The sequence below is a fragment of the Leuresthes tenuis genome, unplaced genomic scaffold (genome assembly GCF_036924035.1).
Source record: "Leuresthes tenuis unplaced genomic scaffold, fLeuTen1.0.hap1 SCAF_2, whole genome shotgun sequence".
In the NCBI taxonomy this organism is placed as follows: domain Eukaryota; kingdom Metazoa; phylum Chordata; class Actinopteri; order Atheriniformes; family Atherinopsidae; genus Leuresthes; species Leuresthes tenuis.
This window is the reverse complement of record NW_027325356.1, coordinates 34,890,973-34,952,753: the sequence shown is the minus strand read 5'-3', so window position 1 is coordinate 34,952,753 and position 61,781 is coordinate 34,890,973. Positions and strand designations below refer to the sequence as shown.

Sequence of the window (61,781 nt, the reverse complement as noted above, 5' to 3'; positions counted from 1 at the left end):
CAACAGATCGCACCGAAACTTGTCTTCAGTCCAATCTCCTGTCCTGAGCGTGCCTGTGGCGACTGTGGAAAGGAACGACTCCCTTTTAACAGGAAGAAACCTCTGGCAGAACCAGACTCAGGAAGGGTGGCCATCCTCGACCAGCTGGGGTTTGAGAAGACAGAAAAGAGGGAAAAGAGGGGGGAAAAACACCATAACACCATTCTAAGGATACCTGTTGGAACAGGGAAACACAAGTTAATAACCACAATAATGTCACATGTACATAAAATCAATTGAGAATTTAAACAGGGGGAAAAGGAGAGCAAAGTGAGGAAAGGTGTGACAGATTAGGTCCCCCAGCAATCTAAGCCTATAGCAGCTTAACTATGGGATGTTTCAGGATTACCTGAGCCATTCCTAACTATAAGCTTTAAGTTTTAAGCCTAATTTTAAAAGTGGAGAGGGTGTCTGCTTCCCGGACACTTACTGGCAGCTTATTCCACAAGAGAGGGGCCTGATAACTGAGGGCTCTACCTCCCATTCTACTTTTAGAAACTCTGGGAACCACAAGTAAATCTGCAGTTTGGGAGCGAAGTGCTCTGTTAGGAAAATATCTTACAATGAGATCTTTAAGATATGATGGAGCTCAGTCATTAAGAGCTTTTTATGTGAGGAGAAGAATCTTAAATTCTATTCTGAATTTAACAGGGAGCCAATGAAGAGAAGCTAAAACCTGGAGAAACATGATCTCTCCTGTTAGTTCTCATCAGAACTCTGGCTACAGCAGCATTAAGGGTAGCTTACAAATTCTAATAGTTTTAGCCCAGATAAATATTGAGTGCCAAGCTTGTTCTTTAGTTTACTGGAGAAAGAACAGGTTCGATTTTTAATCTGGCAAACATTTCTCATGGGAAGAGCAGTTGTGGCAAAAGATATATTGAAACACTGGTGTAATCCTCAGTGGAATAATTTTTTTTTTTCTCTTTCAATCTGATCTTCTGATAAAGATGCTACTTGCTGCACTTTATTAAATGTTCTTGGCATCAATGTGTGATCTAGTTTCTATTTTGTAGATTAAACCTCAGTGTTTTGAACTCAGCAACTAAAGCCTAAAGGGCAAAGAAGATTGAAAGATTGTTATTATTCACAGAGAAAGATCAGCTTAACTTAAAATATCTTACCAATATGATTACAAACTCTTATATGAAGTGTATTTATTTATAGAGGTGATATGAAATGTTTACACAATCAGACTACGCAAGAACTGACTTTATTTAATTTGACTCACTGATGTCAGCATTATTTCTGCCCTGAATGCAGGAATTCCTAAATGTCTGAATCTCAAAATCTTCTACATAACATCTCACAGAATCAAAGGTCAAACAAGGACATTTCTATAAGTATTTATGCTCTCATGTGTGAATATCTGTGCATATGTAGGGGAGTATGGGCTTTCTTTAAGTACCCCAAGCTTCCCCAGAGGACTGTTTTGTATTTATAGTGAAGTTGGATCATGAGGTCAAATGGGTGACCCAATTAAAACAGAATTAGCTGTGTTTTCCTTTAGACACAAAAGGGCCCCGCTTCCTCTCTGCTCAGTGTCCATACATGATATCAGCAGATTGGAGCGAATGAAATTTGCTCCGAATTCAAAATCTAATTACCTAGACCACATTTGTCATTTAAAGAAAGCCATGTGTTAATACAGATGCTGAAGATACATATCATAAATCGTAATAAAACTGTACAGATGAAGGTGGTGAGAGATTTGAGTAGTTATTGACCAGTTGGTGATCACACTATTAGGAGGTTAACGGTGTGCTCCACAAATTGTCAAGGATTTGGTCATCAGAGAGATGTTTTGTAACCTGATTATGGGAGGAGGAAGAATGTTCCAAAAAAAAAAAAAAAAATCTTTTGAAATAAGCACCTTCATAATATAGCTTCATAAATATCTTTAGATAAAATAAAGATTAAAAGATAAAACAGAAACTGAGTTGGAAATAGGAAATGTGTGTGGGTTTTGTTTCAGCCACAACACTAAGAGAAAAAAAAAAATGGGTCAACATTTTTCAAGCTCTTTTTCTGTTATTGTCAAGTGGCTCCCACTTTTGTGAGGTTCAAACTGCAGCTCCCCCACTTGAAAAGGCAGCTTGCTCAGAAGATTAGACTGGAATTCACTCAATGAACAAGATTCGGACTTCTTTTCTTTTTAAGATTGTCCAGGTCAAACCCAGGTGAAAAACCTTGAAATACAAACAAATAGATCGTTAAAGAAATATAACCCAAGAAACCATAATCAAGTCACATAATCCAAAATCACATACTTAACTTTTAATCTACTAGAAATTAACCTCAAAATAGAAAATACCCATATTTAAAGTATCCCAAAATAAATTAAACTCCTGTGAATACACAAGTCATTTTTATCCAATTACTTTTAGCTTGAATACGTTTTAAAACACACCACATTTTAACTGTACTTTCACCCACATAATATTAAATATATAACATTTTATTCACATGAATCACCACAGCACATTCTAACTTGTATTTGATCCCATAATTAGTCTACCACTCAACCCCAATATGAGCTACAAAGACACACAACCACCCAAAAGCTCACCGGCTCCTTCTTCAGTCTTTGCAAGCTTTAGTCCTGCAGTCTCCTTTTTTCAAGCTCAGACTCTCCAACCATTTCTTTCACATACTCCTCGCTCCTCACTGTCCTGTGAGTGAGTGCCTGCAAACCACCCTGATCACCAGATCATCTCCACCTGGTGCATTCAATCCCCCGCCTCCAGCCTGGGAGACACACCCAAACCTGCCTCTCAGCCAGAGAAGGTCTCGGCCTGCAGATCAACTCAACAGTTATGATTATCTTTCATGCATAAAGTTTTATGTTACTCCAACATAACTCTGATCAAAGCTGAAACTGAACAGAAGAAAAGTGTTCGAAAGAAGTCTAGCTATTTTGAATACCTATCAGTATAGTTTTCAACAGTAAGATGAGCCATAGTAAAAGAGAGGAAAGTGGATGGTAAGAAACTGAAGGAACTAGCTCAGTTGGTTTGAATTCTTAAAGTTAGGTTCCCTTTTAGCAATGGCACTTTTATTTACATGGGACATTTTATTAAATGTAAACCCAATGGGCTGAAAAGACAAAGTGTGAGAGCACTGCACACACGTGAACGAACCACACACATAAAATTATTTAAGACACTTTTAGCACTTAAATAGTGCAGGCTATAAAATTGTTTTGTATGTTTGTTTTATATTTTTCTTGTCTTTTAGACAATCTATCAATCTATCAACACATGTCTCATGTGCTCTCCATAAACAGTTTAAGTCAGCAGAGGGATGGCTATGAAACTCCCTTTTCTGTTTGTCTGTTATTCCAGAGATCACACCCCTCTCATAGCATCTCTTCCAACTCATTATCACAGTTAAATTATTTCCTCCCACAAGAATATTAATTAACACAAATGTACAGACTACATCTGGCCCCACAAATTGACTACAGCATCAGAGCCAATGTGAGTATGTAGTTGGCCTCTGCAGGAACAAGGATACTAACCCACAGTGAGGCCTGCAGAATTTTAATTGCAGGAGAAACATTTTGTATATGCCACAAAATGAAAAGATTACTATTCTGTGTGCACATGTAAGGGAAAATTTTAAAAAATCAATGCTTTTAGCCCAAATCTTTATGGGAAAAAGACATATGACAATATTACAAAGACAGTAAGAAATGTGCGCTGATAAAAAAAAAAAGGAGAGTGTTAATCACTGAAAGTTTGTGTTAATCAAGAGATTTTCAAAAAGAACAAATGCACATATACACTTAAAGAGCTTTTAAACTGAGGAGGGAAATCTTGTCAATATGAAAGAGCAGGGTGGGTAATTTCAGGCTCAGCCTCAATAACCAGGTTTAGCATAATTCTAGTCCTGAAGGGGTTAATTAGGGGCTGCTAGGACAGACCTGCATTAATTAGTTTGTGCCTAAAAATGTGGAGGGAGTAACAGCAAGGGAGGAAGAATGGTTGACGTTGTTGGCATGGCTATACATATGAGATAATTAGTGTTCAAGGATCAGGATGGCAATATTCAGAATGGTTTATAGTCTGTAAATCTCATGAAAGAATGAAAACCAACAATGAACTGATCCCTCTAAGAAGTATTGTCTGCTTTCCAGTGTTGGATAAATCTTATTTCTTGCTGCAATGCAGCTCCAATGATGTCCATAAACTAGTAGCACCGCTCCTTATTTAAGCCCAACCCCACACACACCATCCAGGTCAAAGTCGCTCTTACATTGTTCAAAATATTTCACAAACCTCTGAATTGACCTGCATTTGTAAAATTCATTCAAGCAACTCTGTTGTTTTTCCTCATTTACAACATCTGCCATGACTAGAAAACCAGCAGAGCCATTAGCAGGTATAATTATGCATCTTTCATATGTGCGTTCTACAAAACAACTTGTAAAAAGGAGAAGTATATGCATGATAACCAGTATGTTTATGTTATTCTTTTGATCAGTGTCATCTACTGATAACAGGACTGTGAAAATAGCTGCTATCATTGTTTAAAGAAAAAACATTCTTAAATATAATGCTTTGCAACTTCAGAGCCTTCAATCATTAGACATATAGCTTGTTTCCTTCTATGACCATACCCATACCTTAGGAAACACTAATGCTGCTTGATAAACAACTTTTAGTAACTGGTATGTTTTGCATTTTGATTTAATACTATTACTGGCTCTTGGTAGTTCTTTACACCCCAGTTAATATTTGACATCTATGGAAACCAGAAATATCTACAATGTCCAGGGCCTGAATTCCAGTGCAGGAATGTGGGTGTTGTGCATAAGTTCACCAAATCCCACAAATTTATCTACAATTTATTTACATCCTATGTAACTATATCTACAGGGGTATAGTTTGATAAAGACCAGTCAACACAGTGCAGAATGCAGGAAGAATGCACAGAAACTTTGCAAGACTGAATGACTTCTATCTTCAAAAATAGTTTTGCTGTGTTACATGCATACAGTTTACTTGTAATGGCCTGGGACTATAGCGTAACTACTCACTTATCCTATACACTGTGATGAAAATACAGGGAGCATATATGCCTGATCATTGTTGGCTTTGAGTAAGGCTTCGAGTATTAGCTTGTTTAAGTTCTGAATATGAAGGGCTCTTGGTATAGCTGAAGGTGTACAAGGCTAAACACAAGTTGTCTCCCCATGCTGTAGCAGATGAAGAGATTTTTCTCTCACCTTTGCAAAACAGCTATGATTGTAAACTAATTTTCTGAGTAATTTTACTGGTAAACACATCTGAAATCTTTAAGAGAGTTTAAGGGTTAAGCTGTTAACAAATAAAAGCTAAAAACTGGTGGACTGACTGAAATCACCAACTTTCAAAGCACCAAAATTCTGAAAACCAAACATCACGTCATAAATGTAGCCACTCATAAACGACCTAAACTGTTATTCAAACAGTGGGTTTAAACTGTTGTTTGAAACAATCTGTCATTTCATTTGAGTCTCTTTGTAAATACAGACAAATGTTAAGGCAATGGTTAAACTAAGTGTGCAGAAGGATTTTTACTACTTAATTTATGCTTTTTTTTCTATAGAAATATTAACATGTCCCAAAAATGGTATTAACTGTTCTGTCCTGCCCAACAATATTATGAAGCATATTCCTTTATATCTTGTTGATTGAATCATAACTAACATTAGTGTGTCTTGCATTATTGTGGCTTAAAGGTGTGCAGCTTTGCTTGAGACCATGACATATTTTAGATAAAACTCAAACGTTGCAGTTCCAACTTTCAGTGAAATGTTGTTTTTCAAATGTTTATGACTGACTGACTAATGAGGTATCGAGGTCAGCGAGTGTCACCTCCAGTAATACTAAATATCTAGTGAAACACAGAAAGACGATGCAAAATTAACTGATAGGCTCAGACAGAGTGAACTGCACAGGACAGATGAGTTCATCCTATATCTACAAGGAAGCTCTTTATATTTTCCTGTATTCTTTTATCTCTTCTTCTGTGCTAGAGGAGGTGAGCTGAAGGGTGCTTCACCTGAGTGCCTTAAAAACAGAGTTGGCAAAAAGCAGATAGGGGGGGGGGGGAGTCCTCCATCCTCTGTCTCTCAGTCTCTCTCCTTCTGCCTCTCTACAGTACTGAAAGGCTCATCAGGACTTGTCATCGCTCTAATGAATATTATTTAAATTGCTTTGTGTATGGGAGTGAGTTTGGATGTCGATTTAATTTGCGCATGTGTTTGAGCTCTTGTGCTCGGCGAGGCGGACGGACGGAGAGCGGCAGCCCTAATGAAACGCCGGCCTCTGTGACAGGCTGACGAGGCTCGACCCGATCAGGCAGCTTTGAGAGGAATTTTGACAGGGCGGCGGAGGTAAAGAATTTATCACACACACATACACCCACACAATCATGTAGACAGTGAGGTAAGTACATAAAACAGTCGTACGCATTTATACACACAAAGATTAAGAGCCAAGATAAATACTTATGCAGGGATATTAATGTGTACCTATTTGCATACAGACTCAACTAAACATACATATGGAGACAAATATCAGCACAAATCAAATCTGTATTTCAGGAAATAAGCTGACTGCAATCCAGTTTGTGTTATCATGGCCTTCCAGTGTGTTGTGTTAGCAATGCTAGCAGCGCACCTGTCCTAATTTGAAGATCCTATCCACTTTTAGCGCAGCCTCGCTAATGATGGCACTTCAATGTCCCGAGCTGGGGGAATATGTAAAATAACACTCGCTCCAATCTACTCAAGATGAGCCACACCAGGCTATAAGCATGGCCTTATCAAATGGAAATTACAATATATGCTGATACCATATTTCCACAACCCCAACCCTTTCACAACCCCCTCTCCGAATCCTCCCGTGTGCACTCCCACTGCCGCGCACCCAGTGAAATATTACAACCTTTTCCAATGCAAAAGATATAAATCCGCATTGAGGAACTGCAAAAACAGCACAAAGCATTCCCAGGCCGGCCTCTATCTAGTGAAGCACTTATGATTTAGCATTGCAGGTGTATCAGGAGCCGACGCTCCTCCTCACCCTCACTTTTGCTGCCTGTGTCACAGCATTGAGCATCATGGTCGCACCACCAGCCGCTCATTTGCAGCCCCCTGTTTCATTACTATCACCCAGAGATTTTTTAATTGAGTCAGATCCAATTATGAGCCAGCAATTAGCTATTAATGTAATCAATTACTCCTCCACACTTGTCACATCCATATGATGCCGATGTGGATGTGTGTATGGTACATTCAGCATATAAACAGGTTTATCACAGTCATGGTAAGGAATGAAAAAAGCATACAAGTTTTAAAGAAGACAACTAATTAAAGGAAATAAAGATAGCACTACTAGTTGGCTCATGGTATATGGCAACTGTGTCATTAAGAACTCATGGGATGTCATCCCAAATGCTTTTGCCTGTCTGTACTTTGGTGAAATGGCTTTTAAGGCTACCATCATGTTGTTACAAAAAGGGAAGCTTTAACAGTAATGGTGTTAAGAATGGAGTACATTTCTATGCATAAGAAGCAGGATAAGGAGAACCAAGGCCACACAGATGATTGGATGTGTTTACATGCACTGCAATCACCATGTTATTGTTCAGTCCACAAATGTATGCATGCTTTATGTCAGTTAACTGATTAGTTCCTTATTGTCAGCTTAATTTGAAATAGTTCTTAAAGGTCTTAAAGGTCTTCTTTATAACACAAATTAATGTGAATTTGTGGATATATGCTTGTTTAGTATCTGAAACTTTTTTGCTTCAGTGTTAGTCAGACCATTTATTAAAATCCTATGGGGTAGAAATTGTTGACATCAGGTTGTTACAATATCAAGTGGAGTAATTTTTTCATCCAGATCTTTACTGTCACATCATTACTTTTACTTACATGCATTTTGTCAGATCAAATGTAAAACATCTAGCAATGTACAGTACCTTGTTATAACCTTAAAGCAAAACAATCCTTGTCACAATTTTCATTAAAGCTAATATGATCTCATATCTTTACACTCCGCATCCTGTTTATATGTATTCATGTTGAAGGCCTTTGCACATCAGGTACAAATATTTTTTTTCCTGTAAACTAACATTTAGCATAGTTACACTCACATGCTGGAGTGTTAGATAAATCTATTAATTGCAGACACTAGTATTAATGATGCTGATTTTGTGTTTCTCTCATTTCCTCAAAATATGAAAAAGAAATTAAATAATAACGGCACATAAAAAAACAATTCTGTTAGGGAAACTGACAGCGTAAGGTTTGGACTCAGAGTGTAAATATGACTAACATAATGCATGGCAGTCTTGTGACAAAACATGAAAAAAAGTCACACAACAGAAAAAGTTTGTATTGGAGCAAATGAAGATGAAATTTACATTTTTTCAGGTGATGCAGCACAACTTTCAAAATCAAGTATTTTGTCTAGTTTGTGTGTCCAACTGAAGTAACAGGACTCAGTGGCTGTAATCCAGACAAACTATATTTTGATGCGACACCTAATTCTAAATACCTAACCTTAACCAAAGTTACTTCAAAATGTGTAAAACTGCAATGAAACAGTGACTGACTGCAAAAACAACATTCAAAATAAAAGTTTCTAAATTTCACAAATCATACCTTTGAGGCACAACATGTCAAATAAAAAATTGTATTTGAGTTGCACCAGAAGCTCATAAGCAATGTAAAATACTGAAAAATTTATGGGAAGTTAAGACAGAGAGAAGCAGAGAGTCCAGGCAACCAGGCAAGTTAAACACACATACACACACAAACACATGTATACGCACACATAATAGGTTATTAAACTTTTACTATCCTGCATTCATCGAGGAAACAGCCAGAACTGCATGCTCCCTATTATGCTTGTGTCTAGCTGGAAAAGGCTAAATTTATTAGGTCTTCTTTTTTCCTATTTTTTAACTGAGAGGTATGTGTTGGCTTGTGCTTTTAGTGACATATGTCTTCATTTGTGAAGGCTCAGCTTGTACCAGGGTAGAACTTTCATTGGCAAAAGCCAGTTTCCCCCGAGGGGACTGTTAGGCAGTGCACAGGAAATAAAAGGAAATGCCAAGTTACTTCTTAATTCCGTGACAGATTTCATTACCTCAGACACTGGACAAATTTAGTCCCAATGAAGAAAATGGATTTCAACATGCAAAACAGCATACATAAATTCACCACTGAAATGCACATACCTGAATTTACACAAAACTCTATTCTTGAATTAAAGAAAAACAAAATAGATTGCTATAATAAAAAAAAAAAGATTGTAGAAGAGAAGAGGAAGAAGAAGAGTAGGAATCACTGCTCCTTGTAGAGTGGGCTTGAAACTTAGATTATCCAGTGATGAGCAGATAGCTTGTCAGGACATTGAGGTCGTCGCCTAGATCCTTCTCCCCTTAACTAACACGCATCTTGACAAGGCAATCACCCCCTCCCAATCCCACCCAAGTGTAATTAAATGATAAGTTCATATTTGAGGGACAATTGTGAGGCAGCCGGTCAAAGAGCGCTGTCAAGGAGAGCTGCTGGCATGACGAATACCCTTATTAGCAGCCACACTGCACCCTGTCAAGAACAGGGCTGACCAGCAGTATGTGTATGTGTGTGTGTGCGTGTGTGGGTGTGTGTGTGATTGTAAAAGAAGGGGGTATAGAAGGTCTGCTGTGTGGGTTCAAACACTTCTCTATTGCACAAGAGCAGGATATGAATCCAAATACACATTACACTGTCACAGAATAGACACGGAGAAACATACACTCTTGATTCAGCCAGCGGTGATGGTTTAAGATATGCCCACAAAGGGCAGATTGAGGTAAAGAGGACATGCACTCCAACATATCAGCGCAACATGCATCTCCTGTAAATCAATGAAAGATGATGGGAGCTCTGCATCCCAGCTGTTTGATATGCAAACACATTTTCTATGTAAATTTGTCTTGTCAGCTTTAGACACAGGCTTCAAGGCGCAGGTGTGCTAAAGGAAAGGCGGTTAAAAAGACAAGAAGTTGGTTAAAAGCAGCACTGCACTTATTATGTTTATTTTCCCACTTGCCCCACCCCTTCCAACACCATCGTCTGCCCCAAGCCTCTTTCATTCATTCTAATGCAGGGATCATATTTCATAATGGCAAAGAAAATGTTCAGCTGTCGCAATGTACCTACAGCTATTGCTAGTAAAGAGTAAGTAAACATTATACTTTTTACTAAATGTCTTCATCAAAGCCCAGCAAAAAGCATTTTATGTTCCTTTTTCTCCATTGGTTTCTGTGTGTAAGACACATTCCCTCCCTTCCCTTTCATGGGGTGGATATTTAAGTATGCGCTTGCTTTAATCCTGTATGTGAAGCTCAGTGTAGTGCAGGCCTGCTCTCAGCATGATTCCCATTGTGGTGTTCACACATTGTGTCTGTGGAATAAAGCTGCTTCTGTTGTCTAGCCAGCTTCCTGCTTCAAACACTGCCCGGCTGCTCTGTGAAGATCTCCCTCCTCCCATCCTGCCTTTTTCTCCATTTTTGTCTCTCTCACTCTGTCATTCAACCTCTCATCTCAGTTGTTTACCTCTGTCTTCTAGGTCTGCGTGGATTCCTCTTACTTAATTCTACAACTGCCCCACCTTTCTTTTAGTTATTATCAGAAAATGAACAGTCTCTTTTGAACTCAAGCTGTACAGTGAGAAGGAGGATATGAATCTAAACAGAAAGACAGCATGTAACATACACCAGTACAAACTTGGAAAGAGTGTTAAAGTCCTCCACAGGTGATATTTAGCTGTTTGTCTTTCTTGCAGCACACCAAGAGGAATAGCAGTAAAAGTAATAGGCTCCACTTCAGATTTCAGGTTAATAAATCATAGAGAAGAGAGGCTTGTTAAATTGAACTTTATATAACTTCTCTGAAAAGGTCAGTGCTCTCTTTTTCAGAAGTGATTTAAAGATTAGAGGAGTCAGTGTTTCCATCACACTCACTTGCAAACACACACTTTTAAATAGGCATATGGGCACATGTATGCATGCATATCCATACACACAGAAAATGTGGACGCGTACACACCCAGAACTTTGTTTCCATTGTTACATGCTATGTTTCTTATTTATGCGTAGGTATTTACAGTAATGTCTTCTGTGAAGTCAATACCTACACTTCCTGCTGCGTCAATTTGAATTTCAAGTTCAGTCAGTCTCATCTTACTGGTGTGCCATTCGTATTAACCATCAAGCATTAAGGCGAGATGGTGCCCAAGTCATGCTTTTTAATCATTTCAACAGTGCAAACTAATCTAGTGACCATTTGCACATACTAGGTCTTGCTCTAACTCCCATAGCAACTAATGATAGATTTTCTAGTCTTTTCATTGATTTGATGCCTTGTTTGACATATTCAATTGTCATTAAAAGCTGTTTCTGAGAAGCTCCAGATGTTGTCATCAATTGACGTGAAAGCTTGTTTTTTTTATTTAATATCAGAGTGGAATTATGAGTGAAATTACTTCATGGAAACTATTTAATGCAGCTCAAAAGGTCAAATGGACAGAAAGTAAAAGGTAATTTATTCAACAAAAATAACAACAGAGCTAGTATTAAGACCTTTGGGACAAATAACTTCTCATCTAATTTTGCTTTGTGATGGTAAATTGTATGTCTCAGGACTGACAGACTCTCCAATCCACATTAACCATTTGTATCACCCAGACATGCTAATTGTTTTAAACTATTTACCTCTTAATTAACACTCAGACAAGATAATTGTTTTAACCTCCTGTTTCTTAATTATCATCAAGACTGCATCCTGCCCCCCTCTGGAGATGTTGTTACACATCTAAAGGTATAAATGCTCTGTATTTCTTTTGTTTGTATCTTTTCATACCATTGCCGCTGAATGGTGTGGACTGATCTTTTTCCTTGCAACGAAGAATAAAAAACTTAGCCGGCCGGCAGAAAAAGTAAGTTTCTCTATTTCATTGCTCATCAGAGGTATTAGGAAGGAAGCGATTGAAAACTTCCATAACAGTTTGGCGTTGTAGGGCAGGACCCCGTGAGCAGCCGTTCAGGACGAGGCACGGAAAGCGACAGGCTATCGGGAGGGCTAACCGGTAACACGTCCTGAGTCGCTGCCACCGGGGTTCCAAGAACAGAGTTCAGCGAAGCTCGTCTGGTGAGTTTTGAAATATTGACTTAATACATTGTCTTTCAAATTTGGGTTTTAATTAGGCACATTTGAGTTTTTTCATGGTCTCCACAGTTGGCCAGCTTTTTGCCACTTGTAGCGTTGAGACGAAGTGGCCATGCTTTTTGTTACTTGTAGCAGTTTAAATAAGACGAAGTAATGTTACGGTGCTTGGATAAACAAGTAACGGGGCTTCTTTTTATTTTCTTTATTTCTATTCTTTTTCTTTTAAAACGAACATGTAATAATTCCGTTTGTTGCTTGTATCCTTTGGACAAAGAAAAAGAAGAAAAGAAAACACAAAAGGAAGGGGTTTTTTGCTGTTTGTGGCCAAAATACGAAACAGTTAGCATTTGTGACTTGGCATTTGAAAAAAGCACCCAGTACAGAGACGTCTGGACTGGATTTGTCGTACGGCCTCCCCATCCCCATTCGGCATGGGGAGATTTTCCGTTGAGGTGGTTGAGCCTCCGGAGGGGCCCATCGTGGAAATCATGAAAAAGAAATTTGGGGATGAAAGTCTAAATTATTTAAATGTATGGACAAATGAGCTCAGATTCCCATTAGGGGGGTCCCTTAGTTTAAAAGAAAACAAAAAAAAAAACAAAGAAAAACTAGAAGAGAAACTGGAAGAAAAAAAAAAAAAAAAAAGTTGCTCTCTAAAATCTGCCCCAGTAACCTGACAGGCAGGAACTGGATGTGCAAATTAAGCCTTTGTCTAATCTCCCAACCCCACACCTCGAACATGACATATGCATATCAATGGCAACTGCAACCACTAACAACCTTCCCTGAGTTTGTTTCAGCGAAAAACATCATTTCAACAGCTTCAACAGACTTCATGACCAAAGAGGACCTGCAGTGTACCTCCCATCTGTCACCAGAATCTGACGAATCTTACGAGGAAAGCTGGTTAAGCGAGAGGTTTGACAAACTAACACTGACACACATTTTTTGGACAGAACATAAATATGCTGTGTCAGTCTCTCTCACACCAGCTCAACGTAACATGTACACCATGGACTATTCAGTCCCACACATCCCACTAGCAAGACACACATCAGATAATTGGGAAGATTTGAGCCCAGTTATGAAATTGTGTAAGCCTACAGCCGAAAGGCAACAAACATCTGATAGATCTATTATTTTTTCACCTTCACTACAATGCTACTCAAAAAGGGTGACATCTTTTGTGCACACACAAAGAACAGTCAACAGAAAGTATGTTAACCTTGTCAAAGATTGTGAAAATGTTGTCATCATTCCAAAATCAGACTTTAAACCTTGCAAGGCTCAATACTCACTTAAACAAAAAGCTCAACTAACTAATGCAAAATTCTTTTCAGTGGTCAACCTTTCAGGCACCTCCAGTGTTCCAGGTCACCCAGGAAGCTAATTCTGGTTTGCATTCAACTTCAATGGGCGAGGCTACACATTCACACGTCTGTGCCAAGGATACTGCGAAAGTCCCACCATCTACAATGAGGCTCTCAGACAAAGTCTAGAATCTCTTGTTCTCTCCCCAGGCACTGCCTTGCTACAGTATGTGGATGACCTCATGATCTGCAGTCCGACTAAAGAGCAGTGTGAAGCCAACACAGTCACACTCTTGGTCACAAAGCCAACTGGTCACAAAGCCAGCTTGACAAAACTCCAATTTGTCCAGGAAAGGGTTGTCTTCTTAGGTCATGTCATCACTTCTGAAGGTAAAACTCTTTCACCAAAAAGAGTGGATGCAATTCAGAACCTTCCAAAACCCATCACAAAGAAGCAGATGATGTCATTTCTTGGTATGTGCTCTTACTGTCGACAATTCATTTCTAACTATTCCATTCTTGAAGCTCCACTTGCCTCCCTCATTCATGGCAAAGGCCTGCAAGCAAAACATGAGATCAAATGGACTCCTGCAGCAGAACAATCTTTCATAGAACTAAAACTTGCCTTACAAAGCACTCCAACTTTGGGCCTGCCTGACCCTACCAGACCGTTCACTCAAACAGTAGATGGAAAAGATGGATGTATGACTTCAATTTTGTTGCAGGATCATGGAAATAAGCTGCGGCCTGTAGCTTATTTTTCTTCAAAACTGGACCCCGTGGCTGCAGATCTCCCAAGATGTATCAGATCTGTGGCGGCAGCTGAAAAGGCAGTTATGGCCTCCAGTGATATTGTGGCCTATTCTGATGTAGCTCTCCTGGTCCCACATGATGTGTCCATGATTTTACTTGAACAAAAGACTTCTTACCTCTCCACAGCACGATGGCTATGATACAACAAAACACTTTTAGAAATGTCTAACATCACTGTCAAACACCCTGTGTTAAAACCTGCCACCCTCCTCCCCACACCAGATGACAGAACACAACATAACTGTGTTGCTGTCCCCCAACCGGTTTGCTTGCCAAGAAACACCATTAACAAACCCTGATTTGGTTCTCTTTGCAGATGAATCAGCTTCACGTGACCCACAAACGGGTCACAACAGAGTTGGTTTTACTGTTGTCACTAATCATGAAACTCTTCTCTCCAGCTCACTCCCTCCTCACCATTCTGCACAGGTGGCAGAACTGATAGCAATGGCAGAGACATGCAGACTAGCTAACAACAAAGCAGTAACCATCTAATCTGATTCCAGACACATGTTTGGGTTGTCCAGGATTTTGACACTCTGTGGAAACACAGACAATTCCTAAAATCTAACGGCAAACCCATTCTCCATCATGACAAAGTCACAGCTCTTCTTGATGCCATTTTACTCCAAAAAGTAAATCTCTGTTTGTAAATGCTTTGCTCACACTAACAACACAGGTCCTGTCTCTCAAGGAAATGCAAGAGCGGATGCTGCTGAAAAAGAAGCTACACTCCTACCCACTATAATTGATCCCTGTCACTATTTCCACCTCTCTCACAACGGTGCAATCTTTTTCCACACCACAGGAAGATGTGTGCCGAGAAACCGATAATAAGCCTTGTCTACCTAAACATTTTTTCCCTCATTTCACGAAATTGACACATGGATTGGACCATGTGTCAAAAGGGGGGACAATGGATGCCATAACCCAGCACTGGTTCACCAAAGAATTTTCAGTTCATACAGCAGAAGATCAGTCAACCGCGTATGGTTTGTGCAACGCATAACAGGTAAAACCAAAGCAATCGCACACATCGCTCACTCATCACCAGACAGACCATTCGAATACTTAATGATGGATTTCATAGAATTGTCACCAGCAGAAGGAAAGAAACGCTGCTTAGTAATAGTTGACGTGGTCAAAATAGATTGAAGTATTTCCAGCAAAACACCAGAGTAGCCAAGTGGTAGCAAAGGCTCTGCTAACAGAGATTACTCCCCATCTGGGAACTACAACTGCACCAAAACCGAGCAGCGATAATGGCTCTCACTTTGTCAATTCTGCAATAACCCAAAGTAGTGAATTTCTTACCATTAACCTCAGACAACATTGTATATAACACCCTGCCAGTAGAGACGTCAAACGAGAAAATGGCACTCTGAAATCAAAATTTCAATTTTGGCAGACCTCCATCTCTGGGAGTAAAACCTGTAACCAGGCCACTCCCCTCCACTGGCCTATGTGAGGATATATGCTACAATATTGCAAAAAACTTATTCTCTCTCTCTCTCTCTGCAGATTTCCAACCTGGGTGGTCAGAAACGACTTCAGAAAGGAGCACTGGAATTCCAAACGGTGACGAGATCCATTCTGACAACGCATACCATTGCGAAGATAGCCCAGAGGGCAACGTGGGTTCACGCCATCCACTGCAGGAAGATCCCCGAGCAAACGCAGGAGCCCAGCTGCCAACCTGATCGACGCGAGGACGGACGGACGACACGAGGACGCACAGAGGACGGACGGTGATGGACGACACGAGGACGAGCAGAGGCCAAAGACGACGGACGGTGCAAGGACGCACAGACGCCAAAGAGGACGACCCGTGGAATTGGCCCTGTGGATTCAACAAACACCAACCAGACATGTTCCACCAAACTCCACCATGCATCACCTGATTCTGATGCTGTCATGTTTGGCACAGCTGATGGAGGCTTACACCTACAAACCTGCCAGGACTGTCACTTTGACAGAAGGTCAAAGTGCAACATTCACCTGCCTCGTTTACCCTGAAATTTGGCGATCAGGACGGGTTCAGGCATATTATGCCAAGTATGACAAATACCTATGCAGAGACCGCTGCGGCCCACACGATTGGCACTTGATCGTTGCCACCACTGACAAAACCATTGCTCCAAACAGAAATCCCCGCTTCACAATAACAAAACTTCCAAATTCCAACGGAGCCCGGTTCACCATTTCTGATGTCAAACCCACTGATGCAGGCACGTATTGGTGTGGAATTGAATATCCAAGCTCGGATATGTACAGACAACTCACAGTCATAGTCAATGGGCCACCAGACCCACATGACGCCCTACTTAACATGCTGTCAGATGTGAACACGGTCATGTTGACCTCTGGAATTGAAGACAACCACTCCGGCGATTATGAGAACATTACCAACATTATAAAACACATGAAAGATGCCATTCAACTCCCTCCTGTAATAAATTACTCATGGTTCCCTTGGCTGAAATCTTTGGACCAAGGATGGCCAGCATGGTTTTTAACAATAATCCCATATGTAATGATTTTCCTTTTGCTCTGCACCTTAATTCCATATGTATTGAAATGCCTGTCTAACGTGCTCATGAAAAAGATGACTCATTCCTCCACATATGTTCAGGTGAATGCCAATAATGCTGATCAAAATTCAAACTCTCCTCATATTCCTGACCCCGGTATTTTACCCCAGCTAAGACTCTGACTTTGATAACAGTTTGTAAAATTTTATTTCATTTTGTTTTTTGGGTTGTTTTTTTGTTTGCTTTGTTTTGTTAGTCTTTTCTCTGCTCTAATCAACTACCACGATGATACATTTTCAAATAGCGTACCGGATACTTAAGTATTCTCTTGCATTTAGTTTTCATCCATTTTATTTTTCTTAAGTTTGTTTTCTGTTAGTGATTAATTAATAATCAAAAGGGAGAATTGTGATGGTAAATTTTATGTCTCAGGACTGACAGACTCTCCAATCCACATTAACCATTTGTATCACCCAGACACGCTAATTGTTTTAAACTATTTACCTCTTAATTAACACTCAGACAAGATAATTGTTTTAACCTCCTGTTTCTTAATTATCATCAAGACTGCATCCTGCCCCCCTCTGGAGATGTTGTTACACATCTAAAGGTATAAATGCTCTGTATTTCTTTTGTTTGTATCTTTTCATACCATTGCCGCTGAATGGTGTGGACTGATCTTTTTCCTTGCAACGAAGAATAAAAAACTTAGCCGGCCGGCAGAAAAAGTAAGTTTCTCTATTTCATTGCTCATCAGAGGTATTAGGAAGGAAGCGATTGAAAACTTCCATAACAGTTTCAGTATATCAGCTGCTTACATTTTTTTTGTTTGTTTGTTTTGTTTTGGGTTTTTTTACCAGCTACATCTTGAATCCTTTCAGATTCAAGATGTCTGAGAGTTTGCTTATGGTACAAACAACATCTCTAGTGACAGGTTCAATACCAGATGTTCCAGATCCTCAACAACCACACCTGAACCATATAAATGTCTGACTTTTTGTCTTTGCAAATGTGGATACAGTATATGTTTATACTGTCAAGCAGCAACAAAAATAAAAAGATATGTTAGAATAAAAAAAAAGAATAAAAAATTAATGCTGGATTGAAATATTGTCTGTCTTATTTGAACCCTTGAATTAACAGCCTACTGACAGTAAAACATAGTAGTGGCTCTCAATCAGCTCTCAGAAACAATTTAAAATATCAAGGAATAGAGAGAACACACCGCCTTCTGTTCCATATAGGGATACCCATTCAACATGGCTGCTAGTCAAAGGATTAAAAGTACAACTTGTGAATATCCTCTTAAATGAAAGGCTGCTTGTGTCAACACTTATCTATGTAACCTAGCGAAGAATAAATGGACTGCAGACATTAACATCTAGCAAGAAATTGATTTCCAGTACCTCATGTCTATTGAGGGAATATTTTAAAACGCTGATGTCTTGTCATACTTCAAAGTGAGATTTATCAGGAAGATTAAGGTGACAAGGACCCCAAAGGAGATTCTGATTATATAAGGACAAATGCAAACACTTTTTATTTCATCCAAACCTTAACATTGAAAATTGTCCTACAGTATCTTGTACTGTTGTCCTATAGTATGAGTATATTTGTAGCAAACTCAGTCGGTTAGCTGTCTATGTTGTGCAGGTCAAACAAAGCTAGTTAAACGATGCCAGCAAAAACATTATAGTTCATGAACAAAAATTGCCAGACTAAATTTATGTTATGTATCATCTATGCTTGGTTAAAATATTTTACACTAATTATAATTACCCCAAAATTTAACATGTCCGTCACTGCAAATCAGTGGTTTCAAGCCTGGTGTTCACCTGTCTCTATAAACTGCATCAATTCAATTGGATCCGTTTAGTTTTGGCAAGGTTGGAAAAAGAAAAGATAGGATAAAAATAAGATACAATACAATGGCAAACAATGAGTCTTGACTTATATACCACTGTGAGGACTAAAATCTTGCATGGAAAAAAAAGAACTACAAACTTTAAAGAGATCCAACAAACGACAATGGAGGAATCACAAATCTACCAAGAGGTAGCTGGTGTAAGCAAGAAGAAACATTTGGAAGCCGTCATTCTTGAGAGGGCAACAATCTCACTAAGGGGTAACTATAATTTTGTCCATGGTACATTAAGTGTTTGAATTACTTCAATTAAAAATGTTCTTACTTCAGTAATCTTTTAGCTGAAGGTGGAAGAGTCCACATAGTTGAAATACTGTTGAAATACTATTGCAGGAGAGCAGGCTTAGACAGGTTGTAAAATTATGAAAGGGTTTATTAATCAAAATGAAATGATGGTGGAGCAGGACTATAATACCACCAACTGAAGAAACAAAAAGAAACAACTGATGTACTGACCACAAACTCACAGACAGAGACTTGCGGAGAGACACAGGATTACAGCATAAACATGACAACGAGAGTTAATCAGTAACATAAACCAGGTGTAATACAAGAAAATAAGGAAACTAACAGAAATAACAAAAATATTTACCAAAATAAAACAGGAAATAACTACAATATAGAACACACAACCCAATGGATCATGACATATATGTAAAAACTACTTACCTTAACTGTGAAGGAACAGCACTGTAATACTCAGTGAATGCTAACAAATTTCTAAAATGTAAGCAAAACATGTAATCAAATAACCTGCTATGCTAACTTTATTCCAATTCAATTTTTTTATTTTTTTTCCCTTTATGTCTAACATTTGGCTCACATGCCACTATTATCTTTGTAAAGAACAAGCACTTACTAAGGTAAGGAAGGGTATGAGGCTCCTTAAAAAATCCCCTCTAACCTGAAAGACCTAAGTTCTATTATTACAGGATAAAGGTTTTCTTTCCTTTTTTGCTGTAGATATCACAGTTGCATTCTGTTCCAAGTTATGTCATTGATATTTTTCTCACTTTTAAACTTCTCTTTGGTTAATGTATAGGCAACTAAAGCTACTTGGTTAGGTTTAGAAAAATTATGTTCTGTTTATGACTGCTGTGTTTAGTCTAAATGCAAATTGCAGTGTGCAGGTGCTGAGCTCTGATTGGGTAAAACTCCAAGACAGGGAGCTCACAGAGGATTGGCTGCTGGGGAAAAGATCTCCTCTAAAGACCTGGGATGATGACATCTCTCCTCCTAACCGGCCACACTGCTTGTTACAAGTAATATTGAAACATAACATTATACATTCATAACTTGGAGGTTGTAGGGTGGGCTGACATATTATTTTCATTTGTTTTCTCCTGTTTTGTTAGACTACGGAGGGAAGTCATTGACTTCTCTTTTGTTTGCTTAGGTTATTGTCCCTCCTGAGGTAGATCATTTTGTTTGTTGTTTTGGCCTTGGCCTATCTTGAAGCTTATTCTTTTACTCCAAGTAAATTCTCTATTCCCATACAACTTGTAAATAAACCTTCCTTGCTTGTACATATTATCTATGTCTCTGTGGCTGCTTGGGACCTGAGGAATATGGGTCATTCTCATGTTGTGTCTTGGTTAGCCATTGACCAGAATTAACGCTATAAATTATTCAAGTATAAAAAAGGACCTAACCCAAGGGTCGAACCAGTGCAAAAGACCAATATGAAATTATGTATTTAGCCACTTTCTTACTAGTAGCTTGTCCCAAAGACACAATTTGTTTAAATCTGACTGGATATATATAAAATTCCAACCGTAACACAGTTTGACAAACATAAAAATAATAGTTTTGCACCAACAAGGTGATTCCCACAGCGTGACTTGCCAGAAATTTTGCATTTTGGCATGATGTGAAGTGTGCATGTAAATGATTGAAGGCAATGACACAAGTGGTAGAGAAACAAATAAGTGGCAGGCCTAAAAAACTACCTACAGCAGATGAACATTATGTGAAATGATCTTCTTAAGAAATAGGAAGAAAAAAAAATCAAAAGACCTGAAATAGGACCTGAGAGATGCATTTTGAACTTCAGCTGATCCATCTAATGTTCACGAAAGCCTTATCAGAAATGGTCTCCATGGAAGGATGGCTGTGAAGAAGCCAAAGGAGAACAAAGACAAAGGCATAATGTCAAATGACACAAGAACTGGACTGAAATTTAGTGACAATAAGTTTTATGGAGTGATGAATCCTCCCCAAAGCCTAGAACTCAAAGTTATTCAAGCACTATGGGATCAACTTGATTGAAAATTAAGCAAAAGGTAGCCAAAATCCAAGTAGCGCTTTGGAATGTTTTTCAAGAAGCCAGGATAATTATTCCACAATACAAACAAAATTGCAGTAGTTGGGTCGTCGTCCGCTGTGTCCAGTGGTGCATGGAGCGAGCCGACAGGGGATCCTGATTATGGACTGAGGTCCCAGACGGTGTTTTTGTCCTCGGCTTGACGTCGGAGGACTGCTCAAGGAGGGTGTTCGCAGACCGTCTGCCGAGCTGGTTCCTCCTGCTGGTACCCAGATGTCAGCGATGGATCCCGGGCCTTCCCAGTGATAAACCAACTCATTTCAGCGGTGTATTTCGACATTCCAGTAACGAAATTAAAAGATCCTAGTTTGTGTATTCAGTTCTTTCTGCCTACCCATTTAGCTGTGCATATGCAGTGTCAGGAACCTCGGACTCAGGACACAGGTGCAGGGTCAGGATTTAAAGAGATGTTTTTTATAAACACAAACACACAGAGCACAGCAAGGCAGGGCGAGGATCTCCAAGCAGAGCAAAGTAAAGGCTGTGAAAGACCTAAGCACTCACATCCGTAACTATGGGGGTGGTTGAGCGCAGCTATGAAATCTATAAAACATAAACCACTCCAACTCAGGAGGAAAACAGAAACGCTATGAACAATTTAACCAAACAAAGACACGCTCTCAAAACGAGGCGGAATAAAACAAAAGACGCACTCTTACAAAACACAGGCTCTATGAAACTTTAACTATAAACAATGAATCTATGAAAGGTTGCAACAAAAATCGCTCCTTGAAAACGGAGGAACAAACAAGGCTATAAAACTTAACGTATAGAATAAATAAACTATGACTAAGAACAAGAACAAATTACAAACAAGATAGCACTGCAGGAGAATCGCTCACTGTAGGCTTGTGGAATCTATGGGTCAAAGTAAGGCTGGTAATGAGGCTCATGAATGGAGACAGCATACTGGTCCAAGACAAGGGAAACGCAGACTATTTGAACACATGAGGGACCAAGGGGAACAGGTGGACACACTTCGGAATCAGGGAAGACAATCAGACGCCTGACACGGGAGGAAGGGCAAGATACCTGAAACGAGAGGGGAAGGTCAGTGACTTTTCAAAATAAAACAGGAAATGACGAGACAAGACATGAAACAGAACATAAATCGAGGCATACAGGGCTAGATGTGACATGTTGGAACCGGTAGAGCTGAATGACTCCAGACCGGTGGCTTTGACATCTCATATCATGAAGACTTTGGAGACATTCCTTGTTCATCGCATGAGATTGCAGGTTGCTGAGGATCTTGACACCCTCCAATTTGCCTACCAAAAACACATAGGAGTGGTAGATGCGATTCTGTACATGCTGCATCGGGCTTAACTGGATGTGCCTAGTTCATATGTGAGAATCGTGTTCTTTGACTTCTCCAGTGCCATACAGCCCCATACTGAAAGACAAGCTTCTAGGTATGGTTCTGGCCCCCTCCCTGGCATCACGGATTATTGACTATCTGACTGCCACACCACAGTATGTCAGGATGGGGAGATGTGTTTCTGCAACACTGGAATGCAGTACTGGGGCTCTGCAGGGTACTGGTTTGGCTTGTTTACTTTTCACCCTGTACTTCAGGCACAACTCGGAGTCCTGCCATATACAAAAGTATTCTGATGATACAGCTGTGCATGTGTGCATGGTGGACAGGAGAAGGAGTACAATGGCTGGACAAAAAAGAGCTGTTTGTTCCTGAACCGTTAAAGAGAGGATATGTTGTCCAGAAATTGAATTGATGTCAGTTGGTTTCCGTGCGTTCTATGCGTCCGGAGAGTTCCCATATACAGTCATCATCGTTGTTTACATTCCGCCAGGGCAGCACCGACAACAGCGTGTGACATCATCCATGACGCCGTTGCTCGGATACAGACCCAGCATCCTTCATTGCATCCATTCATTGCAATCACAGGGTATTTTAACCACATCTCTCTATCCTCCTGCCTGACTGGCTTTGTACAGTATGTGGACTGTCCAACACGTGGAGAAAAGACATTAGATCCGTTTTCTGCTAATGTTAAGGAGGCTTACAGGTCAGTGTCTCTTCCAACACTGGGTAGATCTGATCACAGCATGGTCTATCTACAACCCACATACAGACCTTGTGTACAAGAACTTCCTTTCACTACCAGAACTTTCAGAAGGTGGTCACCAGAGGCGTGTGATGCATTGAGATACTGCTTTGATGTCACAGACTGGGCTGTACTGCTGGAGGAAGAAGAACTGGACATTGACATGGACAGGAGGGTCAGCACCATCACTGACTACATTAACTTCTGTAGGGACATTGTGATTCCAGTGAAGACTGTAAGGTGCTATCCTAATAATAAACCATGGATCACCAGTGACATCAAAGACCTCCTGAACTAGAAAATGATGCCGTTCCAGAATGGTGATGTAGAAAGGCGGAGGAATGTACAACAATAACTTAAAAAGACACTACGTCGAGCTAAGGTGGAGTACAAGAAAAAGGTAGAGAGACAGCTGGAGAACAATAACACCAAGGAGGTGTGGAGACAGAAGAACTTTCAGTGTGTTAAAGGTGATGATGACAGAGCCAATACTTTTAACCAATATTTCAACAGGTTTGATAGTGTGGCTTTTTCCACCGCTGCTGCTGCTCCCTCCACCCCCACCATTCCATCTGCTTCTCTATACTGCTTCCACTGCCCAGCTGTACTTCCACCTCAGTGGCAACTCGCATTGTCAAGCCTCCTCCTCCGCCTGAGTGCACCTCCACCTCTGCAGCAACTCTCACTAACAGGCTTCTTCTGTCCAGCTGTACCTCCACCTCTTCAGCATTTTCCACCACCGGGTCTCCTGAGTCAAGCTACACCTCCACCTCTGCGCCAGCTTCCACCACCAGGCATCCTGAGCCCAGCTGCACATCCACCTCTGCAGCATTTTCCACCGCAAGGCCTCCTGAACCCAACCACACCTCCATCACTGCAGCAGCTTCCATCACTAGACCTCCTGAGCCCAGCTGCCCATCCACCTCTGCGGCAGCTTCCAGCACCAGGCATCCTGAGCACAGCTGCTCCTCCACATCTGTGGCAGCTACCACATCCAGGCCTCCTGAGCCCAGCTGCACCTCCACCTCTGCAGCAACTCCCACCACTTACCCTCCTCTGTCCAGCTGCACCCCCACCCCATCTCTAAAGTTGATAGCAACATCACTCCTGTCGTCATCCCTCCGCTACAACCTTGTTGTCTAACTGTAGAGGAGGTTGGAACTGAGCTCAGGAGACTTCAGTCAGGGAGGGCTGCAGGACCAGATGGAGTCTGTCCAAGGCTTGTGAGGGACTGTGCTGGTCAACTAGCAGTCCCTCTTCATAGGCTCTTCAATATGAGCCTTCAGATGGAAAAAGTCCCAGTGCTGTGGAAAACTTCTTGTCTAATACTGGTGCCAAAATTAGGGCAACCACTGGAGCTGAACGACTACAGACCAGTGGCTTTGACATCTCATATCATGAAGACCTTGGAGAGGTCACATAGGAGTGAAAGACGCGATTCTGTACATGCTGCATCAGGCATATGCTTATCTGGATGTGTCATGTCATGTCAATGGCTGGATCCAAAATAACTTGGTGGTGGACTTCAGGAGATCTAAAACTCCATACCAGTCAGTCTGCATTGATGGAGGGGAGATAGAGACTGTTCAGACCTGCAAATACCTTGGGGTGGTACTGGATAATAAACTGGAGTGGTCTGCCAGCATAGAAGCAGTGTACAGGCGGGGCCAGAGCCGTCTCTTCTTCCTTGAGATGGCTCAGGTCCTTCAATGTCTGCAGTGACATGTTTTATCACACTGTCATTGATAGTGCATTGTTCTATGCTGTTGTCTGCTGGGGGAGTTGCATTACAGACAAAAACTGTAGGCGTCTTGACAAACTGGTGAAAAAGGCCAGTTCTGTAGTAGGCAGAAGGCTAGACAATCTCAGTGCTGGGGTGGAGCAACAGATGAGAAGGAAATTATATTCTGCTATGAAGACCAATAAACATCCTGTCCACTGCATCCTGGTGAAAGGCTCTTCTCACTGCACTGCAGGACTGAGAGGTTCAGGAGGTCCTTGGTCCCCACAGCCATATGGCTTTTTAACAGTGATTTCTGTCATGTTATTCTCATATTATTTTATTTTTTAATTTTTTTAGTAATTTGTTTAACTATTTTCATTATTTTTGTTATTATTATTTTTGTTGTTGTTTTTCTAATATACAATCGATGTCTTTTTTTTTTTTTAGCCACTTGACTCATTTGACTTTCCCCCACTGGGGGATGAATCTATTCTATTCTACTCTATTATCTGAGATAACAATGTTCTGAATGTCATGTCTAGAATGTCTAGAACGATCACACCTCTACTTGTGGTGCCTCTTAAGTTGATGTTTGGACACTTAGAAAAATAGTCCACATCCAACAAAAACTCAGCCCCTCCATAGTGAAAAAGATCAGTTCGTACTTTCTCCCACGGTCTATTTGGCATTGGATGAGGTAGCAATGGCTCTCTTGGATTGACATTCCATTTCTAATTACAGATGGCACACAGTGCAACCATCTGCTCAATATGTGAAGACATGCATGGTCAAAACAGGACATCTATGACTCTTTCTTTACACTTAACTACTCTTAAGTGTCACAAACAGATTTTGTTCAGCATTTCTTGTCTCAGCTGTTGTGGAACTATAAGCTTTGCACCTTTGAACATTAGTCCATACAAGTGTGTGATTTCATCCTTAAATGTCTAATAGGGCTGCATTTATTTTTGCACTTCACTCCTAACCCCTGCCCATCTTTTAACACTGATGTCTTTCAGGAGCTACAATTCAGGGTCCTCTGCTGTTGCTTGTTGAATCTTGTGCAGTACTTGCATGCACTCTCTGCTTTCTCAGGAAAGCATGACTTAATGCGTCTGCAGTGTGAAGCTCCTTGCCTGGCTGCTATATTACTTTAAGATTGTACTTTGAAGCCTTAGCAATATCCTTTGAAGCCTCACTGGAGTGTGGTGTAAGTTTTTTTTTTAAATGCTCTCCAGTGGCTTGTGATCACTCTCAACAAGAATGTATTTTCCATAAAAATACTGATACTGAATTTCTCACACTTGTATACTATAGCAAGTAGCTCTTTCTCAATTTGTGCATATCTGCACTGACAGGCTTTCCGTCTTGCAGTATGACAACTTTCTCAGCCTGACATCATGTTCTTCCATGGAGTCTCCCCACTCAAGCAAGTCATCAGTAAGATTTACAACCCTTTCAAGTCCTTCAATCATCTGTGCTACAGCTCTCTCAAATACCTCTGGAGCTGATGATATCCTAAAAGGTAATCGTAGGAATCGGATGGGGGTGTTAAAGGTGCACAACTTTGAACTTTCATCATCAAGTTTGATCTGCCAGAAGCCCTGATATGCATCCAGCACAGAAAAGTACTTTGTGTTTGGCATGTGTGACACTACTTCCTCAACAGTGGAAGTTTGATAGCTTTGTCCAAGTCCTCTGGGTCCAAGCAGATACGGAATTTCTTGGCGTCACCACAGTTACCATACTGTTCACCCAATCCGTTGGCTAGGTCTGCTTTTTAATTACTCCTAATTTCACTTTAATTCCTCAATCACTCTGTCTCTGAGTTCGACTGGAATCCTCCTGGCAGCATGCATGACTGGTGCAACAGTGTGATTAATCTGTGGTGCTGACTAGGCAAGCAGCCTATCCCATCAAAAAAGTCAGTTTCTTTTACAACCTGATGCATACACTTGACTAAGCCAAGTTTCACACAGCTCCCCTCAGTATGGCTGGAACATCTTGTTATATGATTTCAAACTCAATATTGTGCTTTTGGCCTTTATAGTCACCTACCAGAGATCTTTCCCCCAATGGAGCCATCCTCTGGCTAAAAAACAATGATCTTGCTTTGAGTCTGTCACTGACATTGAGTGCCTTAAATGTTTCAATTGACATTACATTGCAGTCAGCAACTGCATCAGGTTAAAATGTAATAACTTTTTGATTAACTGCCAGTTTTTGAGTCCAGATTCCATTCTCCGTGTTTGTCTCTACAGACTGCATTGCACCAATGTTTTTTTAATGCTCCATTTTGGCTATACCAATGAACATTTCAATTTCACTGTCAACTTGCTCAACTGCGTGCACTCTCTTTCTTGGGTGGTGCTGCTGTCTGCGTAATTTATATATTTTGGCAAAATGTTTTTTCTTGTGGCATGACCTAAAGCAGGTCATCTTTTTGATCCAGGTTTACACCCACATCTGCTGCAACTTGACTCATTTTGCTCAGGATTTCTTATGTTGATTTTATCTTTGCTGTCTTTTGGTCTTTTGGTCTTGCTGTTCTTATCATGTTCACCTCAACTTCCTCTGTTAATGCCTTAACTTTGACTGAAGGTGATCTAATTTGCACAGCAGATATCAACAGCCTTTTCTAGTGTCAGTTCTGCTTCTCTTAAGAGTCTGCCTCTCACTTGGTCATTAATTATGCCACAAACAATCCTGTCCTGTACCAGGGAGTCGTGCAAATGTCTAAACTCGCAGTCCCTGACCTTGTTCTTATGCGTATGCATCAATGGATTCCGGTGGTTTCTGAGCTCGCATGTAGAGCATGTGCCCTTGGTATGGTACGTTTTTTCTCGGCTCACAATAATCCTGAAACTTTTTCTTCAGCACATTTAGTTAGTCTCTCCATCCTCGAAGTCAAACATGTTACATACTTTAACGGCCTCATCTGCCGCCACATTAAGAGATGTTGCACACTGTACCTTCTCGAACTTCTCCACAATGCCATCGGCTGTACAGAAGAGCTTGAAGCACTGAATGCTGTTCCTCTACAATTCTCCACAAGATTGCCTCGAAAATTCAAACTCGATGTCTTCTTTATATTGAGGAGTCCCACAAACTGTGTTCCATGGCGAACAGCTTTATTAAACTGCTCACATGAAGAGGCTAACAGTCTGACATGTTGTATATATCCCACTGGTATATCCTGCATACACACTTACATGTTACTCTTCATGGTTCAGATGATTCATGCATATTTTTTACCATAAACAACTTTATTACAAATAATGTTCCTTGAAGAACTATTCAGAAATACTGTCTTAACCCTGCAGTGGCTGCACATTTTTCTCACCTTTTTCGGGACAGTTCATCTTAGATTTTACCTGCTTCTTGTGAATTTATTGTTGATAATTTTAACAGTAAACGTCCACCCTAGATAATATTTACACAAAAGAAAAACCACAATGGAAAAATGAAGAAATCAGGAAATTAAAAAGAAATTGTAGAAGAGCCAAAAAAAAAAGTGGACGGAGAATAAACTTATTATCAGCTACACGATTTTATGAAAATCTTTTAGGATTACCAGAGTGAAACACAGTACAGAGACAGCACTGGTCAAAGTTGTAAATGATAACAGAACTAACCTGGACAAGAAAAATCCGTTTTTGTCCTGTTTGACCTCAGTGCTGCCTTTGCTACTATGGACCACACCACATTTTTCAGAACCGAGCTGGCCTCTCTGGTACTGTTTTAAATTAGTTTGAGTCTTATCTAACTGACAGAGAATTTTTTTATTAGCTTTGATGATTCGGTTTCCAGGGGATACAAACTGATGTGCGACATTCACCAAGCCTCAAATTTCGGTCCAATTCTTTGTAATCTTTACATGCTGCCCATTGAGGATGTCATCAGGTGACATCGGTATAAACTTCCATAGTTGTGCCGATGATGCACAGCTGATGTGTCTCCTGATGACACTCGCCCCATAGGTGACCTTTTTAACTGCATTTTAGATATTAAGACATGGATGACAGAAAAGTTTCTACAGCTCAACCAGGACAAAACAGACATTTTGATCATTGGTACTGAGGCACACAGAGAAGAACTGTGTTTAAAAACTGAAATCACTTTGTTTGAATCCATCTGAATATGTAAAGAACCTCTGAATTACTTTTTATTCAAATTTAGATTTAAAAAAAGACTACAAATCCATTAAAGTTGCTACAAAGCTCAGCTTCTGACGAGGACCACAATAAGACTTCATATTACTCAATATTTTAAAATCTCTGCATTGGCTTCCTGTTTGTTTCTGGATTGATTTTAAAATCGTTTTATTCGTTTTTAAAGCTCTTGATGGTTTTAGACCTAAGTATTTATCTGACTTGTTTTTAGCCTCCCAGAGCCATCAGATAATCAGGGGCTGGTCTGTCTTTATTCCTAAAGCAGGGACTAAAACATATGCAGAAGCATCTTTTAGTTTTCATGGTCCTCGCTTATGGAACAGCCTTCCTGAAGACCTGAGGGCAGCTGGGAGTGTTGATATTTTCAAAAGAAAGCTTAACACCTACCATTTTAGTAAAGTTTTTAATTGATTATCATTTATTAGTATTCATAATCAGTATTTTACTTACATTTCTTTCCTTCTTAGTCTCTTATGTTAAATCTAGTTTTATCATTTTCTGATTGTGTTTAACCAATTTATTTATTAATTACTGATTTAACACATTTAGATTAGTTGTGCTATTAATGAACATAATTCTGTGTATACTTATGTTTGTGTCTGCATGTGTATATGTGCGACTCGTGGGCTTGTGGTTTAGGGATTTGGATGGGTGGTGTTTGTTTCATTTTCCTCATGTTCATTTTTGCGGATTTTTTTTCTTCTGTTTTCTTTATTCAATATCATTGGCTATGTAAAGCACTTTGTTTTGCATTTATTTTTTTGTCTGAAAAGTGCTTTACAAATAAAGACTGATTGATTGATTGATCGATTGGTTGGTTGATTGGTTGATTGATTGATAATGTCTTCCCACTTACTGTAATTCTTGTAAGTATGGAGCATTCAGCCAAGAAACTCAATTCTATTTAATAGGTTACTTTTATTGTGAGGACAGTGTAGTCAGACTAAATTTTTGTATCATGTGGCCCATGTTCAAGGTAATTTAATTACAGAGGGGTAGCACTGGAGGCCTGAATGTAAAATATATTCCTGCCACTGCCATAATTCAAGAGAGACCAATTTTGTATGACATTACACATATATAATTATGGTTCACAATATTTTTTTGTCCATATTAGACATATCATTAGACACATACAATTTATCGCAAATTAAGTTAAACAGTTTTGGAACAACTTATAGTTTTAGTCTGAAGTCTGGAAGTGCCTCTGATGGTGTTTAATACAGGAACTGTCACGGTTTATGTTTTGATCATTCTTGTTTTCAGATTCTTTATTATGTTTTCAGGTTTCTTGTCACTTAGTTCACTCAAGTCACCTGTTTTCACCTCATCACAAATCACCTCCCCACAGTATATAGTTTCCAGGTTCCCATCACTCATGGCAAAATCCTCACTTATCTTCCATGTTTCATGCCATGTTTTGCCTCTCGTTTGTTAAATTCATAGTCTTGTTATTTATCCACAGTCTTGTTTTGTTTTGCTACCTCTTAGTATTTTTGATATCCGGCTCAGCTGCGTCCTCTGTTTTTGCCCTGTACCTGTTTTTGTTAATAATTCTTGTTATTTTGGAAAGTCTGCATCTTGGTCCTCCTTTCCCGGACCCACTCGTGACAGAAGGATTTCGCCAGACATGGACCCAGCAGACTTACGTGATCTCCAGATCCGACTCGCGGCCTTGACCGACTGTTTGGTCAATGGAGCCGACTAGTGGGACAAGTGGAGGGTCTCTGGCGACGTCTTGGATGTTATCCGGAGGGGGCTGGTTCCGGGGACACCAGCAGCTAAGGAGATCTGGGAAGTGGCGAAGAAAGTCCACTACGAGGCTATGGTGGACATTTTTGGCACGGACTCGGCTGAGGTATCGGCCACGCTCCAGCAGACTCTCACCTCTCCTTTTGCCTCCCCAGTGTCTTCTCCTGTGTTGCTGTCCCCACAGCCCGCCACCATGTCCAAGCCGGCTGCTGCCGTCCTGCACCAGCCCGCTGCCACTGCTATGCTGCAGCCCACTGCCGCCGATATGCTCCAGCCTGCTGTTCCAGCCACAACCAAGTCCGTTGCTGCAGCCACGACCAAGCCTATCGCACCCTAGACCAAGCCTGTCCCACCCAAGACCAGGCCTGTTGTTCCATCCAAGACCAAGCCTGCTCCGGCGTTAAGAGCCCCTCCCTCCCACCCTGAATTTGATATCTGGCTCGGCCACGTCCTCTGTTTTTGCCTTTGGAAAGTCTGCATCTGGGTCCTCCCTTCCCACACCCACTCGTGACAGGAACCAGGTGTGAACACACGCCTTGATGGCTACTGGATCACTAGAGTGAGGGCTATGATAGTAATACTTAAAAAAGAAAAAACAACTGCCTCCACCTCTCCCCTGTCCTCTTCCTCCTCTTAGAGAGGCCTGTCACATGGACTTTGCAGTGATGGGTGACGAATCGGGCCATGACATTCGTCTCAGGGCACTCCTATATATTGTTAATTTAATGCATGATGACGTGGCCAATTACAGCAGGCCTGCATGCTCAAATAGCATGTCAAAACCTGTGTATCAATCTATTAGGTCCCATCTCCCTGCACATTATAAGGTACCTTAAAGCCCCTCTCTGGCGCTGGAGCAAAATGCTGACCTCATGGGAAACAGGCCCCTAAACCACTCCGGGGCCTTTTAAAGTCCATAAAAGTATAACAGGATTTGTGTTGGAATGAAAGTGTGATCAGAGGAAGGTGTAAGAAATACATCTGTACATCTGCATGGATATGTATATATATATCTAAAGAGCAGTATGACTGTCAAGCATGATGTGTTTTATCTCTTGGTGTTTGAAGATCACTAAGTTGGCAAGGTCCATGGTAATAGGAAGAGGTTGACTGATGCATTATAAAGATGGGCTGAGTTGTACTGCCTCCTTCAAAACTTCTCCTTTTTTGCCATCTTACACCCTTCCTTTCTGTTTCTTTGCCACTAACTCTCCAAGTGGGATTTTCTGTCTGACATGAAGGGCTGTGATGTTTGACTGTTTCTGCTGATGCTTTGATGTAGCCACTTTCCATCAACTCAGAGAGATCAAGACTATCAAGCTCTTTCAAATGTGCAGAAATTGGCATGGGGGATTATCTGAATGGTTTGGCCAGGAGCTTCTTGTCTGTCCCCATGCCCAACTCAGTATTATCTCAGCTACAGGATGATGTAACATTGAAAACAGTCGTGTGCTTTGCACAAACCTTCAAGCCTTATAAGCTGTGTTTCCAGATATTACATTGGTTTTGGTGTCTTAAGGTTTTTGTTGTTTAAACTTGTGATGCTGTATAGCTCCTAGTTTTGACATCTGTGTGTGTACATATTTTGAGTTTAGTTTATGTGTATTGTTGCATTTATTGCTGCTGACCTAAGACGCTACCTATGTTGGCCAAGGCACTCTTGGAAAATTAATTTTAATTCTCAAGAGTTTTTATATCCTGGTTAAATAAAATAAATAAATTGTACAATGTCAGAGACGCTGGAGTTGACAAAAAGTTCAGATAGAGTTTTGTTCAGATAATGCAGTTGTTATTTTTTCTAAAACTTTTTATCTTGTTAAAAATTTCATGAAAGCAAAGATAGCAAAGCAATGAATAAGTTTTTAAAGAAAGAAGTATATAAACTGCCCTTCAGATCTTATTATAAATACATATACATCCTTTAAGCTAATAAAATTAATCTGATACATTAATGTGTAACCTGTGGTACACTGCTATTTCACATTTGGTCATGTTAAAAAAAAGTACAATGTAAATTTTATGTATCAGGACATAAAAAATTGTTCGATCCTTGCAGATCTTATAATTAAAAACAACCTGAGATGAACAATAACATATGATATATTGCACTTAGAGCTGTGAAAATGTCTCAGTTCTAAGATGCACCTTAATGCAGACATGATCAATCCTGCATTGCTGCAGAAATGGAAGATAACTGAGAATTGAAGCCAATAAAAAAATTTTTTTTACTAGCCTCCGGGAACAATAAAGTCGAGTGTTGTTACATTATTTCAAATATCTATAAAACTCCAAAGAATTAAAAGTAGCATCAGAAAAAGAAGAGACTTGTTGCTCCAATGTTATCCTAACAGTACTGTGATATTTAAGGTGATATGGAGGGTTTTCACGGCGCGTCATCAGCGCATCATCAACACCAGGTTTTTTCTTGGCCACTGACACTGAGCCATGTGATCAGAGCCATGTGATTCAGCCGAGGCAGACACTACAGGTTGTGAGGACACACTGGCTATGGTAGATGAAAGTCTGGCATAATGACTGTGTCAAAAATGTGCTTTCTTTTCTAGCATATCATGTCCCAGAACTTTTCATCAAATAAAATTTTCGCAACATGCGCAAATCCTCTGTCCACAACAAAAAAGGCAGATTCCAGTTTGCAAACACCAAGTTGAGTTTGCACCTGATTGAAATACTAGTAGTTTTGGTTAAGTGTCTGTTTCCCTTCACTGTCCATCTCCAAATAGGATACACTGTCCATCATGTCACTTTTCACGCAGAATGTATATTTCACTTCAATTACACAGACACCACAACAATCACAAGAAACAAGGCCATCAGGAGAAGCACCCAAGAATGGCACACTTGGATTTATGAAGAAACCTGTGTTGTGTACTTTAACATTTTCATGAGATTCCTTATGTACATCTATAAACATCTATCCCGTGACACATTTCTCATGATTACATCCCCAGGTAGTGGCTTTTGTTGTGAATTTGTATGACTCAGGATAGCACATACTTTTGATGAAGCTCTGAGCTGGTTGCTGTGGATCAGTGCAAAATGCAACCAGCACGAAATCGAAACCACAGCTTAGAGCAGTGGTTGTCAACCCATTGATCGAATGGTAGATCTTTGAAACGTTCCCTATAAATCCCGAAAATAATAGAGAAATAATTACACAAATACATTATGGCTGATGTAATGCTAATGTTCAGTTTTGCAAGCTCCTAAACCAATAAGATCAAAGAAGGATACTGGCACACTAACTGCAGCAAAATGACTGCACTAGCAGGTGATAGCTGATAGATGGCAATGTTGTCAGCTGGCATGGTGGAGGCTCCGAGAAAGAAATCGAAAACCTATTCCATGAGGAATGGGAATGAGGAATGGGAAGAAGAATTTATTTTCACCATGGTGAAAGACAAGTGTATTTGTAAGCTGTGCCACCAAACTTTAGCGCTGTCTAAAAGAGGAAATCTGGAGCGGCACCACAACACCAACCACGTCAAATTCAAAGACAATTTCCCTGCCAAGAGGGCAATCCAGGCTGGGAAAGTTGCTGAGCTGAAAGCGCAGTTGAAGGCCCAGCAGTTTTTTTTTTTACAAAACCTGCGGCTCATAATAGGGCTGCGACTGAAGCTTCATTTCATATTAGTAACCTTTTGACTAAACACAAGAAGCCTTTTACAGATGGCGATTTATTCAAGGTGTATGTGTGACTTCAATGAACAAAATAATTACCTCATACAAAAGGAAATACGCCACACCTTTATTTTTTTGTGTTGGACATCAAGCTGTACTTGGCCTAATTGTATTGAGAATTTTGTTAGCATTACAGTTCTATTCTTAAATGATGATATTAATGTGACTTGAATGAATAACACTTGATATGATCTGCTTGTGTACCATAAACAAAATACTGTCCTCATATAAGTGGAAAATTCCACAAATTCCACATTCCTTTTCTTTTTATGTTGCAATGAAATTGAATAACTTAGAACTGAAGTCGATGTGTTGATGTGAAGCTATGGCCAGTTGATATGCTAGTTAAAGTGTTTTCTTTGCTGCATTTATTTGAATGTTGGACCACAGCATTTCACGTAATTCAAATACAATTAAGCTGAATAAAAGGCGTCAAGTTGGAAGTACAATATGGGCTGTCTTTTTCTTTCAACGCCTCAATAGGTAGATCTTGCCTCTCACCAAGGTGGAGGTCAAGGATGTTGGGCTTAAAAAGGTTGGAGATCACTGGCTTAGAGGAAGCTTGATCCCTTGTAGCGGCCTCAATTGCCTTTGCTTGCTCCTCTGATAATCAAATTTCAACATCTTTGCACATGGAAAATAGATCACTGTAGTCCATGTGAACTGTCAGGGAGCATGGTGACATGACAGAACTGCTTCATTGTTTCGCAATTCAGTTAACACAGGGGAAAAATTTTCTGCCCAAAACGTGACGTTGGTGAAAGCCCTCTATTCATCAGTACCATAAATATATACACATAGATGCCACCTCCAATGCTGTCCATTGGAACTATACGTCAACGTGGCCGCCATCTTGGGACCCGTGTCTACTTATTGCATTACCGGGCACTCACACCAAAAGCATCGTGAGCAGCAGAGGCAGCCAGCTGCCATTCATTTTCAATGTAAGCTGGCGTTGTGAGCGGCGCTATGTGAGCTTCATGAGCTTCTTGAGCGTCGTGAGCTTCGAAAGTTGAGAGAGGCTCAACTTTATGCAAATGAGCAGCACCGTGACACAGCCGATCTGGATTCCAAAGGCGGAAAAAAGGCAGAAAAGGGCAGAGCAAGAGGAAAACCATGGAGTATAGATGGATTATTGTATGTGCCTGCTATTTGAATGCCCCGCCCCTTCGGCCGCTTCAGCCACTTCGGCCTCTTTGGCTGCTTTGGCTATTCTGGCCGCTTCGGCAGCAGAGGTGGCGGGTTGTGAGCACCCTGAGTGTTGTTTAAAAAGAAAAACAGTATGTCTTCTCTGTTAATAGAATTGTGCATTTTAACATCAGGGAGGTGACACAGGTGTTATAAAGGTTTGGATGAAGTGGTCCCAGTAGAGTGCCTGTGTAGAAATCCCTCCGTTAGCTCTCCTATAGCTGCAAGTAGCCACACAACAGCACCTCTGAGCTAACAGAGCTAATAGTACGTGTTCATTCATTCATTCATCCATTCATTCGGCTTAAAGTATTGGTGAAATAAAGACATATAATGCCTTATTTAGAGGCTGCATGTCTAAGCCCCATTCACTCCGTTACATGGATATACGCAGATCGCGAGTTATCTAAATATCTTCTGAAGGACGCCGACATTCGCCAAACTATTCTCGGTGAGTAGATAAACTTATTTCATGCCAGAAATAAGGTCCAGGTTTAAAAATACCAGAGTTCCCCTTTAATGCTCCTGAGACCAAATTCATTGACTCATCTTCTGCGGCTTTTGTCTTAATTTCTTTATTGATCAGATTGCATCAACGAGGGCCTCAATCTAACTTGCTGGTTGTGATCCATCACTCTGTTAACTGCTTTGCTATTTTTGACTAGTTTGAGCCTGTGACTCTGTCATCTTTAAATGAGATTGTTGGACACTTAAAGTCTGCAGGTTCCCCGTATGTTGCTGTTCCTCTGTGATTTTTTTTAAAGAGGTCTTTACCACTATAGCGCACTCTGTTCTTGCTATCGTTAACAGCAGTTTGTCCTCAGGTGGTTCCTGTAAATTTAAAACATGCCCTTCAACCCGATTAAAACATTATTTTTTTTAAAAATACTCCCAGTTCTTGCTAATTATAGGCCAGTTTCTAAATGACCCTTTATTTCTAAAATCGTTGAGTAAGTGGTTTATGATCAGTTGATGGCCTTTCTTGAAGAGCGTAATATTTTAGAAGTTTTCCAAACTGGTTTTAAAACTTTTACACAGCACCGAATCAGCTCTTTTAAAAGTATTTCATCATATATTTTTAGCTACAGATTCTGACTGTGTCATTCTTGTCCTTTTAGATTTAACTGCCGCTTTTGATACCGTGGACCACAACATTTTACTCTTGTTTGGCGCAGTCGGTGGGCATGAGGGATGGATTGGTTTAAATCATACTTGGAAAATCAAACCTTTTGTGTTAGCCTGGATGGCCATGTATCATCCTCTGCTCCTCTATCATGTGGGGTACCACAGGGCTCAGTTTTAGGCCCCCTTCTCTTTGCCCTATATTTGCTTCCGCTTGGCTCCATAATGAGGAAGCATGGTATGTTCTTCCATTGTTATGCTGATGATAGTCAGACGTATATCCCTCTCAAAAAGAAAGATGGAAACTGTGCAAATTCGCTGCTAAAATGTCTCCCTAGGAAGCACTTTGAGACAGTAGTCCATGTCTTCATAACTACTCGGTTGGATTACTGTAAGAAACTTTATGTGGGGTTAGTGGTTCCTATATCGCCCAGCTACAGAGAATACAAAATGCAGCGGCACGTCTTTTATCTGAAACACACAAATATGACCACATTTACTAGGGATGGAGTGATTTTCGATCAGATTGTCTATCGGCGATCGAAGGGAGGATCGTGATTTTGTTTTCAAATGGCAATCTTCCAGGCAATCTTGATTAATTTAATCAACCTAGCGAATGGTCAATTACACCCTGTTGCATCTTTTTTTCCTTCTCACTTTCTTTTTCGGATGTGAGCGCTACGGACGCAGGCTCTCTTTGTCTCCTCTGTTCTTCATCTTCTTGGTTGCTTACCAAACACTTTTCTCTTCGCCAAAAGTGGTGTGCTATATCATCTTTCTGGAGCCCAGCGAGGTTTTTTTTTTTTTAGCTGACATAACTGCGCCCGCCTTCTCACACAATTGGATCGCCTATCGGAGATCGACAGTGGCCACGATCCAACGACCTGAAGACAGGGCCGATTTCACATGCCTAACATTTACCCCATTTTAGCTTCACTCTGCTGGCTTCCCATACGTTTTAGGATTCATTTAAAAGTTATTTTATTTATTTTTAAAGCTATCCATGGCTTTGCCCATTTCTACCTGAGCTGCTGCACCATTCCACCTTCCTGCTCACTTAGCTGATCAACTACTCCTCAGTGTACTTAAAACAAAACCTAAGCTTAGGGGCGCCGTGCTTTTGCTGTGGCAGCTCCTAAAATGTGGAATGACTTAGCACTGTACATCAGACCGGCTACAACACTGGCTGTTTTTAAATTCCTTCTTAAAAGTGGGGGCTGGAGGGGGGCTGGAGTATATCCGAGCTGTCATTGGGCGAGAGGCAGGGTACACCCTTGACAGGTTGCCAGTCCATCACAGGGCCACACAGAGACATAGGAGACACACAACCATCCACGCTCACACTATGGACAATTTAGAATAACCAATTAACCTAACATTCATGTTTTTGAACAGTGGGAGGAAGCTCGAGTACCCAGAGAGAACCTCCACATACATGGGGAGAACATGCAAACCCCACACAGAAATTTGACAGGATTTGAACCTGGAATCCTCTTGCTGTGAGGTGATGGTGCTAACCACCATACCACTGTGTAGCCCATAACATATGTTTTATAAAAGTTGTTTGAAGTGATGCTCCTTTTTGTGCTAGCGATCGTGCTATCAGTTCGCTCCCATGCTGTCAGTGGAGAAGTTGCTCTTTAGTCTGGAGATGTTTTTTGAAAACGTTTTACACCTCTTGATTTTACACCTCTTGATTAAATAATGCACTGTTTAGTCAGAGGCTTCTTTAGCTCTGCTGCAACAAAAAACAGTACATGAGTCATACCTGCCCACAGCAAAATATATAATCAGAAACTGTTTATAACAACTGATAATAATGACTATGAATAGCTAAAGTACAGTATATTCCATTCCATTCTATTCTGTCAGAACGTCATTTAGCATGCTATTATTGTGCTCTCTGAACACACCAGCAGGGTTTATTCAAGCATTCAAATAATGTTAATGTGGATATATCATATCGTCAAAACACCTTTGCAATATGAACATTTCCTGAACATAAATCCTAATATCAGAAAAGAAAGACTTTACCAATTTCCTTTCCCTGGTGTCTTTTATATAAGCTATAGGACAGAACACTTCTATGTGTGTTGGATTGTATATAACTCCTCTGCTCTTTGCAGTAGTGTTATTTAAAAGAATCAGGGAGATTTTTAATGCAGCACGCCACCTTTTGTATGCACTACATTGCTGGCAGAGAGTGTAATAAGAAGTGAAAGTGTTTATGCAAGTGTAATTTGAGTTCGGTGCTGTTGCGCCGCCTTTGTACGTAACCTCATGGGCACGTAAATGAGAGCTAAGGATAATTTAATATATGCCTGCAATTTTTTAGGAATCTACAAAAATCAGGTGAAAATGTGTCTCTAAGTGTATGACTTCCAGTGATAGGCACTGATCTCCAAAGTGACAGGGCTAATCTCCCAGATACTGTGCCGCTCTCCTCATCCTGTCATGCTCCAAGTGGCTCTCTGATCAGCTTGCATTAAAGCTAAACACTTTGACTGATTTGGAGACAAATCTAGATCAATTTTGCACCAAGGCCCTCAATTCAAAGCTACCCCCCCAGGCCCTTGAGCTTGTCACATCCCCTTGGTACTGAATTGATGTTTTGACACGCAAACTTAGAATAAAAATAAGACATTGAGACAGAGTGGAAGAGAGAGAAAGACAATTAAATTGAATTTTCCTTCCATCCTCTTCCATTAATTCATAAACCATCCTTGAGATTAGGGCAGATTGAGACATGTTACTACTGAACTGTGTCAATCATATAATGTCAGTCAACACTGCCAGAATTTAAGCTACCTGATAGCTTAGCATCCTGTCATTTAAGTGCTGATAGGATGTTGTTGTCAATTAGATTCCCTGATATTGAGAGGGGCCAGGTGAAAGGAGTGATGACCAAATTAAATTGGCAGTTGATGAACGAGAAGACTGAAAGGCAACTTGGGGGACAAGCTGACTGACAGGCTAGATTGAAAGTGAGGCCAGAGAGGAGTAACAGGCTGATATACAGATGGAATGTGACAAGCTAAAGCTGGTGTGTGACACCCAACACTATCAGATGTCAGGCAACAGCAACACGACAGTTGTGGCATTTGATAGACAGAGGGTTGTCACAGTAAGTAAAACTAGTGAAGGTTGATTGGCACAGGGAGTTTTATCCGAGAGTTTTTTCTGCGTTTTAGCATTAGTATTTGTGTGTGTGTGTGTGTGCGTGCGTGTGTGTGCATTTTGTGCAGCTAGTGAAGCAGGTAGGAAAGAGTGCCTAATGAAGCCAAATGACAAAAGTAGGAATAGAGGATGAGGAGAATAAGAGATCAGGTCATGTTGAGGTAAGTGGCCTTATCGCTCTCCCTCTTACACAAAGACACACACAGAGGATATGGTCCATTTGCAGTGACACCCACAGTGACATCTCTGCTGGCGTCGTTAAAAAGAAGGGCTGATTGTCGCAGGCAAAGCAGAGATGGAAATAAAGGAAAGTGAAAAATGTGTGGAATTAATTCAAGCCTATAAACTTTCTTTTTTTTTTTCATTTCTTTATTTTCATTTTCACTGCACCCGAGCGTGTATGATTAAAGTTTCCTTTAGGATCTTTGTTCTTGTGTAATCTTCTGTACTTGTAATAGTTTGAGAAGCTGTTGTTATACATTTGTTAAACAAGCTGTTTTATGTGCTTGAGGATCGACCTCACTTGATTTTTAGGCATCATCGGTTCTTCTTAACTGCAGGGTTCCAGACCACCCCCATTTAATTACCTTGATAATATTGTTAGTTTTCTTCCCTAGCATAACCATGGTCGCTCTTTTAATTAGAATTAATTGCACTCTAAGTGCAGGTCTTTCACTGAACATTAATATAAATTGTTAACTAATCAATCATCCTGTTGCTGCTGACTCTTAATCCATTTAATAAAGTTTTCCTTACCACAGTGAGTCTCAGGTCGCAGCAGATTATGTGAAATTTTAACAAGCAACTTCAAAACTGAGCTATACATTGTATCGTTGCCTGTTACTATTCATGAGGGCCACTCCTTGACCTCTCGACAAATATGATATCATGATCAGTGTGTAAGTGAAATCAAATCAAACATGTCACGGTTGCTGACAGTGAAAACAAGCCATGCTCACTAATGGGCAATGGCTCTGACGTCCAGTGTCATGATGTGGTTCAACTCTGCAGTGTCACAGAGCTGACAGACCTATTAGTAAGGATGGGGGTTGTTGACACTGATAGGCCATGGCAGGGCGAGATGAGGAAGCCACGAGTTTCTGTTGACACAGAAAACCTCTGATAGGAGCAGGACAGTAGGAGTGACATATAAGAGAAGAAATATACTGTAAGTTTGTTGTCAACAGTCTGTTGACTTATGAACAAGCATGATTTGTGGTAATATCTGTCTGACTTATTTCGCCGTATGCAGAGGCGAGAATATAGGTAGGCCAATGCAGACAAATTTACATGCAGTCCTCCAAAGGGGAAAAAGTTTGTTGTTGTAGTTTATTGAAATGTGCAAACAGCTGAATTTGTACACTGACCATAAAAGTTAAGTGCAAGTGCTTTCTTTCTTCAACATTGCCTGAATTACAAGTTTGCCTAAGAGACTAGATTTATTTAAGTAGTTTCCAGTGATTGTTCTCCTGGCCTCTTGAAAGACATATTTTTGGATGTTGGCGATTGTTTGTCAGGCAATCCAAGACTGCATTGAAAATATTCCTCCTGGGAGGATTCATCACTACTTAAGACCCGTTGCCACAGTTCTCAAATTTTGTATCTAGATATTCATTTGCAGTGGTATCTATTAGTGCTTTTACATTACATGGTATGGTGTGGTTCAGTATGGTACAGCTCGCTTCCTTTTTTTCTTTTTAGGTAGTAACACCTATATCAAGTGTCACGATGATACTTTTGGGACAATTCTAGCCAATGTTCCAAGTGGGCCCAGCTGATACTATATGCCAATGTCGATACACTGTAGACCTCTGATTGTACAAACAGAATCATCCCATGTGACCTTAAACAACATCTCTTCAGTGGTGCATATAAATATCTTCACTCTCCCTCTTCATGTGAAAGTTCATCACACAATATTTGCCGTAAATCCTGGATATCTCATTTTTGTACATGAATCGACTATTGTGATGACTAATGAATACATGTTTATTTACATGTTTATTTAGTTTGGATTTACAAATCAATTTTTATTACTCCGCTTACTGGAGTTGAGCTTCTTTTTGCTCAGTTGTTTTGATCTCTCCAAAAAGGTATTTAAAGGGGACATATTTGGAAAAATCTAATTTTTCTGTGCTTAAAATCATATATATAATTCAATAAGTGGAGTGGACGCTGGCGTGTTTTGTTGCTGCGTTTTGCTGTCACTACTCACTGGTAACATAGAGGTCACACTTTAGCCTACCTGTTTAATTTCCCTCAGTGTTGACCCCATCCAGCTGTAACTGCCAATTATGTGGGCTACCCAGCTTTACATCTGGTCTGCAGTAGTATGGATTCTCGTGCTGTTGTTTCTCTAACCCAGTGTTGTAATGTAACAAACTACAAATATTTTGTTACTGTACTTAATTAGTATTTTCACATATCTGTACTTTACTTCGTTATTTATATTTCTGACAACTTTCACTTTTACTGCATTTCCTAAATAAAATGTATATTTTTACTCCGATACATTTCTCCTAACCATCTTCGTTACTCGTTACTACAAATCAAAATCAGAAGAAATTTGAGTTGGTGATGTAATGCCGTCAACGTTTGTTGTCATGTCAACTGCCAAGTGTTAAGAAGTCTCGCTTGTCCGGGCATGTCACATTATTGATGCCATCATGGAAGCACTTGCTGCAGGCTCTGCTGCTAACGTCACTGCTCCGGTAGCAGATGACGAGCATCTCGACAACAGTGGCAAACATGGTGAACTCTGTGGTGGTGATGAAGTTAACGTGTCATGTTGAGTGTTATACACTACTTGTTTTAGCTTTTCTGTTATGTGCCGTGTGTTGTATTAGGTTTAAGTTGCATGTTTATTTATATTTTGTGTTTTGGATTTTTAGTTAAAACTGTGTGTTTATTATAATATAGTTTCTTTGAGTTATTGCATGTATTATGTTTAAACGGCAATTGGTAATTGCAAGTAGTGGATACACCTGTTGGCTGACCGCTGTGCTGATGGAACGGATCCATAGACTGGCTGTTAAGGAGGCCAGGTAGCCAGATGTGGACAGAGAGAGAGAGAAGGAGAGAAGCTTTTGGTCGGAACGGACGCGGACCAGCAAGAGGCACCAGCGACAGGAGGGACTCAAGGGCTGACCAGAGACGCCGGAGCAGTGTATTGGTCCCTGATGTACATACACTACTTAGCTGTAGACTCAGACCCACTCGGAGAGAGAGTGACCCTCCTGTCCACATAGTAGTCTGCCGGCCATGTTCTGTATTTTTAGGTCTGTGGCACCTTGCTGGGACCAGTTTGGGAGCACCGGAGGCCAGATGAGGGGAAACAGCACGAGGAATGGTGTGTGCACAACGGCTCGCGGTGGCTAACTGGCGTGGCAGAAGCCGTAGCACGGATTGGAGAGATGACTGGGAGAAATGACTGAAACACGGTCGTAGACCGTGAACTTTTAGTAAAGCTTTTAATTTTGCTTGTAAAGAGGGCTCCCACTCCATTTTAAAGAACAGATATTGCTATTTTCCCCAATAAAAGTCTTTTAAATGTGCATCTGGGTTTGGCTCGTTGAGTACTGCTCACCATCGTAGTAGCAAAGAACTGCAATCATAGAAAGGGGTGGTTTGTAACCCATTGGTGGATATTGCGAGGTAAACCAACAACCATCCCTCTCTTTACAAACGTTATACACCTGTGACTGTAATTGCAAGAAATGTTTTCGTACGTTGGAGTGAAAATTCTACCTACCAGATTAAGTGCCTGTTCTGCCTTCCGAGAGTGACTGAAATATTGGCTTTCAAAAACTCCCTTCCAACCTGAAGAAGCACATCGAGGTAGGTTAAATTAATTTTCATTTAATGAAGCCATCTGTACAGGCTTATAATAACAAATTCATAGAATAGAATAGAATAGAATAGAATAGAATAGAATAGAATAGAATAGAATAGAATAGAATAGTAAAGTACTTTATTCATCCCCCTATGGGGGAAAATAAAATAAGTCGAGTAGCTCACAAGTGATATGAGCCTCTCACTACAGTTGCTCTGCTGACCTGCCAGGATGCTGTGGAGAGGATGTTTATTATTCTCCAAAACAGAATACAGTTTCCTCCTCATCCGTTGCTCTACCACAGCACTGATAGGGTCTACCAGGCCAGTTCTGTTGTAGGTAGAAGACCTACAACAGAACTGGCCTTTTTTACCAGTTTATCCAGGCGCCTACAGTTTTTGTCTGCAGTGAAACTCTCCCAGAAGACAACAGCATAGAACAGTGCACTCTCAGGGATAGTCTGATAAAATGTGCATATCATATCACTACAGACATTGAAGGACCGGAGCCGTCTCAGGAGGAAGAGACGGCTCTGGCCCCTCCTGTACATTACTTCCATGTTGGCAGACCACTCCAGTTTATTATCCAGCACCACCCCCAGGTATTTGCAGGTCTGAACAGTCACCATCTCCCCTCCATCAATGCAGACTAACTGGTATGGAGTCTTAGATCTGCTGAAGTCCACCACCAGCTCTTTGGTTTTGGTAGTGTTCAGGAGCAAAAAGTTATTTCGGATCCAGCCATTGAAGGACTCCACAAGGTCCCTGTACTCCTTCTCCTGTCCACAGCGCACACATGCCACAACAGCCGTATCATCAGAGAACTAATGTATGTAGCAGGACTCTGAGTTGTATCTGAAGTCTGGTATGTACAGGGTGAAAAGAAAAGGAGCCAAAACAGTACCCTGTGGAGCCCCAGTAAGGCATTTTAGTGTTCCAGAAACACATCTCCCCATTATGACATACTGTTGTCTGGCAGTCAAATAGTCTATAATCCACGATGTCAGGGAGGGGCCCACACTCATACCCAGAAACTTGTCTTTCAGTATGGGAGGCTGTATGGTGTTGAAGGCATTGGAGAAGTCAGAGAACGTGGATCTCATATATGAACCAGGCACATCCTGTCAGGTATGGTGTGTTACTATTGAGTAAAAATAAACCTAAAACCTGAAAACCAGACATGACAAAAACAAACCCAAAACATGACATGACACATCCAGATAAGCATATGCCTGATGCAGCATGTACAGAATCGCGTCTTTCACTCCTATGTGACCTCTCCAAGGTCTTCATGATATGAGATGTCAAAGCCACCGGTCTGTAGTCGTTCAGCTCCAGTGGTTGCCCTAATTTTGGCACCAGTATTGGACAAGAAGTTTTCCACAGCACTGGGACTTTTTCCATCTGAAGGCTCATATTGAAGAGCCTATGAAGAGGGACTGCTAGTTGACCAGCACAGTCCCTCACAAGCCTTGGACAGACTCCATCTGGTCCTGCAGCCCTCCCTGACTGAAGTCTCCTGAGCTCAGTTCCAACCTCCTCTACAGTTAGACAACAAGGTTGTAGCGGAGGGATGACGACAGGAGTGATGTTGCTATCAACTTTAGAGATGGGGTGGGGGTGCAGCTGGACAGAGGAGGGTAAGTGGTGGGAGTTGCTGCAGACGTGGAGGTGCAGCTGGGCTCAGGAGGCCTGGATGTGGTAGCTGCCACAGATGTGGAGGAGCAGCTGTGCTCAGGATGCCTGGTGCTGGAAGCTGCCGCAGAGGTGGATGTGCAGCTGGGCTCAGGAGGTCTAGTGATGGAAGCTGCTGCAGTGATGGAGGTGTGGTTGGGTTCAGGAGGCCTTGCGGTGGAAAATGCTGCAGAGGTGGATGTGCAGCTGGGCTCAGGATGCCTGGTGGTTGAAGCTGGCGCAGAGGTGGAGGTGTAGCTTGACTCAGGAGACCCGGTGGTGGAAAATGCTGAAGAGGTGGAGGTACAGCTGGACAGAAGAAGCCTGTTAGTGAGAGTTGCTGCAGAGGTGGAGGTGCAGTCAGGCGGAGGAGGAGACTTGACAATGTGAGTTGCCACTGAGGTGGAAGTACAGCTGGGCAGTGGAAGCAGTATAGAGAAGCAGATGGAATGGTGGGGGTGGAGGGAGCAGCAGCAGCGGTGGAAAAAGCCACACTATCAAACCTGTTGAAATATTGGTTAAAGGTATTGGCTCTGTCATCATCACCTTTAACACACTGAAAGTTCTTCTGTCTCCACACCTCCTTGGTGTTATTGTTCTCCAGCTGTCTCTCTACCTTTTTCTTGTACTCCACCTTAGCTCGACGTAGTGTCTTTTTAAGTTATTGTTGTACATTCCTCCGCCTTTCTACATCACCATTCTGGAACGGCATCATTTTCTAGTTCAGGAGGTCTTTGATGTCACTGGTGATCCATGGTTTATTATTAGGATAGCACCTTACAGTCTTCACTGAAATCCCAATGTCCCTACAGAAGTTAATGTAGTCAGTGATGGTGCTGACCCTCCTGTCCATGTCAATGTCCAGTTCTTCTTCCTCCAGCAGTACAGCCCAGTCTGTGACATCAAAGCAGTATCTCAATTCATCACACGCCTCTGGTGACCACCTTCTGAAAGTTCTGGTAGTGAAAGGAAGTTCTTGTACACAAGGTCTGTATGTGGGTTGTAGATAGACCATGCTGTGATCAGATCTACCCAGTGTTGGAAGAGACACTGCCCTGTAAGCCTCCTTAACATTAGCAGAAAACGGATCTAATGTCTTTTCTCCACGTGTTGGACAGTCCACATACTGTACAAAGCCAGTCAGGCAGGAGGATAGAGAGATGTGGTTAAAATACCCTGTGATTGCAATGAATGGATGCAATGAAGGATGCTGGGTCTGTATCCGAGCAACGGCGTCATGGATGATGTCACACGCTGTTGTCGGTGCTGCCCTGGCGGAATGTAAACAACGATGATGACTGTATATGGGAACTCTCCGGACGCATAGAATGCACGGAAACCAACTGACATCAATTCAATTTCTGGACAACATATCCTCTCTTTAACGGTCACATTGCGGGGGTTAACCCATCTTTGATTAAGAAACAGGATAATACCCCGCCTTTCCGCTTACCACTCTTACTCTGGTCACTATCCGCTCATATGGCTGTGAAGCCGGGTATGTCCACACATGAGTCTGGTGTGTTGTCGTTCAGTCAGGACGCAGACAGACAGATCAAAGTGTACTCCTTATATAGCCATTGGTTCCGCACAAGTGCCTCTAGCTCATCACACTTTGGTAGCGAGTTAGCCTTTCCCATAATCACCGAGGGCTTGTACCTCCCCCTCCTGTTGTCCCTCTTTGCCTTTCGTTTTGGTCCAGCTCTGCGTGGTACAGCTTTTTTAGCTTGGTCGGAATTCAATGTTTAATTCTGCATCCAATCCTTGACAGTGCCAACAGTTCTTCTCTTATGTACACTGCTCTAGTACTGGTAGCAGTGCACATTGTCAAAAAAATAATAAATAAATAAATAAAATGAAATGTAAGTAAAAAGCAGATCACCAAAAAAGTTTAGATAAAAACAAAAAATAATTATATAATATAATATATAAAAAATAATTATATAAACAACGAAAATTGAGAATTACATAGACTTGCTGCCGACAAGGCCGTCGCATAGCAACCGAAATGTTGACATCATGGTATCTGGCCAGCGTGATGGCCAGGCTAACGTTTGCTAGTTAACTTTTCTGATTAGCCAATGTGGAGATATTTAACAACACCAATGATTTTCCCTCTGAATTAATTCAACACAAAACTCTTGAAGACATGTCCATAATACTGAAATGGTTAATAACGGTTTCTGGTATAGCCTAAGTGGCGGCCGAATATTTCCTTAGGTAAATTAGCGTTACACTGGTGGATGGATTTCTTTTTTTTTTGACCACATTAGGCTAATTAATGGAGGTTACAGAGGAGTGTCACTCACGTCTTCAAAAGCACCATGCATTTTTGTTAAACTTGAGATTTGCTTTGAATCGATTACCTCAAAACTCAGTTGTTTGCGGCTATTGTTAGGCTAATGTTCTATATTGTGAATGTAGGCTTACATATTGATCAAAGTCAAAGTGCTTTTATTGCCACACAACAAATTGGTGGAATTATTTTTTTGTAGGTTAGTTAAGTTAATAGTGTTAGTGATTGGGTGGTAGGAGTGGACTTCCATGAATGTTTATAATTTGTGCAATTAGGAAAAGATAATATCAAATAGTGGTCATTTTACTGTTATTTCGGAGTAACTTATAAACCTTGTAGCTTAAGTTGTTTTGCTTATAAAATGTATTTATGTCACTGTTTCAGAGAAAGCATGTAGGCCACCTCAACAAATATGAAGAGCTGACATCAAGAAAGAGAAAAAGGGCTTCTGAGACTCTTCCCACCACCTCCACCATTAGGCAGACCACATTGGTGAACAACAGGACTGTGTCTCAGAGGTCCATTGATAAAGCTATCCTGAAGTATGTGGTCCAAAGGCTCCAGCCATTCCACGTTGTTGAACAACAACCATTTCGAGATTTTGTGAAGGAACTGCAGCCTAATGCAAAAATTGTATGTGTGCGTCATGATTGACGATGCTTCCATTTTTGACAGGTTGTTCCCTTCCTGGCCACCTGCAGCACTGTCCTAATATGACGTGTGCACTAATTGAGGGGTGGCACAGGTACCTACGCCTCTATATATGGGAGTGGCTGCACCAGTGTGCATTTCTCTTTCTCTCTGGCTGTGCTTCTGTTTTCTGATTGTTTATTGAATTGTTTGCCATAGTCGGCGAAATTGTTGGTGTGTGGTGTGCAGGTTCTCCTTCATTCAGGTAAAGTACTGTCTGTCAGTCCTCCATTATGCATGGGTGCCCGTTGACCTTGTGATCTGTTTTTGCAGCAGAGTGTTACCAGAAGCCTTCACTGGGTGCTCTGCCTGGATCTGCAATGGAGTAACACACGGCGCAGCGCATTCCTGAGCATTTTAAGTCCTCGCCCTTCGACCAGCCTGTGTCTTGCCACCTCCCGGTGCTCCAGCGCACTACTGTTTTGGTTCTTTGTTTCTTTTTCCACACATAATTTACAATCACTTTTGAACTTATGCAGTCAGATATTGTCCTGGTTCTCCATCAGAGGAACATCTGATCAGGGACGATTTTGATGCTCTGTCACAACTATTGATTTTATTATTGTTTTATATTGTTGTGTCATCTGACATCATGTTGGCATGTTTGTGTAACTTTTGTTTGTTTGATTTGCTGAACAGGTGCTGTGGTGGTTTTATCTCCCTGTGTGAGTGTTGAAGTGTGAGTGCAGTGGCACGGGTGTTTTCTTTGTGAACCTTTTTCATTTGGTTTTCCCCTGCCGCCCGGTAAGCTCCAGTTTGCATTTATTTTCTTTTGCTGCCTTGTACTGAGTTTTCTTATATGTTTGGTACGTCCTTTGGTTATGTTATTTTCCTTTTTCTGTCCTTTAATAAATTGTTGTATTTATACCTACCGTGTCTTTCCCTGCAGGATTTATTTTGAACCTGTGTGTCTATTATTGTGTGTTACTTTCCACATTAATTTCCTGGCGGTGAAACTCCCCCTGGTGGTATTGTCGGTTAACCTACCTCACCGTAACCGCATGGTGATTCCACCACACATGGGAATGAAGAAGGCGGTGACTGAGGCCGTGAGGGGAGTCGACCATATTGCCACCACTACTGACTGCTGGTCTGCCAGAAGGCGGAGCTTCATTGGCGTTACTGGCCATTGGATTGACCCTAACAGTCTCAAAAGATGCTCAGCATCGCTAGCCTGAAAACAACTGAGAGGTTCGCAGACATTTGATGTGTTGGCAAACGCCCTGAATGACATTCACTACGAGTTTGATATTCAGGGGAAGATTGTTCGAACAACAACCGACAACGGGTCCAACTTCATAAAAGCGTTCCAAGTTTTTGGTGAAGATGAGAACAACGATGCAGTCGGAAGTGATGGTGATTCTGGTAATGCATCTTAACCAGGAGAGGATGAAGATGACCAAGAGAGAGATGAAGAAGTGGAGTTTGTTGATGTGTCAGCGCTCCTGAATGAAGATGATGGTTTAGTGTGTAATGCACTTTGGAACAAATGTGGAAGATCCACCTTTGCAGCAGAAACTGTTGAAGATCCTTGCTCCCTCCAGATTCTGCACCCAAATACTACAAGGTGGAACTCCTTGTTCCTGGCAGTGGAAAGACTGCTGTGAATAATGAAAGAAAAGGGAGAGGGGACCATTAGAGGCATCTGCACCAACTTAAAGGTTCCAATTTAAGTAAGAATTATGTTGGTTATGTTTTATTTCATCATAATTGAACATGAACTCTTACGATTTATTTTTTCTATTCTTTTTTGGACAGTGATAAGTTTCACATTGTATCCCAACTTCCACTTATCATTGATCAATTTTACTGAATTACTCATCCAGCAATTATTTTGTTGAATCCAATGAAATAGTTTTTGTGTTATTTTAAACAATGTTGTTGTGTCTTTGTTTTCATCACAGGTTCAATCCAGCTGAACTTGCCTTCCTCACTGAGTATGCTGCTGCATGAGCCCAGTTGCCCAGGCAACCAGCATCTTGCAAGCAGAAGCAAATGCCCCCAAAGGGATGGCTGCTTCCAACCATCAACCTGCTGACCATTAAACTTGACAAAGTCAAACTGTCACTAAAGTACTGCAAGCCTCTGGTGGATGCTTTACAGGTAATGTTTATTCTTGTATTTATTTTATATTGTTTTAACTCTTAACAAATAAACTTGCCTTGCAGGTGGGAATCAGGAACCGTTTTGGCCACATGTCAGGAGACCCTGAGTTGATCGCAGCTACAATTCTACTTCCAAAATTACGTACAACGTGGACAAAGGATGAATCCACAATCAAAACAGTTAAGACTAAGGTGACTAGATGTCCCCGATTTCTGGGGACAGTCCACGTTTTGGGTGACCTGTCCCCGGTCAAAGCTGTATCCAAATATGTCCCCGATTTTGACACTGAATGGGGGAAAATACACGCAGACTCAAAGAAACACCACTTATTACAGTAGCCATTTAACGCATCACCATAGACGATGTCATATGACGTACGGACGCAGCAGCGTCAACAACAACAATCTAGAGGCGGCAAAAAGGAAAGAAAAGGAGCCCAGCAGCAGCGATAAATGGTATGTTGTGTATTAACTTTTTTATTTTGTGAGAACTGGCAGTAGACTGGGCTGTGAGTGCGCACATGTGTGTGTGTGTGTGTGTGTGAAGTGATGTAACATTAAAGTAAGTATGATTGTTTATCTGAATTGAAGACCTAACGTAACATTACAAAAGTCAGTGAACGTTAACAGTATGACACTGTTTTCATATCTATCATGAGTGAAGCTGTTACGTTAACATTAGCATGAGATTACCAGGTGATGACATGTTTTTCTCATGTTCTCCTCTGCTCTTATTCTATCCAGGCTCCTGAGGTGGTGTTGGATGAATGAGGAGATAACTATAATGTCAGTCATTTTTTTTATTGCCACCTTTTGTGTAATAAAAGCTGGTTAAGATACATGAAAAAGTATCGTATTTCATAATGATGATTGATGATTATTCACCACTGCAATGAAATTGTCTCCGATTTCGATTTCAGAAATCTGGTCATCTTAGGACTCCTTTCAAAGTCTCTGTTAGTGAATGATTTCATTTGTGATCATCATATTGATATATTTTGTCTTACAGAAACCTGGCTGCAGCAGGAGGATCATGTTTGCATTAATTAATCAACTCCCTCTGACTATTTAAATGTTCATGTTCCTCGAACCACAGGCAGAGGAGGAGGAGTGGCAGCTATCTTCAGATCAGGGTTATTAATCAGTCCTAGACCCAAGATTAGTTTGAGCTCTTTTGAATCTCTGATTCTCAGGTTGTTCCACCCAAATTGGAAATCATAAAATACTTCTTGTGTTTGTTGTTGTGTAGCATCCACCAGGCCCCTAGTTTTTATCCCAGTTAGTGCTGAGTACAGATAAAGTCATTGTAGTGGGTGACTTTTACATATAGAAGGTGTCTATCAGAGAAGGCTGTAACCAGATTTAAAGTTAGAGTTAATTCCATCATTAGTTTCTTCACTGCCATGTGCAAATATGACAGAGGACGACTACCTAAATTTTACTCCAGCAATACTTCACTCTCTTGTTGACAGCACTATAGTTTCAATGTGTACAACACTGGACAATGTTGACCTCTGAAAATGAAGGTAATTAGTCAGAAGAGCTTAGCTCCTTGGTATAATTTACAGCTGTGTGCTTTAAAGCAGGCTGCAAGAAAGCTGGAGAGACAGTGGCGTTCCTCTAATTTAGAAGAGTCTAAATAAGTCTGGATCATCTGTTTTGATAACATATAAGAAAGCCCTTCATAAAGCTAGAACTGCGTATTATTCATCATTGATAGAAAATCTTAAGAATAATCCCAGGTTTCTTTTCAGGACCGTAGCCAGGCTGACAAAGAGTCCAAGCCCTGTTGAGCCATGTATTCCTTTAACTCTCAGCAGTGATAATTTCATGAGATTCGTTATCTATAAAATTGTTTCTATCAGAGAGAAGGTCAATGGAATCCTTCCCACTATTATCACTGATGTATATCACAGCTTTAGAAGTATCTTTAGAATTGATTTGTATTTAGAAGGCTTCTGTCCAGTTGATCTCTCTGAGCTAATAACAGCAATAGTCTCTTACATACCATCAACTTATATTTTAGACCCAATCCCAACCAGGGGCATTGACAGGGTCAATTGAAACTTCCATATTGGATTTGATCAATCTGTCTTGACAGGAAATGCACCTCAGACTTTTAAGGTTGCTGTAATTAAACCTTTTCTTAAAAAAAAATACTCTTGATTCAGAAGTGTTAGCTAATTATCCACCTACATCCAATTTCCCTTTTTTAGTATAAAGTTCTTGAAAAAATAGTTGCAGCTCAACTTTGTGATAATTTACATAGAAATAATCTGTTTGAAGAGTTTCAGTCAGGATTTAGAGTGCATCACAGTACAGAAACAGCACTGGTGAAAGTTACCAATGATCTCCTCTTTGCCTCTGATAGCGGACTTGTGTCTGTGCTTGTCCTGTTGGATCTCAGGGCTGCATTTGATACTGTCGATTACAGTATTTTATGACAGAGACTTGAACATGTTATTGGGATTAAAGGAACTGTACTAGACTGGTTTTAAGTCATATTTATCTGAAAGATTTCAGTTTGTTCTTGTAAATGAATGATCTTCCTCATACACCAGAGTAAGTAATGGAGTTCTTAAGAGTTCTGTGCTTGGACCGATTATTTTTACTTCATACATGCTTCCATTAAGTAACATTATTGGACAGCATGGCATACATTTCCATTGCTAAGCTGACGACACTTAGCTGTACTTATTTATAAAACCAGATGAACCCAATAGGGTGGTCAGACTACAAGCATGTCTTAAAGACATAAAGACCTGGATGACTCAGAACTGTCTGCTTCTAAATTCAGACAAAACTGAAGTTGTTATCTTTGGACCTGAGCGATCAGGGAGAAATTGTCTAGCTATATAGTTACTCTATGTGATATTTCCTTGACTTCTCGTACTACAGCGAAAAAACTTTTTGTTTTTAAAATTTAATTTCTTGTTATTTTTGACCAGAATTTATCATTTGACGCACATATAAAACAGGTTTCTAGGACTGCCTTGTTTTACCTTTTGTAATATTGTTAAAATGAGGAACATCCTGTCTCAGAGTGATGCAGAAAAACTAGTCAATGCATTGGTTACTTCAAGATTGGATTACTGTAATTCTTTATTATTGGGCTGTCCCACATATTCTCTGAAAAACCTTCAGCTGATCCAAGATGCGGCAGCCAGAATTCTGATGAGGATTAACAGGACAGATCATATTTCTCCAGTTTTAGGTTCTCTTCATTGGCTCCCTGTTAAATTCAGAATAGAATTTAAGATTCTTCTCCTCACATATAAAGCTCTTAATGACCGAGCTCCATCGTATCTTAAAGATCTCATTGTAAAATATTTTCCTAACAGAGCACTTCGCTCCCAAACTGCAGGTTTACTTGTGGTTCCCAGAGTTTCTAAAAGTAGAATGGGAGGCAGAGCCTTCAGTTATTAGGCACCTCTCTTGTTGAATAAGCTGCCAGTAAATGTCTGGGAAGCAGACACCCTTTCCACTTTTAAGATTAGGCTTAAAACTTTCCTTTTTGATAAAGCTTATAGTTTGGGATGGCTCAGGTGATCCTCAAACATCCCATAGTTAAGCTGCTATAGACCTAGACTGCTGGGGGAGCCTCATCTGTTACACCTTTCCTCACTTTGCTCTCTTTTTTCCCCCCGTTTAATTTCCCAAATGATATTATGTACAGGTGACATTATTGTGGATATTAACTTGTGTTTGTGTTGTTGTGTTTTTCCCCCTCTTTTCTGTCTTGTCCAACCCCAGCTTGTCGATGCGCAAGGCCACCCTTCTTGAGACTGGTTCTGCCAGAGGTTTCTTCCTGTTAAAAGAGAGTTCTTTCTCTCCACAGTCACCTCAGACATGCTCAGGACGGGAGACTGGACTGAAGACAAGTTTCGTTGCAATCTTTTGGTTTCCTTAGCTTTAAAAGTTTTTTTTTTAATTGACACTATATTAATTAATTGGATTTTTTTATTATTATTAAACTGGATTTCATTGGATTATGATTACCATTAATTTAACCCCAAGTGACTTGAGATTACATTTGTTGTAATTTAGTGCTATATAAATAAAACTAAATTGAATTCCCTCCTCATCTCCTCTCTACATAGTCCAGTAATTCCATAATGCTGTTTTTTAATGTCTTTCTCCTAACTCGTCATCTGTCTTTTCTTTTGAAATCCCTCCCATCTCTCAGCCATTTTTCAGTTTTCAGCCTACAAGCATCTCCAATATATCTGACCTAATCTGTAGATCTAAGTCTTCCACTTGTTTGCTTGACCCAATCCCAACAGCCCTGGTTAAATCTTGCCTTCAGTCCCTCCTCCGCTTCATATCTGCCGTTATTCACTCTTCACTCACCTCTGGAATTGTTCCTACCCTCTTTTAAATTGCAATTATCACTGGGTCGGATCCCAATAACTACAATAACCTCCACCCCATCTCTAAAAGATGGGGTGGAGACAAAAGGTATTTTGGAGACCTTTTGTCTCCAAAATAATAACCTGTACGAACAATTCCAGTCCGGTTTCCGTCCCCGCCGCAGTACTGTTAGCACTCTTCTAAAAATCACCAATGATCTTCTAGTGGCAGCTGACACAGGTCTACTTTCTATTCTCATTCTCCTGGACCACTCCATCCTTCTCCACAGATGATCTTCAATTGGCATCACACACACATCCTTTGACTGGTTTCATTCTTACCTCTCTGGTTGCACTCAGTTTGTTCAACTTAAGTCAACTTAGCCCCCATCCATCCCCTCACAATCCGTGTGCCCCAGGGCTCTGTCCTGGGACCCCTACCCTTTATCTTTCAAAAATGTAATATTAATTTTCACTGTTATGCGGATGACATCCAGTTCTATTTATCTAGTGAGCCAAATTCTATTCTCCCTCCCTCTTCCCTCACCTCTTGACTATCTGAAATTAAATCTTGGTTCATCTCCAACTTTCTAAAACTAAACAGTGACAAAACTGAGATCCTCCTTGTAGGAACCAAATCTGTATTATCCAAAATGGACAGTTTCTCTCTTTCAGTTGACAGCTCCACCATCTCTCCCTCACCTCAGATCAAGAGTCTGGGTGTCATTCTTGATAGCACCTTATCTTTCACATCTCACATCAAGAACATTACCCGTTCTGCATATTTTCATCTATGCCATATTAATCGCCTTTGTCCCTCTCTTTTCCTGCACTCTGCATCTATTCTCATCCATGGCCTTGGCACCTGCATTGATTACTGTAACTCTCTTCTCATTGGTCTACCTCAAAAGTCTCTCTATAAGCTTCAAATGGTTCATAATTCAGCTGCTCGTATTATTACCAAAACCCCTTAATTTGATCACATCAACCCAGGTTTGCAGCAGCTTCACTGGCTCCCTGCTAAATTCAGAATAAAATTCAAAATTCTTCTGTATACATTCAGTGCCATCCACAATCTTGCCGCGAATCGACCCCTGGTCAAGCGGCAGATAATGGATGGATGGATGGACCTAATCTATTTATCCACAGTATTGCTTCACTGCCCAGTCTTCCTGTGTGACCTCAAGAATCGTCATTACTCGGCTGATCTATGGGAACTCCCAGATCGGATTCACACAGAGCAGACCGGATCCAATTAATGAAATGGCTCCTCTCCCAGGATTTACGGTGTGGTATTGGTATATCTCCCTTTGGAAATGTCGAAAGGGATGGATCGCACGTCACATATTCTTCCTGTGCTTTGGCTGTTGGCTCTATGCAACATGGGCTTCCACAGAAATTATGAGTCCTGTCCATTTACTCCGAGACTGGTTGCAACCAATATCTGATTCATTTAAAGTGTATTGTGATTCCATGAACCTGTTTCAAATTGTTGACAGCCCCAGAAGACCTAACTTGAAAAATCCTCCACTATAGATCTAATTATAACAAATGCTTCCCACAAATACTCATCTGCTTCTATATTTTCCAACAACATGAATGACCACTTTATTGTTGCAACAGTCATGAGCACAAAAATTCTAAATTTCATGTTTTAATCAAGCGTAACATGAAGCACTTCTTAGAACAAAGTTTCTTTGATGACTTGTTCTTATTTGAGTGGGACAGAATCCTTCATATACCCAACATTGCCTAGAAGTTATTTTATGATGGTTTTATTGATTTAGTTAATAAGGAGATATATAATATAGCTGTCACGCTATAAAGAGAAAAGGGCTGCAATAATGCATGATACACTCCTTACCTGTCAGACCTGATTCACGAGTGGAACTTAGCATGGGCAAAAGCCAGGAGAACCAAAAACGACACTGATTGGTTGTTCTTCAGAAAATTGTGCAATGCATGTACTGTAGCAGTCAGGAAAGCTAAAGCTGATCATTTCAGTACAAAAACCTAAATTAAAAAAAAAAATGTAATAATCCAAAATTCTGGAAATTCTGTGGAGCTTCCATCATACATAATGAAAGACTCCAGTCAAACTGAAGACAAAGCTGAATTGCTTAATATTTTTAATGAGCATTGCATATTCTATGGTCATTCATTTGATACTGTCACCTCTACGCAGATGTAGGTTCTGACACGCATGCTTTTAGATGTCAGTGTTTCAGTTTCACCCCTTTTACTATCTCTGAGGTGTATAGAAACATCAAGCTCTTGGACACTTCAAAATCTGCTGGCCCAGACAACCTGGAACCACACTTCCAGCAGCTGGCAGCTGATTTTATTGCTGCCCTTCTCACTTTTTTCTTTTACCTCTCATTGGCCACTAATGAAATCCACAAATTATGGAAATCTGCATTTGTTGTCCCACTACTCAAAGGGGGAGCTTCTGCACAACTAAACAACTATCGTCCAAACTGTGTGTCCTGGCTACAGTACTGGAAACTCTCATCAGCAAGCAGCTAAAGGACTTCCTCTGCACTCAGAACATTTTATCTGACTTTCAATCTGGCTTCAGAAAAAAACATAGCACAACTACAGCAGTCCTGAAAGTGATAAATTACATTCTTGAATCTCTGGACAATAAACAACACTGTGCAGCTCTTTTCATTGACTTGTCTAAAGCTTCTGATACTGTGGACTACATATTACTGAAACAAAGACTTGTCAACATTGGACTTGCGGAGCAGGCTGCCAACTAGTTCAGTAACTATCTCACCAACAGAACTCAACTTGTACAGGCAGACGGTTTAACTTCCAAATCCATTAAAGTAACTAAAGGCATACCTCAGGCCACAGTCCTCGATCCACTTCTTTTCAATTTATCTAAATAAATAACATTAATCAAAATGTACCTGATGCCAGTTTTCACTTTTATACAGATGACACAGTCTTGCACAGCTCCCTCACCGCACCAGGCTCTCTAGAGCTTTAACTCACTTTTAACTGACAAAAGTAGACTTGCCCTTTTTTCGTTTAAAAAAATCTAAATCTAAACCTTCCAATAATCAACACCTCTCAGGGCTGGCAGATTGAATCTGTATCCCATTACAAATACCTGGGTATTTCAATTGATGACTTTCTCTCTTTTACTCAAATTTAGTAACTGGTAAAAATTTTAAATTGAAACTAAGTTTTTATTTCAGAATCAAAGCCTGCCTCTCCTTTTATGGCCAAGAAAAGGCTGGTTGCAGCAACTTTTATGTCAGCTCTGTAATATGGTGATGTGATTTACATGTATGCGCCCTCACATAGCCTAATGTCCTGGACACTGTTTTTCATGGTGCTATACTAACTTTAAATCGTTCGCTCAAATAATAAAAAAATAAGTCTACTTTTTCGTTCTACCAACCTCACCATATCACCTCATATCACAAACTGTGTACAGAGACACTGTAATTTCTTATGTCTATGTGAGCACGTAGCAAAAATACTAATATTTTTACCGCAATAGAAATCTTCAAAAAGACACCACCAAAGGGGAATCTTTTTCTAATCACAGCTTAAAGCCATATTCTGAGTAAATCCTGTCTTTGGTGATGATACTAATATTGGATGTGTGCTTTGTTATGAATTTGTGATGCATTATCTCGTCTAATAATTCAATAGAGTTATAATCATTTATCTTTTCATTTAGCTATTGTTACTTTGCAGGCGTTTTGCCTTTTGCCAAATCACTCAATCTAACTTGATAAAATGTTACATCAAATGACTCAAGAACATAGTCATGTTAGGTCATAGTTAGGTTATTCAATGCCATTTTGATTACAATATAGATAATACTGAAAACAAGGGTATAAAATATATGGCCCACCATGTGGGAGGAAGCTGTGTCTTGCCACTGCTCATGCCACATATTGTTTAGGGTCAGGGTGTTCTCTGATAAGGTCAACAACGGAAGATGTTTGTGGAAATCTGTGACACAGTGACATTAGACAGAGACTGTTTTTTGGCCGAGTACACAAAGAACGTTATCAGAAAGTATAATAATTGTAAATTCCTTGTATGCTGCTGCGTGATATGTATGTCTTGTCTGTTCCTATCGATAAATTCCCCTAAGAGGCTGCCCAGAGGAGTCCGACTACTCTGGTCTTTTCTCCACAACATAATGGTGACCCCGAAATCGTGAATTTGGCATCTGGAGCCAACTGGGCTCACCTTTGCAGCGTCTTGTTTTCGTTGTGTACAGGGGAACTACTGAAATCATTGCAGAAAATTGTTGAGAGCACAGAAGTTCTAAGTGTTTAAATTTGGATAATAATTGTGCAAACAGCAGTTTGTGAGATGTGATTGTGAAGCAGGTGGCTGTGAAGGAAGCCACTGTGCTGTTCTGTGAGATGATGTGAGTGCACTGTGAATTGTGAATGAAGGATTAGTTCCTGGCGCCGGCAGGTTGTGTCTGTGAATTAAGACGATGAACTCGGGAACTGGAATTGTGGCTATGCTGTTTAGCGAGTAGAGTGTAAATATCTTGCTCATGGTGTTGTCTTGGTGCCAAAGGCCAACTTTTTGTGTACAGAAGGGCGATAACCCATGAATCAAGGCACACATCAGTTAATAATAGTGCGCAGAGGTCACCAACTTTCTGCAGAGTCAATCGCTACAGACCTGGAAACTTCATGTGGCCTTCAGATTAGCTCAAGAACAATGCGTAGAGAGCTTCATGGAATGGGTTTCCATGGCCGAGCAGCTGCATCCAAGCCATATATCAGTGCAATGCAAAGCATCAGATGCAGTGGTGTAAAGCATGCCACCACTGGACTCTGGAGCATTAGAGTGTATTTCTGGAGTGCTTATCATGCAAATTAAATTCATGCATACATTTAGTATATACAAGCTTAGTATAAAACCTTGAATCAAAATAAAAGAGAGCTAATTTTTGTAACGGAAGCAGATGTAAGAGAATAAAAGTCAAGAGTTGGTGCTTTTTTAGGCTGAAGTGTGAGTTTGGGGTTTGTATGTGAGAGGGCAGACAAGTGTGAGAAGTTAAAAGACGGATTTTGTCAGTGATAAATGGGTTAAACAGAGCTAAAGTGCTAAAATTGTGAAACAGGGAACAGTTATTTCATGTATTTTTAGTTCTGAAGGAAATTTTAAATGGAAGGTCTGTGTAAGTAAAATGAAGGTAAGTTGTTTTTTTCCGAGTCTAGTTAGTGGGTCTGAGATGTGCGTTAGAGAAAAGTTAAAGCTATTCATAAAGTGACAGGATGCTGAAGTGCAGAGATTAAGGAAGGATTTTGTATGTGTAAACTGGTATAACGGAGCTGTGTAGCTAAAATGTTGGAATAGAGTGTTGTTCCAGTGATGGTGTGGGAGTTTTTGAGGTTGTTTTCTGAATTTTTTTGAATATCTGTCAAGCTTTACTGGGGGTTTTCTGGGTTGCAGTGGGATTTGTATTGGCTTTTCTGTTTTCTCGTGTCAGAAAATGATCGTTAAGATAAGATTTTTTTATCATCATTCTATTAAAATTCATAATATGTCATTTAATTGTTCTTTAGAACTGGTCTCAATTCATGGGAATACATAATAGTAAATAAATAAGTGGCCACTCTCTACATATGCAGTCAATGATGTGTCTTCAAAAACTATATTGTGTCATGATTCTCGAACACTTTTAGTTTTGTACGTTGTCTTGTCACTTCCGGTTTGAATTTGAAATTTTGAATCTTAACTTCTCCTCTCATTTCAGCTAACTTGCCCTTCCTCCTGTGTCCTGAATCAGTGTCTCCCCTGATTACCCAAGTGTTTCCACCTGTTCCCCTTGGATCCTCATGTGTATATTGTCTTTGTCTCCCCTTGTCTCGTTGCCAGTGTGTTATACCTAACAGTCCTCATCCTAGCCTCCGAAACCTATTACTTGATTCCTTGTGTTCCAGATTCCTGACCATTGTGGTATTCGATATTTTGATTCCTTGTTTATTCGCTGAAGTCGAGCGTTTCTCCTTCAGAGTTTTTCTTTTGGTTAATGTTTGTGTAGTTTCATAGTTTAGCTTTGCCTAATTTTCATAGTAGTTTTTGGTTTCCTCCTTCTGAGAGATTTTTGTTGTAATGTTTCATAGCTCCTCCGTTAAAGGAGTGGATGCTTGATTTTTGTTCTTTGATATAATCTATAGTTCCTCCATTAGAAGGAGAGTTTTATTGTTTCACCTCTTTAGAAGAGTGTGGTTAAATTTAATTATTAATATTTTCATAGACCTTTCGTTTTCCTCCTAGAGTGGAGAGACTGTTTCTTATGATTAAGTTTTATACCGGCCTCTGACACTTCTATAGTTATAGTGATCAGAGCCTTAGTAATTTTCATAAGTGTTTATTTCTCTGTCCGAAGACTTGTTAAGAAAGTTTATATAATAAACTATCTTACTTTGAAATTGATCCTGTGCCTGTGTCCTGTGTCATGCCGGTTTTCTGACATATTGTTTTTGAAGATTTTTTTATGTGGTTTGATTGGTATTATTGTTAGTTCTGCTTGTTGTTTCATTTTGTAGAGTTTAGTCTTCTGTGTTCAGGTTACTTCCTTTTCCAGTTTAACCCAGAATTTTTTAATTTTTTACTTATTTTTACTGCTGCAGTGATTTAAGTTTATTTTCAAAAAAACATTATTTTTCTACATTTGGCTTATCAGCCCATGATCAGAATTGGTAATTCTTTGATATTATTGTAGACTACTGAAATCAGAGAGTGATTCATGTGGTTTCAGATAGTCCAAGAAATCCTTGGCAA

The 61,781-nt window shown here is 40.4% G+C and overlaps 1 long non-coding RNA gene across 1 annotated transcript; it reads left to right on the top strand.

The window, feature by feature from the left end:
- Positions 1–6,428: 6,428 nt before the first annotated feature.
- Positions 6,429–18,007, top strand: LOC140302174 (uncharacterized). The gene is made up of 2 exons (XR_011914949.1): positions 6,429–12,023; positions 12,105–18,007. It is a non-coding gene; the product is annotated as an uncharacterized lncRNA (long non-coding RNA).
- The last annotated feature ends 43,774 nt before the right edge of the window (positions 18,008–61,781 follow it).